At 40.2% G+C, this 59,712-nt stretch overlaps 6 protein-coding genes and 1 long non-coding RNA gene across 14 annotated transcripts; 5 read left to right on the forward strand and 2 right to left on the reverse strand.

Annotated features, from left to right (window-relative positions):
- Positions 1-986: 986 nt before the first annotated feature.
- LOC148875358 (Ankyrin repeat family protein) lies at positions 987-3,883 on the forward strand. Its single transcript, XM_088964498.1, has 2 exons — positions 987-2,577; positions 3,317-3,883. The coding sequence occupies exons 1-2, from the start codon at positions 1,210-1,212 to the stop codon at positions 3,659-3,661; spliced, it is 1,713 nt and encodes a 570-aa protein (XP_088820624.1). The 5' UTR covers positions 987-1,209; the 3' UTR covers positions 3,662-3,883.
- Positions 3,884-8,655: 4,772 nt separating this feature from the next.
- On the forward strand, positions 8,656-11,619 carry LOC148875359 (transcription factor MYB97-like). Its single transcript, XM_088964499.1, has 3 exons — positions 8,656-9,510; positions 9,901-10,732; positions 11,115-11,619. Exons 1-3 carry the CDS (start codon positions 9,190-9,192, stop codon positions 11,387-11,389), a joined length of 1,428 nt encoding a protein of 475 aa, XP_088820625.1. The 5' UTR covers positions 8,656-9,189; the 3' UTR covers positions 11,390-11,619.
- Positions 11,620-17,195: 5,576 nt separating this feature from the next.
- LOC148875360 (DNA topoisomerase 2-like) lies at positions 17,196-25,711 on the forward strand. 2 transcript variants are annotated; one of them, XM_088964501.1, is made up of 8 exons: positions 17,196-17,395; positions 22,805-22,993; positions 23,276-23,679; positions 23,773-23,918; positions 24,010-24,143; positions 24,224-24,581; positions 24,667-24,853; positions 24,971-25,711. In XM_088964501.1, exons 6-8 carry the CDS (start codon positions 24,357-24,359, stop codon positions 25,069-25,071), a joined length of 513 nt encoding a protein of 170 aa, XP_088820627.1. In that variant the 5' UTR covers positions 17,196-17,395; positions 22,805-22,993; positions 23,276-23,679; positions 23,773-23,918; positions 24,010-24,143; positions 24,224-24,356; the 3' UTR covers positions 25,072-25,711. The 2 variants fall into 2 exon arrangements, with proteins under 2 accessions (XP_088820627.1, XP_088820628.1); XM_088964502.1 differs by lacking the exon at positions 17,196-17,395 and having other exon boundaries at positions 22,862-22,993; positions 23,276-23,438; positions 23,540-23,679.
- Positions 19,797-20,735, reverse strand: LOC148875361 (uncharacterized). The gene is made up of 2 exons (XR_016104981.1): positions 20,601-20,735; positions 19,797-20,115 (listed from the first exon to the last, which is right to left on the reverse strand). It is a non-coding gene; the product is annotated as an uncharacterized LOC148875361 (long non-coding RNA).
- Positions 22,654-24,266, forward strand: LOC148875362 (peroxidase 64-like). Its single transcript, XM_088964247.1, has 6 exons — positions 22,654-22,671; positions 22,805-22,993; positions 23,276-23,405; positions 23,540-23,679; positions 24,010-24,143; positions 24,224-24,266. The coding sequence occupies exons 1-6, from the start codon at positions 22,654-22,656 to the stop codon at positions 24,264-24,266; spliced, it is 654 nt and encodes a 217-aa protein (XP_088820373.1).
- Positions 25,712-26,676: 965 nt separating the features above from the next.
- Positions 26,677-31,156, reverse strand: LOC148875363 (2-alkenal reductase (NADP(+)-dependent)-like). Its single transcript, XM_088964500.1, has 6 exons — positions 30,896-31,156; positions 30,586-30,766; positions 29,170-29,336; positions 27,517-27,599; positions 27,281-27,407; positions 26,677-27,044 (listed from the first exon to the last, which is right to left on the reverse strand). Exons 1-6 carry the CDS (start codon positions 31,154-31,156, stop codon positions 26,787-26,789), a joined length of 1,077 nt encoding a protein of 358 aa, XP_088820626.1. The 3' UTR covers positions 26,677-26,786.
- Positions 31,157-31,226: 70 nt separating this feature from the next.
- Positions 31,227-48,861, forward strand: LOC148875364 (uncharacterized). 7 transcript variants are annotated; one of them, XM_088964509.1, is made up of 12 exons: positions 31,227-31,583; positions 31,934-32,497; positions 32,607-32,744; positions 46,540-46,656; positions 46,737-46,826; positions 46,924-47,111; positions 47,222-47,259; positions 47,349-47,647; positions 47,742-47,909; positions 48,000-48,078; positions 48,196-48,281; positions 48,398-48,803. In XM_088964509.1, exons 3-6 carry the CDS (start codon positions 32,685-32,687, stop codon positions 46,972-46,974), a joined length of 318 nt encoding a protein of 105 aa, XP_088820635.1. In that variant the 5' UTR covers positions 31,227-31,583; positions 31,934-32,497; positions 32,607-32,684; the 3' UTR covers positions 46,975-47,111; positions 47,222-47,259; positions 47,349-47,647; positions 47,742-47,909; positions 48,000-48,078; positions 48,196-48,281; positions 48,398-48,803. The 7 variants fall into 7 exon arrangements, with proteins under 7 accessions (XP_088820635.1, XP_088820637.1, XP_088820634.1 ...); XM_088964510.1 differs by lacking the exon at positions 47,222-47,259 and having other exon boundaries at positions 31,397-31,583; positions 31,934-32,100; positions 32,201-32,497; XM_088964511.1 differs by lacking the exon at positions 48,196-48,281 and having other exon boundaries at positions 48,398-48,861.
- Positions 48,862-59,712: the final 10,851 nt, after the last annotated feature.

The raw sequence follows: 59,712 nt of genomic DNA on the forward strand, positions 1-59,712 counted from the left end.
AAATTTCAAGAATTGTATCTTCTTTTTTACAATTAAAGTAAATGAAACTTTAACCAAAAGAAAAGATATTTAAATGTTATTAACTAGAAAAAAGAAAAAGAAATGCAGTAGATGGAGAATTTAAAAAGCGCAAGAGGACTAGGTATGAATAATCAATCATATGTAATGAATGGTTTGAATGAACCAAACAATCAAAGTGGAAAAAGAGAACCTAATAATAACAATAGGATGCTTTTGGCTTTGGCCGGAAGAAAATTACAAAACGATGAAAGGAAGGGAGTCTCACAAATCTATGAGAATTTAGAGTCTAGGTTACGAAACATTATAACATTAACTCTTGTCTACTAATATAAGGTTTTTTTTTTTCTTTAAGTATCTACCATATAGGTATTTGAGGCAGAGAGAGATATATAGAAGAGATTTAAGACTAATTTGAAACTGTTTTTATTAAATTTGAAGCCTACTTAAAAAATTTTTATGTTTTCAAGGTACGAGTTATTATTCATTCATTAGTGTAATGCACCGTTACCCATGAAGAGAGAAAAGAAAAGTTGATAAAAAACAGATGAAGGGTTATGAGTTGGAAAGTGCCCTGTTCAGTGGACCCACTTTTTGGAGCGTATGGAAACTAATGGCATTCTTGATGGGCCCCGTGACCGTGAGTGCCAAAACCATATGGACCGTTTATCATCAATGCAGGTTGCTTCCCACTGAACAGTGAACACCACACACGAGACGCACCCTAGCAAATACCAGCTCTATTTTATTGGCTCTTATATTCTATTAATTAGCGGCGGTACTAAGGTAGGAAGGTTCAGAGGTATACTTGTTAATAACTTAATTCTACTTTCTACTTTCTACTTTCTGGTTTCTGGTTTTCCACACCCCGGTCCCCGGACCCCGGTTCTCCTCGTCCCTCACCCCCATGAGTTTCGCCAATCACAAAAGTCGCGTCGATTACCTCTGTTCCGTATCGTCACTTCCTGTTAATCGACAAAATGAATAAATTAATTAAAAAATTAATACAAAAAAAAAAGATAAAAGGACAAAACCAACCCTCCCGTCTCAAAGGCCAAAGCTATCATTCTTCTTCTCGCATAAAAATTCCAACCACATTCAAGACAAAATCTACCGCTAACAACACTCACTCGACTCCACCCACCTAGGCCATACGCACACACACCCTTCTGCAATCCCTGCGTCTCCCAAATGGCGAAGTCGTCGACGTCGTCGCCTTCGTCGTCGGCAATTAGAATAGAAGACTACAAGCACAGTCCCGTCCACTACGCCGTTGCACTTGGAGACCATACCACCCTCTCCCGACTCCTCTCTTCCCTTCCGTCACTGGCCGATCCCTCCCAAATTCACACCGAGTCGGACTCGCTTGCCCAGGAAAGAGTAGCCGACCAGATCTCTTCCATCCTCGACCGCCGCGACGTTCCTCATCGTGAAACCCCTCTCCACCTCGCCGTCCGTCTCAACGACTCTTTCGCCGCTCGTACCCTTGCTGCTGCCGGTGCCGATGTTTCCCTTCAGAATGCCTCTGGATGGAACCCCTTACAGGAAGCCGTGTGTCGCCGCAGCTCCGAGATCGCTCTCACTCTGCTCCGTCTCCACCACCGTTCCGCTTGGTCTAAATGGCGCCGTAGACTCCCTCGCCTCGTTGCGGTTCTTCGAAGAATGCGAGACTTTTACATGGAGATCTCCTTTCACTTCGAGAGCTCCATTGTCCCCTTCGTCGGCAAGATCGCTCCTTCGGACACTTATAAGATTTGGAAGCGTGATGGCAATCTCCGTGCCGACACTTCTCTTGCCGGATTCGACGGTTTGAAGATACAACGGGCTGATCAGAGCTTTTTGTTCCTTGGAGATGGCGACCGAGATTTTGGTGTCCCCTCTGGCTCTTTACTAGTACTCAATCGCGACGAGCGGAAGATATTCGACGCCTTCGAAAATGCTGGTACTCCAATGTCGGAGGCCGATGTTGCCGGATTCTGTTCGCAGACGAGTGTTTACCGCCCTGGCATGGACGTTACCAAGGCTGAGCTGGTAGGGAGAACGAACTGGAGAAGGCAAGAGAGAACGGAGAACGTTGGAGAGTGGAAAGCCAAGGTCTACGAGGTTCACAACGTTATCTTCAGTTTTCGAACAAGGAAAGTCGTCGATGCAGTCGGAGATGTCGCTGGGGGAGAGCAGGTTTTGCCGCTAGAGCTCGATGAGGACACGGAAGAAGGATTTTTAGTTGCAGAAAATCCAAGCTTGGGTTTCCCGGACCGTCGACGTCACAGTAGTTTTGTTCGAGAGGACAGAGAATGGATTGCGTTCGGGAGGAAGAGCGTCGACATTCCTTCAGCAATTCCAGAGCGGCGAAGAATCCCCACGGCGGCGCCACCACCAAATAAGGAGAAAGAGTACGTGAAGAGTCTTCGTCCCTCGGTCTGGTTAACGGATCAGTTTCCGCTGAAGACGGAAGAGCTTCTGCCATTATTGGACATTCTGGCAAACAAGGTGAAAGCCGTTAGACGTCTGAGGGAGCTCTTAACTACGAAATTCCCGCCGGGGACATTTCCGGTGAAGGTAGGCACGTAACCGTAAAGAAATTATTTTTGTCGCTTTTATTTTATTAAAAAAGAAAGAAATTAAAAAATAAAAAAAAAAAGAAAGAAAAGAAAAGAGCAAGAAGAAGAAGAAGGCAGGTGGGGCCTGGTGGAGGAGACCATGGTCTCCTTGTTACTTTCTCTTCTTTTGATGCTTAGCTTGAGCAGTATGGGGCTAGGCTTTTAACGTGGCCCGCTTCGCACCGTACTGATAGATGATGGAACAAAGGATGAAAGGAGGGGGGTCAACCATGAATGGGGTGGTGGGGTCATGGTGACTAGGTAGGATCAAGAGAGTGATGGGTCCAACATTTGTCGTCTTGTGCCTGCATATTTTTGATTTGGGCCATATCCTATATCTTCCTAGAATCGCGGACCAAATGTGATGCGGCAGACAAAAGTATGGTACGTAAGGATTCTATCTTAGAGGGTCCTTCCCAGATTTTTTGTCGGGAGTGAGACCGCGGCATACATTGATATATGGTAATACTGTTTGTTATAGTAGCAAATCTTTAACCGTTGGATGAGAATCATATCAACCAGTACCGATATCTATCATGTGGATGCTGGATCCCAGTCTGATGGTTAAAGGAGAATTGAATTGTGGTCTTGGGTCATGGGCGGCCCATAGATGAATAAAATTGTTTAGATACATATTTTATGAGATATAAGAGATTATGAGAGAGAACAGAGAACTAAAAAAGAAAGGTTGGCTGCAGGTTGCAATTCCGGTGGTCCCCACGGTGAGGGTGGTGATAACGTTTACAAGGTTTGTTGATCTGCAACCGATGGAACAGTTCTTCACGCCGCTGTCGAGCCCAAGGCACCTTTTACAGGTGGGAGCTGCAGAAGAGCAGCAGCAGCAAGCAGATAGCAACACATCGTCGTCATCGTGGCTATGGCGGAACATCAACGGTCAGCCGGGGAGCAAGCAGCGGTGCAGTTCAGGTACCCAACAGACGGATCCATTTGCAATCCCAAGTGATTACTCGTGGACAAGCATCGATGACAAGAACCGCAAGTTGAAGAAATCAAAATCCACCAGGAAATCAGCCAAGCAGTGAGGAGGTGATAAATGATGTCTTCCGTGCTGACCCCCCCCCCCCCCCCCCCAACCCCATAATAACATGTACATATAGCCCTCCCAAGTCCCAACCAACCCCCCCCCCCCCCCCCCCCAAAAAAAAAAAAAAAAAGAAAGAGCAGAGAATGTAGGAAGAGTGAAACGGAAACCTCAACTGTCAGCTTGTGTTGCTTTGATTAATCAATATTAAGTTTTTGGTCTCTATTCATTAGCTTAGGAACGAAGAATGTTGACAGCATATACTAAAACATGGGAAAAGAATTTGGCCAAGCTATCATAATTCAGACATTGAGAGGGGAAAGTAGCATTATTTAATAATTAATTGGAAACATGATCTGGTCCCTCTGATATCCGACCTGATTCATATGAATAATAATAATATTTGGAGTTTAAACAGATCTGGCAATTGTTTTATTGTTTATTGCCCGGTGTAAATTGAGATATTGCCAGAGGAAGATTCTTTTCTGCAGCCCTCGTGGTTTTGTTGTCCCAATTTCACCCAGAATGGCAGTGGACAGAGGAAGAGGATTCCTTCACCACGAATCCATTCACCATATGGCCTTGTGACTGCGTTTCACTTTCACCCACCCAATAGGTAAACTGGGCCATATTTGGTTTTGTAAATTATGTATAATAGTAGAAAGAGAAGAAATTCTTCCAAGAGAAAAAAAAAAAAGACGAAAAACAAAATCATAAAATATCTTGAAAAGTTTGTCTAAGCTCTGTTTTGGATGTCATATTATATTTGTACTTTGGGCCTAGTTTCGCTTGTTACCTGTATGTTGAAACGGGTCAATCCGGTACCTGAATTCCCAAAATGTTATAGTTTAGTCTTGCGGTTATCAATATCACATGATGTTATATGTGATTTTAAAAATGTCATAATTATCTTCAAATAAGATATTATTCATCATATTCTTCTTCAAATCAAAATTGAATCAAAACAATAGTGAACAATCTAAAGGACATTTGGATTTGCCATTTGGATGATTGATTAAAAAAATATTAGATGATACTCGAAAGCTATTTACATCCTTTCATATGTCACTTAATAATGGTTAACAATTTTGAACTTAACTGAAAATAATTAGAAATTCAGATGCCGGATTGGCACATTTTAAAATTCGGATACCGAAATGATACTACACCCAAAATACAGATTTCAGAGTGCTAATCTGAAATTTAACCCAAATCCAAATCAGTTTGAGTATCCATGATATAAATATATAATTGGGGGAAAGATGATTCCGCCCAGAATCAGAATTTATAGGCACGGAATACTATTGGGATAGGTACCAGCTCGAAATTGATACCAATTCACAGACGAGCATTGATGCATAAAATGTGAGTTGTTACCATTTTAAATGTTTATAAATCTAGTACAAATCAAAAATCTACATTGGACCTGTGCTTCTCCATGTATAATTCACCTCAAATCAGCGGTTAAATGAAACGGAAAGTGCGAACCTAACCCAAATCGTCCCTCAAATAGTACATCTATATTCAATGTTATCTTTACAAATATTGTAATGCTACAATGCCAACAGGTCGGGCCTGGCATGGGCCAGAAGCATCCCTGTTCCAACAACCCAACCCAAAATCCTATTAAGGCTGCCCCCACCCTAAAGGGTTAACCCTGGTCAATTCGGGCTTACCACTAGCCTCACCCCCTGGTATCACTGAGACCCATTCTAACTGAAAGATGAGCTGCAAGTTTTATACAATAGATTGCAAGCTCCATAATGACTGAAACTCAATATGGGTTGATTACTATTTACTGTATCCTCAAATATTTATTTGAACATATTGTTTCTTAATTGACATTGTCTCTTTTGGCTCCATAGGGCGCATATAAAAATGCTGGTAATGAACTGTTCGATTGAAAATTCCTTTTAGTTTTTGATAGATACATGCCTAAATCCTAATGCATCGAATGTATATACATATATCTTTTAAACTTCAACCAACTTAGCATTAACATATTTTGTTTTTTTCTGTCATTATAGATAGGGGTAACCGAACTGTGGGCTTATGTTTTAAATCGAATTGGTATTATTGGTTTTTAGAAATTCGATAACTAAAATTGAACTGAAATTGATCAATTAACCATCCATTGATTCGGTTCATCTATTTTTTGTTTTTTTTTATATTTACAATATATATATATATATATATATATATATATATATATATATATATATATATATATAAACTATATAAAAATATATGTATATCGATTGATTTGGTTAATTATCGGTTTTTTTATATTGATTAACTGAAATCAAACCAGTACTTTCAGTTTTTTAAAAATACTGAATCAAAATCAAACCAACTGATTCGGTTAACTGCATTTTCTTGCTCACCCCTACTTATAAACAATTAATCCATAGTAAAAAAAAGTGATTAATTTTAGAATATCACCTAATCATCAATTTTAAAACCTTGGTTTTCAGTTGTCACTTGTCTCTATCCACGATACATCTGTGTCCTGATATTACGATTTGCTCCAAATGACACTGGGCTGGGCCGAGTGGTGGCTAGCCGGCTACTCACCGGAGCTTTGCAAATTGCAACCGCTTCACTTAGAGGATTAACTTTAATGTGGAGCCCAATTTATGTTCAATTCTTTGGCCCACACAACTTCTCTTTTGGGATGTTCTACTTTTCTCTTCCATTTTTCCTTGGATTCAATCCAGTCCTTTTTTATGTTAGATCTTTGGACCCATCTATAGTTGTTAGAAACCCATCTATAAATTTGTCTTTGAGCAAGCTTGTTTTATGCAAAGAATGTCAGTGGTTTGTGAAAAAGGAGCTAAAGGGCTAGGTGGACCAGCCCTCTTCTCTTCCCCACCTAAAGTTAAACTTTGCAAAAGTTTCTCTCATGTCCAATGAATTTAAGCCCAATAAAGGTTTAACCTAAAACTCTTGAACCAGTCTCTTTACCTGTCAAAATCCTAATCCCGAAGTCCAGTAATCCCATGAAAACTGGATGGTTATTCATGGGCCCGGATTTTTTTATTTTTTTTTTAATTTAGGCTCAAACATGTTTTACTAATTTACAATAGAAAATCATAGTAATTCATTGTAACGTCGAAGAATTTACCATTAACTTTTATGTTTTTAATACATTTAATTCGAATTATAATTATATTATAATTAATTGTTCGACCCAGTTGAATCAGTGGCCGCACCTTTCAACCCGTGACCATGTGCCTTTACAAGCTGATGAAAGGATGGGGTTTCAGTCTTTCAGAACATCGAAATCAATCAAAATCAAACGGGGAAAGAAAGGAGAAGGGAAAATATTACGTGATTCATTTCCAAGATAATTTATGTCCCTCGCATGGTTTTGAAAATCTGATCAGATCAGAATTTTCATCTAGGCAATCGATTCCGTTTCACCTTTAACCTAGTATTTGGCCAAAAATCTTTAATTTAGTTAACAACTTGTTGATCCGGGTGATTAAACTGTCGACCTATTCAAACCGCTAATTCTACTATTAACTGTGATTACACAGAAACCGATAGCCAGTTCTGGGTCAACATATAAAACTTTGATCCCTCGGCCACAAACAACCCACTTCATCAATTTTATCTACTCAATTGTTAACTGTGATTACACACTCTCTATTCATTAATCCTTAGCAAGCAAACCAAAATAAACTGTGCATACAACTAGAGAGGCATTCTAGTGGTTACAATGAGGAGGAGGATGAAGAGCAAATTCCAAACCCATATGTAGAGTATCAGGGGCAAACATTGAATGGTACATAACACCACATTATAGACAGCGAAGGCCAATAACCACACAAATCAAATTATTCCAACCACAAAATTGTTACTCTGTTTGGGTCTCTTAAATTAGGTGAGGCCTAATTGATAGTGAGCCGTGAGTGGTAAGAAAAATCCTTTGTCATCTGATCAGTTCATTAGAAGAGAGATCATGAAAGCCTAAAAGATGGAGCAAATCTAAGGGTTCAAGAGCTTATTTTCAATTTGAGCAGTATGTCACTAGGTAAATCACTCGTATATCTAGTTTAAACAACGTGGCTTTGGTTTGATGTATCTAATTGTAAGAGTGGAGGAATGAACTAATGAAATTGCATGTTTTAGTAACCCATAATTATAACTAGTTGAGAGAAGATTCATCAAATGACCCGACGCCAATACGGAAAGAAATGGTAAGATTGCGTCATATCTGGATCTGACCCGACCCATTTCCACCGCTTTAGGTTCTTGTGGTTTTTACTTTTTAGCATGTCAGGACGCAGAATATGTGTGCTATGTAGTACAAGTAGACAGGAGAAGGTGGGTCGGACTCAGGACTTCCGGTCTGTGGGCCGTGGCCATTATTGGCCAGACTATCTTGCATAAGATTTCTTGAAAATGGAACTGATTTATACTACATTTTCATGGGTCCTTTTACTGTATCAGAATCAGATGGTTAGGATCGTCCTCTACCTCTTGGGTAAGTGGTAACCTGTGAAACGCCATGTTCTGGCACGTAAAAACAAGGTCAGAAAATGCACCAGCGCAGCTGGATCCTAATTGCTTGGGTTGAAATTGGCCGGTCCAGAACCAGCTAAAAAGGGTGGGTGGGTTACTAGGCTGTAGGCTGTAGGTTGAAGCCACAAAGCAAGTGGCAACGTAATGAATCGGAGTCGGACAAACTTTATTAGGAATTGGGTTGACCCTGAACTGAGGGTTACAATGAAGAATTCGGTTTAGACTTTAGTCTTTATTAGTCCGGGTCCTGGGACTTTGCCACTTGGCAAGGGAAAAGAAACAGGTCTAACAAAATTGAATTTGGAAAAAAAGAAAAAAAGAAAAAGATATTTGAGTGGGGAAGGAAGAGAGAGAAGAAAACGCGTAAAAGGCAGCACCACGTACACGTAGCATGCAGAGGAGGAGCAGCCGGAGCGAAATGGAAGCTCCATCCTTAAAATTTGTTGGTGTTGGGAATGAGAGTTCCGTGGGTCCCACATCACCCACAGAAGAGAGTACTCCTCAACCCCACCCCGCCCTCCGCCTGGTCCCCCCACCCACAGGCCACACCCTCTCTCTCTCTCTCTCTCTCTCTGCGCTTTTATTCGAAGAATATAAAGTAAAAAAAAAAAGGAAAACGAAACAAAATTACATTTCTTAAACCTCAAATCTCTGAATAATCAATCTGTATCAATCAACCCGCTACATAGAAGAGAAACAGAGTTTAAAAATAAGAAACAGAATCTCATCAATTCCCACAACCATTTCTCCCTCCACATACAACTCTCTCTCTCTCTCTCTCTCTCTCTCTCCTCTCTATTTTCTGTCTGTCTCCCTGATAGAGAGAGAGGGGAGGGAAATCTCTCTATCTCATAAGCCTCCAAGTACAAATTGAGAAAATTCTCTGAAAACGGCAAAAAAACCCAGGAATTAAAAGGTACACTAGAGAGAAGAGAACAAGGAAAATAATAACAGCAGAGCATTAAAGAAAACAGAGGTGTTGGGCTTGGGAGGGGCAGACGGATGACGCCCAACAACGGCGCTGCGGCTACAAGCGACGATGCGTCGACGGGCGGTGGGGCCGGTGGGGGCCTGAAGAAAGGGCCTTGGACGGCTGCTGAGGATGCGATTCTGATTGAATACGTGAAGAAGCATGGAGAGGGCAACTGGAATGCCGTTCAGAAAAACTCTGGCCTCTCACGATGCGGTAAGAGCTGTCGTCTTCGTTGGGCCAATCATCTCCGACCTAATCTCAAGAAGGGCTCCTTCTCCCCCGAGGAAGAGCGTCTCATTCTCGAGCTTCATTCCAAGCTCGGCAACAAATGGGCTCGCATGGCTGCTCAGGTATTTCTCTTCTTGTTTTCCTATGTTTTCTCGTTGCTTCCTGTGTTTTTTAACCAATTTCTGTGTCTTGTTCGTTTCCTTGTTTCATCTTCATCATCATCATCATCATCATCTTCTTCTTCTTCTTCTTCTTCTTCTTCTTCTTATTCTCTGTTTCTTTCTCTGGCTTGACCGCTCATGGATCGGTCTTCCTTTCTTCTTTTCATTGTTTCAATATGTTTTCGTGATTCCCATTTTGTCCTTATTCATTCTGTTTCTTGTCAGCATTTTTTTATTTTTATTTCCATCCAATCCAGATATACATCTTCAATCTCTGCTTTTATGTCTGTTTTCTTAATTCATATGCAGTTCTCTGACCTTTCTCTGTGCTTGTATCTATATGTATTATAGCTTCCCGGGCGAACAGACAACGAAATCAAGAATTACTGGAACACCAGAGTCAAGCGTCGCCAACGCGCCGGGTTACCGCTCTACCCCCAAGACATACAGAAGCAAGCGACTCCATACCACCACCTCAACCACCAGCACCAGCCCCGTCCTCCATCTCCTTCACCGCAGGCGCAGCAGCCGAAGCCGAATTATGGGTCTCCTCTTTCCCTCTTTGACTCTCTGAGTTTTCCTATGACGACCCCTATCCTTGGTCAACACAGTGCCTCTTTTCTCCCTGATCCATTGCACCGATTCAAGCGGTTCCGCGACAACAACGGTGTCGGGGTCTCTATACCCTTCCCTTCTCCTCCTCCACAACCTCCATCTTCTCTGTTTAGTCATTCTCTCTCGACTCAGTTGCAGCCAATACCTTCTATTCAATTTAATTCCAGCAACTTCGAGCTCAATCCACCGCCAATTCTGCAAGCCCCTTTTGACCCCGATGGCATAGTTCCTCCTGGTTCTGCCTTCTCCATGAAGATGGAGCTCCCTTCAAGCCAACTGCCCCAGCCTGCAGCCTCAGCTGCCGCTTCGGGCGCCACAAATGGTTACAAGGTCGGCCCTCTCGTCGGGAGCAATAGCGGTTTATTGGATGCCCTGCTGCAGGAGGCCCAAGCTACGGCAGGCGTCGAAGATTCGAGTAGGGAGGGGTTGTCAGAAGACAAATGTGGATTAAATGGATTGGTTGGTGATGCTCTGCCTTTTGGTTCACTTTTCAGCGAGGGCGCAACCACTCCTCCGTTAGTATCTGTCAGCCCGTGGGAAGAATCGAGTACTGGCCATTCATCTATTGGTGAGCTTATTCTTTATATGTTTTTCTGTTGGCTCCTGTAAATAGTAGCTAGGTTTCCATTACCTGCAGATTTTAAAACTGTTCACTGTTTTAATTCAATTTCAATTCCTGGAACTAACGAAAAATCTGTTTTCCTTCATTTGCGTTTTCCTCGTATTTCTGTTCATATCTTGTCTTTGTTTTATGTTTCCAAGTTGTACCGCAATTAACTCTACTATCTTATTTGTTGATCCACCATTTTATTTATTGAAATAATCCCGCCTATGAGTCCTAAAATTAATACATTAGCATTCTGCACTCGAAACTCTAGTTGCTTATTACATGTTTGATTCATTGACTCTAATGCACCCCAAAATGGGTTGCTTGCACCTGATTCCGGCAGGGGTGAAGGCAAAGAGAGAACGAATAGATGAGATCAATTCAGTGGTGGACGACGACTTGTCCGGCCTGCTCGATATTATCCCATCCACCATGTCAGTCCCAGAGTGGTACAGCGATAGCGGTGAGATCTCAAACGGGCAATCATCGGGTGTGACAGACGACGAAATTGGACTGGAAATGCAGCACCTAGCTTCATCCGTCTCGGCTGCCACCACCACAGACCATGAATGGACCCACGGCTCCTGCTCTTGGAATAACATGGCTGGGATTTGCTAAGAGTTATCTCGAGATGTTTCAGGTATTATTTAAACTGGTTAGAGGTTGATGGGTATTTGATTCGTTTGTTTTTATCCATCCTACCCCTCACTCTTATATTGTTGGTCTGTAATGGGTTTATTTGTATTTTTCTCTGTCTTTGAGGTTTAATACTTTAATTGACAGTGATTTGTGATTTGTTAAACATATATACAGGATTAATATTATTAATCTTCTATTGTTGTTGTCAATTGAGCAAGACCTTATTGGTATGGTACTATAGTCCCTTGGTAATTAAGTACTGCTTAATGGGTTTTACTGAAGAAGACGGGTTTAACAACTAAGATCCCTAATTATATCCATCCACAGTTGTTGCCCGAACCCAAATCAGGGATGGGCATGAAGATGATGATAATCCAAATTGGCAATTGGCCCTGCTGCCACCGCCCACACATTGCCTTTTACTCCAGAGTCCCGCTAAATTTAGCGGTGGATCTTTAACTCTTCTAAGTTTGGCGGTATCTTTGGTGGGGTAATTGTCCTATCTTAAAGAAAGTGGGGGGTATTATGACTTACGAGGCATGTTCCCAATTTAGCCTTTTTTTTTATCTTTCTGATATAAGTTCTGGTTTTAGAGGGGAAACACTAACAGGGAAAGAGAAAGGATTCACGCGGACCATATTTTGCCCGGGCATCGCCGATTTATCATTAATCTTTAAATTAATGCGCAATGAGAAAAGAAAACATAAGGACGTAATGGAATTGGATTTTCCGGGACGGGTTTGTCGTTGTGTCATTCATTGGTGCTTACTCCCTTGCTGCCTTCGTCGTGGTCCGCCTCTATTCCCTAGTATGCATTTGGTTTTGTGAGCGTTTATTTACCGCTTATTTGAAAAATGTTTGTTATTTTTATTGTTTGGTTGAGTGTTTTATAGGCATTTTAAACAACATCCCATAAAATTACTTTCCAGTACACCATATAAACATTTTGTTTCTTCGATATCTCATACATATAAATCGAAATATTTTTAAGTATTTTAAGCGTTAAATATCAACACCTATGTAGCGTTAAACATCAAGTAACCAAACATAATCAAAATGTAGACAGGTTATCTTACTCTTACTCGTCCGTTTGATTTTTTTTTTTTTTTATTTGAACAGATAATTAGGCCGACTGGTGTAGTTTGGGTTCGGTAGCCCATTTACGTCAAAACACCCATATTGGTGATTTGGTTCATTCAAATGATGGCTTTTGAGTCTAATAAAGAGACTGTGGCCTGTGCAACTGGCCCACTGCCACCAAAGATGGATGGGGAGGGGCTATGGACCGTGGTCCGTGGCTCAAAACAAAAGCGAAATCCTAACATTCCAATATATAGAGTATAGAGCAGATGGAGCGGGTAACCTGTTAATTGTACGGTTTAACAGATTAATTGGGCCGTATCACGGCATCAGAATTCGATGCTGCGCTAAAGTGAAAAGGGTTATGCCATGGTACATGGATCTTGTGTAAATAGTAATTAGGAGCCTCGAGTAATAGAATAATAGTTCAGATATTTCACTTAAATAAATAAAGGTGTAAAGTTTTGAGCGGGGACATAAAGATAGCATGAGACATGAGGTAGGCAGACAGACACAGAGAAGAGAATTGGGGGGGGGGGGGGTATTTATGTGCATGCACAATACGTGCTTTGGTTAAGGCATTCTCCACACTACCTCGTTTTAAGCCAGTGATTCCTCCACCTCCATTTGTCATTAGTGAATTAGTGAAATAAATAAGCATCACATCAACTTTAGTTGTGTTTGGTTTCCTTCTTCTTTAGTCTTGACTCTTAATTAAGATCATGTGTGCTCTTAGATATATATACTAAATATTCTTCACGTCGGTGGGAACTTGGAAGATGCTAATTGCCTTTTATTCGAAGCGAAGCTCGAAGGTGTCATTCCTCGTTATTCCCCCAAATCACACATTATATTCCCATCCCATCCCAGCATTCCAAATGGTATTGGGATGTTACCCCTCCCCTCTCCCAATTCCAATATATCTTGCCACTTGTCCTTTGCTCTCATCATCATTCTTCATTCTTCATTCTCTTCTATTCCATCAATAACTTAATCTTCCTTTTTTATCTTAAATCCGGCCCATAATTAATCTCTTCTTCCTTTTTAGGCACGTGGCCGTTTTAGGCTCATGTACTCTTTTTGACCATCCAATGTGATAAAATACGTGAAAATGAAGACAGAGTGATCAAAGAGAAACATGCATGGAATTTACTTGTTAATTTCATATAACATGTTTGCTGTGATTGTGAAGATCAATTCATCAGTATAGTTGTATGAGAAATGCTGGAAACAGATACATGAAATTAATTAGGAAATACTTTTTTTTAAGCGTGGAAATTTCCATATATAATATTTTTTAAAAAGAATAGCGTCTTTCAGATCACGCTGTCCAGGCGCATTTTCACTTTCCTAAACCATATCTTCTGCTGCGCTACGACACATCATGCTCTTAGTTTTAAAATTAAAATACATATTGTTAAAGCATGTAATAGGAAAAAAAAAAAAAGTAAAAAGACAAAAATGCACTGGACTGTTTTTTAAATTTTCAAAATATGCACTAAAATGGATGAACAGCCATGCAAACATTTCCAATGCATGGACAGCCAAACTTTTCTATGTAACATTTTTTTTTCCCTCACTTCATTATTGCAGTAACTCAGGGGTTCGAGGAGGTTGCAATTATTTGGTTGTTGGAGGTACATATCTATCCCCTTTGAAGCAATGTTTTGAGATCCGAACCACAGTAAAAACCGGAATGGTCTGTGGGTCGTGTTTTTACCAGTGAACCAGGCGGTTTGCCTGTTCAACCTCCCAACATCGTCATTTAACGGGGACCTGGAAAGGTCAGGCGTATCAGTCGGTTTAAAAACCAGATACGTATACGTTATCACTCATTTAAAAATAGATGGCCTTGGTTTTTCTTTGCTCAACGTGTATTTTTGTTTCATTGTGGAAATCTTCTACAATGGATCTCAACTTTTTAATATTTCTGGCAGTTTTCTTTTTACTTGTCGACTGGCTTGAAACTCGCTTGATTTATTTATTTTTCTTTTTTAAGAGTAAAAGCTATATTAACAAGAGGAAATGGAATTACAGTCTTCAAACCTGGATATCCCTTGTAGATAATCACAACTAACAAAAAAGGTAGACGAGTGTATTTTAGCTATTTGAGATACTTCATGGGCTGATGTGTTAAACTTTTTATTTATATACAAAAAGTTGACTGAGTTTCATGGGCTGAAACTCGCTTGAATAGAGTGAGGGGAGTTATGGCATAAGCACGAGTTAGGCTTTAATTATAAATATAAACTCGTAGTGAATTTTCAATTTTGAGATGATGAATTTTCATTTGGTTATAGTGCACGTTAGGCTCTGTTTGTTTACGATACAAACACTGAATCGGGGCATTTATATACCCCGGCTTGGATTTGTGAGCGTGCCTGCCATACACAAATGCATCGGTTCACATCGTAAAAATGTTTTTCTTTTTTTCCTGATAAGTTTGTGCCGTGAACAGAGTGCATTTCTGTAAACTTGAAAACCAAAGTAAACAGGCTAATTCATTGTATCGATCAAGTAGGATGAGAGGTGCCGCTCTCAGGGTTCCACCAACAGTAACTTCTCTTCTCTGACCACTGCGTGGTCGTCGCTGTACATGGCTGACCTCTTCTTCTCCTCCGCTCAGCTGATGTGATCTTTTTGATTTTGCAAGTCTCCTCCGGTAGTGGCATAGTTGGTCTCTTTCTACGTCTCAACCACTGCTACTAGATTTGACTTTCGACCTTGATGAAGGCGGATTTGACCCTCCAATGACATTATGACACCTATTACCTCGTGACAAACCAGGCAGCTTGCCACTTACAGGCAATTCGGCACTTACAGGTACCTCGCCACCATGCAGCACTTATAGGTAGCTCGCCACCCAAACAGCTCGGCACTTACAGACAACTTGCCACCCAAACAACTCGGCACTTACAGGTAGCTCGTCACCATGCAACACTTACAAGTAGCTCGCCACTACGCAGCTCGCCACCATGCAGCACTTACAGGTAGACCTGTTCATGGGCCGGGTCAAGACGGGCCCGGGCTGGCTTTTACTCTTCAATAATGGAAATATGTTAGGCCCGAGCCCGAAGCCCGATCTAATAAAAAAATAGAAATTTTCCCTATTCAATAATCAATATAAATTAGAATTTATTTATATTAAAAAAAGAATATAAATTCAAAATTTATTTACATTAAAAAAAGAATATAAAGAAGGAAAAAATGATGTGGAGAAGAAGGGTTCGACTGGAAAAATAAGGGAAAGAGGTGAAAAAAAGAGGGGTATTCGACTAGGGATTTTAGGTTTAATTATAGGTCGGGCCAGGCTTTTTGGCCCGAGGTTAAGCCCGTGGGCTTTTTATTTTTATAAAATATTTTTTCTAAATATTTTTATAATAAAATATTTATAAAATATATAATAATATATTTTTATAAAATATAAAATGAGCCGAGCCGAGCTCGAGCTTGGTACTATTCGGCTCGACTCGAATCCACCCCTAGATATTTGCCTCAAATGAAACAAATGACAAGAGTACAAAATAGGCGAATCCCGTAGGAATGGCAACGGGGCGGGTTCAGGGTGGGGACTACATTCCCCATCTCGACCCCAACCCCCAAATCACCCCCCATTTCCGTTCCCAATCCCCGACTGAGAAAGGAGTCCCACCTCCATCCCCGACGAGATATGTATGCATACATCCTAGATCATATGTGAAAGACTGAGAGTCCGAGACAGAGAGATTGAGACTGTGTGTGTGTGTGTGAGAGAGAGAGAGAGAGAGAGAGAGAGAAGACCATTATGAGAGTTGAGGTCGGTGATGAGAGAGAGTTCGATGGGCGATGACGACGATGGTCGGCGAGTGGTGACAACGACTCTTCTTTGAGTAGCTCTTCTTTGTCACTCGAGTATCTTTGTCCGATGTCCGATGTCCAATGGACGAGTGGCGACAACAATGACGATCGATGAATTGACAACCAACGGCGAAGATGAAGGCATGAAGTTAGGGACCTAGAGTTCAGAGACAAAGTTCTCTCTTCTCTTTGTCGAAGTGTTTTGTCTTTTACTGTTGAGGGTTTTAGTATTTTACTATTTTTTAAGTTTTAATCTTTAAAAAAAAGAATAATAATTATTATATCGGGGATGGGTCGGGGCGGGGATTGCATTTTCCGTCCCCGTTCCTAAACTTGGCCAGGAATTCAGGGGTAGCCCCATCCCCGACCCTGACCCCGCCAAGGTACCCCCCATCCCCGACCCCGTCGGGTTGGGGAGCCCAGGTACCCATCGGGGATGGGGAAAATTGCCGCCCCTAATCCATATTGCATTCATGAAGTAGAATGAGTGTATTTATGCACTCTACAAATTTGTATTGCTATTGCTTCCAAATGGAGCCTTAGCAAAATTAGCAGAAGGCGTTGAGTGTAGGGAAACACTACATTCATGGCTGCCCAGATGAAGGAAGTCGTCTGGTGCAAGTCCTCGGCCTCGAGCCTGTTATTATCCTCTTTCGCGTGTTTGTCTTCGTAGTTCGTATGCTTGATGTACATACTTAGTCGCAATGTGTTTGATAAAATATACGCACTACAAAAAATTATGTTTCTAGCGGCAGTTTTCGAACCGGTTATGTTTAGAAATATTGATCTTTAGCGACAGTCGTTTAAAACTGTCGTTAAAGATCAATGGTTTGCCCCCATATGGCTCACACTCTCCACGCCTCTCCCTCTTCACGATTCGTCTTCTGCCCGCCCTCTCCTCTCATAGCCGATTCTCTCTCTCTGTCACTCTCTCTCTCTCTCTCTCGCGCGCGCGCTCTTGCTCTCTCTCAGTCATCTCTCTCGCTCGTGTCTCTCTCTCTCTCTCTCTCTCTCTCTTTGATTTAAGAAAGAGCAAAAAGCTGAAGATCTGTAAAGGAAGATCGACAGGTAAATCTCTCGATCTCGCACATTGGCATTTGATCCTAATATAGTTCCTAAATGTTTTTAAATGTTTAGATTTTGCTGAAACCTCATCAATAAATAGAAAACCTAGGTTATAAATTGGTAAAATTGCTTGGGACCATTTCTAAGAGTTTGACACTATTTCTACTTGGCCTTTCTCTTTATAATATCATTTTAATTTTTTTTTCACAATTATATTTGTGGTTTTGCATAGTCAATGCATGAATTTAATGAGCTTAGATTCGAACAATAGATTTAGTTTTCTAATAGAAAAGAACACTGAAATGGTTGTGGGTGAAGTAAAGTAGCTTTAGATTGGATACTTTTTATTTTTAAGAATTAAACTAGAAATATCCTCTATATCTCTCAAGGAAATAGCCTGAGTTATAAAAAACAATAAATCAGTGGAAATACTCTACCACACACATACAATTTCCGATATTCTTTAAACTCTTCTAGCCAATGAGTTATAATTGGCAGAGGGGCTCCCGCAGTCGTAGGGTCATATGTGGTTCGAATCAAATTCAGCACACCCAAATCAAACTCTTCTAGCCAATGAGTTATAATCAAAATGAACCATCAAAGAGGGTTTTCTGGTTCTCCACAGTCCACACCCAATCAAATTCAGCAGAATTAAAGGGTCATATGTTTGTTATTTGAATGCTGATTATTGGCCCAACTGATATTCTAAATATTACCCAACCGACGGTGGGCTCGGAGGGTTGAAATGTAGGAAATATTGTAGGTAATGGGGGCCCAGTCATTAATATGGCTTCTTTGTCCCAGCATATGGTAACACTGTTTCAGTTTCTCTGATGTCATTATATGTGAACATATTCACCATTAACATTAACAAATTTGAAATTACACACTTTTAGTTATTTAAGGAATGGATTACTTCTACAAGATTCTCACTGTTTCAGCCTTTGGATCATATTTTGATGGGAATGAAAGAAAATAAGACAAAAGAAAGGAAAATAAAAATCCTCTCTAGCATGCAGCAAATCAACAGTCCATTCAAGCTACACAGCCAGTTTGTGTTTTAGAATTTCAATTTTCAAATCACCAAATTCGGTTGCAGTTGTTAAGGAGCAAAATCCCATATCAGAAGTCGACCCCCTTCTAGCCTTCTCATCCTTGGAACCATTCATGTAGTCCAAAGGACCTTGTAAAGTTTGATTCTGTTGAGCTCCTTATTAGTGGTCCATTTTGCCAAATCCTTTCTTTTCTATCTTTTAATTTTAGTAGTAGAATAAATTATCAAAAACAAATTTTTAGTTGTAGAATATTATATAATTTTACTGTGTTATAAGTGTGTTCTTGGAACTTGGAAATTCAGAAGTTGTGATTAATGGATGATGGGGATGGCCCATGGTAATTGCGATATCACATTTCTAGTGGTTAGGTCTTTAGCAGCTACAGTGACATATCATTTGGCACATCCCAAATTGGCTAGTTCATTAGCCGATAGCCTTGCTCAAGTTGGAGCTGGTAGTCTGAGTTACATTGACATTGAGTAACTACCATGTTTTTTCTGTTATTGTATCTTATGGTTTTACTTCTTGTTCTGAGTGTGTTTTCAATATGTCATTATCTTGATTGTTGGAATGACCCAGCCACAATCCTGGTTTGAATCAACCTCTAGATCACCATATTACAGAAGCTGTTGGTTGAGTCAATGACCCATGGACCTGGACAGTGAACAGTTCACCAAGCTGACCTGTTCAATGGGTCACTAGTTTTAATTATTTTTAATTATAGCGGCAGTCATTATAAGAAAGAATAACTTGATGTACTTTATAACTCGAGATTGTCATCAGTTTCCAAAAACTTTTGTCATCAGTTTCTTTTGGTAGGTTTCACCTTGAGATCGGCTGAATTGGTCGTGAAGAAGTACTAAAGGTTGGACAGGGCTCCACCTTGAGTTTCTCATTATAAGAAAGCAGTTATTTTTGGTAGGTTTCCAAATAACTTAAAAATCAATTTTAATATTTAGGATTTTTTGGTGGTTGTTTTGTTGTTTTGATTATGTTCAAACTGTTCCTTGTTTTATTTTATTTTTAACGGTTCTACTTATACCATTTTATCCTTTAAGAAGATTTGGTTTTAAATATTATCTAGGACTTTGTTGCTTGATAATAACGTTTTTTTTAAATATTATCTAGGCTTGGCCTGGCCTTGAACTTCTTGTCTTTTACTATGAGATATTGAATTCCCCTGAGAGGTACATTGCCTTTCATCAAATTTTATTGTTCTTGTCTTATTGTTGTTTGGTTCTTATTCAGTTGGCTTTACATTTGATTTCTTTTACTTTTCAGCATTCTCGTTCTCTAATTTTCTTTGCAAACAAATATTTCATTAGTTCACAAGATTGTCCTTCAACGTTCAATCATGGAACTCATACTGTCAACATGTTGCCTTCCATGAATAAGATTGGTTTAATCAACATAAATGAAGCCGTAAGATGATTATCCACCCCACAAAAGAGTGTCCTTAGAAGGATGACAGTAAGTCTTGTGTGATCTAGAGACCACCACCTATTTACATAGTTGGATTAAACGGGGGAGTATCTCTTTACAAATAAGGGACTGTACATTGGGAATATACAATCAGAGCAATCAGTTAGTTGTGCTAAGCATTCCTTCCTCTTCATCACTGCTTATCTTCACAACTGTTCTCCTTTGTTTATACAGTTCATTTTTTACCTGCTTCATAAAACAAGTAGATTTCCTAAATACCTCAATTTAGCAAATTCTCTGGTTGGTTTCAAGTAATGATATAGAAATTTTGAGGGCATCAAAGTAAGAAATTGAAAAATCAAACTATAAGTCTATAACTAGTCTGTTTAAGATTTAGACTTCAATGAGGTTTAGGCTCAGCCCTGTACAGAGTGTCTAATCTTCAAGTTTTTTAAACTTCCATAACAGTCAGGTAAAGCAGAAGATTATCTACCAAAGGCATGCCAGTACACTTGGTATACATAGCCGGCTGGTCTGAGCAACCATTATATGGTCATTTACAAAACCTCCACCATTATTTGTATAAAATTCCTACCCTTATTTGTGATTGGTAATGTCCAGAAGAACTTGAAATAGAACTGTTAGAATCATACAATTGAATTAATGTTTGGTATAGAAGAAACACAATGTGCAATGGATAGTGCACATTGACTCATAACATTCACACTCACCTACAAGTTCTCACTTTGTCGCAAGCTCTTGATCACTGAGAAGTTATGGTGTGCTTCACTGGTTGTTCTCAGAAGTGGTCCAAGAAATGGAAGCAAGTTTTGTCAAAACAACAGAACTCATCAATGACACACATAATCAAATTATATGACTCATAAGCACAATTAAACAAAAGTAAATTGATGAATAGCATCCCATTCAAAAGTGCAAAGATCACTAGGACATACTGCTATGTCCATAAGTCCGCAATTTGATTGTTTCCAATTTGGCCATCTGTTTACATAAACAGATGGGGATTTGGATTTTAAAAATTGCATCTGTTTGAATGGATTGGATGCAGATCTAACCCTATTTCATCTCATTAAGAATCACAACTGTGTTTTCTTCTCTTTTGGGACCCAAAAGATCTTGTCGCACAGAAGATTTCTGTGTTGTTTAGACTTAATTAAACAACCAAATAAACAGACTAGTTCCTTGTATCTATATGTACATGTACATACACGTGTATAATAACTGCTTTGACAGTTGCAAAATTGGAAACCAAGGAGTATCAGGCATCAATTGACCATTCAGGAATCAGGACTCATATGCATCAGGAATTCCATTTAGGTTGAATTGCTATCTCCACTGCAGGGGCGGCCATTGGACCTTTATATAGGATGCAGCAGATTCAAGGAGACACTCAAGAGGTCATTAGGTGGATGTAGGAGGTTCAGGCCCTTGGCAGATCTATCATTATCTTCAGGAAGCTTGACCCTTGGATAATGGTGTTTAGTATTAATACCTTGTTCAGTTGGGTTCAAAGAGACAAAGACTAGTGATTTCTTTTTGCAAACTCTCTAGATAGAGGGAAAGCTAGTCAGGCTTTGTGGGGCCTAACCCTGAGTATTAGGACCCTTTTTATATATATATATATATATATAAGACATCTCATTAAATTAAAAGAAATAAGGAGAATACAAAAAACTACTTGGCATTATCAATAACAGTATCTAATACAATGAGGGAGGGCCTTGGCGCAACGGTTGAGTTGCTCCATTGCAATCTGAGTGACCAAGGTTTAAATCTTGGAAACAGCCTCTGTATGTGCAGGGTTAAGGCTACATACATCTGTCCCTCCCCAGACCTCACATTGGTGGGCCTCATGCACTGGGCTGCCCTTTTAATATCACTAAAAATAAGGGTCACCCCACAAATAAGGGACTCCCATATTTCTCTGTTGGATTGAAGAATCCAAGCTTTTTATTGATTTGATCTTATTCCTTTCTCTTCATCTATGCTGTTTGTGTTTATTTTTAATTAACTTCTGGAATTTGAAGCTTTCTCTTCTGTAGCTATGTGCCCTGATGTAGGTTCTAGGGATAAAAGAAATCTGAGGTGCAATCAACAAGCCAATCTACTTACTAGTGAATTTCTGCAAATTAAGCCAATCTATCAAACTTTGTTGACTGGAATGAAGAGTAAATCATAATATAAAGCAGCATGAAGCATTTAACTTTTGCATCCTGATTTCTCGAGTACAACTTTGGCCCCATTTCAGGGATGACCTTAGCCTTAAATATATCAGTCAAAAATACCAAGCCAATTTCGGTTCTTCAGATCCCAATTTCTTGCTCCAGCTCGGTCACCGTACATTAAACACTTCATTACAAACTTCAGAGTTTAGGGCTTGAGATATTGATTGTTGAGGTTTTTGGGTCAACCATTGCATTAATATAAGCCCAGCTGACCACTCAGTCTTTAATGGTGGCCTAGCACTAGACACAAAGGCCAAATCATGGGAATTGATATTTCTTGTCTCAATATCTTGTAACTACAAAAACTTGAGATGTCCCCATTTAAATATTACAAGAAAGGAAGATCTTTGTTAATAAATTTGATGAACCAAGTTCACATGCATGCCGGAATGCAGCAGCAAGGCCCAGCATAGAAAAAAATATGTATGACCTGTCAAGAGACATTATATTTTATGTCCACATGAGTTTTTAAACAATTCCAAAATCTCTACATAATTAGCTATTTTCCATAGAAACTTTGGTGACAAAATCCTGGAAAATGGAAGCAGATAAAAATGTATCATTGATTTTCATGCCTTTAAGATGCCAAAAACAAGAGAGAGTTAAAACAAGTTGTATTTTAATCAGCCAGCAGCCCAGCACTACTTCGTCTAGTTGAATTGAATGAATTCCTGTTTTGTTTTTTGAAGGGTTGCGATGGCTCAGTGCTGTTGAAATCTTTAGGAAACAACCAAGCTGAAAAGGATGGCCCTCCTAACATTTCCTTGCATGCATTTTATGTCATTGACAATGCAAAGAAAGCAATAGAGTCAGTGTGCTCCGGTGTCGTCTCCTGTGCAGATATCTTGGCTCTAGCTGCAAGAGATGCAGTTGCTCTAGTAAGTCCAAACACCACACTGCTCGCTCTTTAATTGATTTCTTCCTTCTTTCTTTCGTTTGAGGGTTGGTTAATTGAGGTTGGATTGAAGAATGAAACTTGAAACTGATTCTGTGTGGAAAGCAGACTACACATTGCTTATATATATATAAGCAATGTGTAGTCTGCTTTCCACACATATTCATTTCATAGAGTAGCAATATATATATATATATTCATTTCATAGAGTAGCAGCGATGGTTTAATCTTTAATGCATGGTATTTATTATTTAATATTTCTTAGTCTGGAGGTCCTAGTTGGGAAGTGCCCAAAGGAAGAAAAGATGGGAGAGTTTCAAAAACCAGCAAAACCAGACAATTGCCAGCTCCCACCTTCAACATATCTCAATTGCAGCAAAGCTTCTCGCAGAGAGGTTTATCCATGGAAGACCTGGTCGCTCTTTCATGTAATTTAGTTACATATATTGTCCCGATCAATCAGTGGTTAAATGGAGTTGGACCAACAGGTTCCCTGCAGGCTAGAGTAACTACTTGACAATAATTGCAGGACGTCACACCCTTGGATTCGCTCATTGTTCATCCTTCCAGAACAGAATCCACAACTTCAGCCCCAATAGTGATATAGATCCTTCGATGAACCAGGCCTTCGTGGCGAGTCTAAGGAGTGTCTGTCCCTTACACAACAAGGTAAACAATGCTGGTTCTACCATGGACTTTGGCTGATTAAAATACATATTATGTCCCGCACAAAACAGGAATTAATTCAATTCAACTGCTCAGTTCTCAGGTTATGTCCTTGAGCATTCAGCTTACCATCATGGTGAACAGAGTCTCATGAGTACCATTATTGGAATGATACAAGATTATGTAGGCAGTAACAACATGAACCTTTTCCAACCAAATGGTCAATTTGGCACATGGACCAGGTTTGGATGAATAAAAGTAAACCTTCCTTTAAGTTAATACTTCCATAAGTCCATTCTAGTTACCTGAAATGTTTTCTCTTTCCAATTACAGGGAGGCAAAGATCATGCAAGTGCAAGGTACATCTATACCCGCCTGTCTCCCATCACAAGATTCCTTTTTCCCAAGGATGATGATATCCTCCTTGACTACTTGAGTGAAGATGGGCAGTCCATTGAACCCACTTGGTAAGTTTTCTAAAAGATTAGGGAGGATAGGCAATTTAGATTAAAGGTCTTGCAAATGTTAATACCCTTTTACCTTTCAGGTGTATGCCAATTGTACCTATGGTTCTAGTTAATGGAAGTTAAGGAATTGGAACTGGGTGGAGCTCCTACATTCCTAACTATAACCCAAGGGACATTGTTGCAAATATAAGGCGTTTGTTGAATGGTGAACCTATGGAGGCCATGGGTCCATGGTACAAAGGCTTTAGGGGATTGATTGAGAAAACTGCAACAAGGGAAGCTGGGTCCAGCTACACTGTTAGTGGGATCATTGAGGAAATTAATGAGACAACACTCAGAATTATAGAGTTACCTATCCGTAGATGGACTCAGGATTACAAGGAGTTCTTGGAGTCAATAATGACGGGGAGTGAAAAAATCAAGGAGCCATTTATTAAGGTAAAATTAAAATATAATTCCTAGTCAAGCTAAGATGGTGGGGCTTCTGAGAGAGCTCTCAAGGCAAATCGTGTACTGCTTGCAGGATTACAGGGAGCACAACGATGACACAACAGTACACTTTGAAGTAATCCTGTCTGAGGAGAACTTGCTGGTAGCCAAGCAAGAGGGTCTGATGAAAAAGTTTAAGCCCACCACTACAATCAGCACAAGCAACATGCACCTATTTGATCCGAAAGGCGTGATTAAGAAATATGACAACCCAGAACAGAGTAAGAATCTTACAATTACATTTTACGTGGCCCAGATTTCTCTTTTCTTCCTTTTTTTTTTTATTTACAATTATGCGTTCTTATGTTGACATGCACGTTTTCTCTTTTTGTCTGCAGTTCTCGAGTTCTTTTATTTGAGGCTAGAATTTTATGAGAAGAGAAAGGTGAGTTGGTTGAAAAAAAAAATTCCTGCAGAAAGTGCTATTGGACAATCTTGAATTGGATTTATTGAAACTGGATAACAAGGTCAGGTTCATCCTCGGGGTTGTGAAAGGAAAGATTATTGTCAGCAACAGGAAGAGAGCCGATCTATTCCTCGAATTGCAGCAGAAAGGTTTCACTCCATTTCCAGAGAAAACCAAGACAGTTGAGGTGGCAATGGCTGGTGCTACTGAAGATGCAGAGGAAAATGAAGAAAACTCAGAAGTTGTCAGCAGCAAAGGTGTACGAGCCAGCGATTATGAGTATCTTCTGTCAATGGCAATTGGAACCCTGACACTGGAGAAAGTTCGGGAGCTCTGTGCGGATAGAGATAAGCTCAACCATGAAGTTGATGAGCTTTCCAAACTTGATATTCTGGTGTTGCTAGTGATCAGGCACCTCTAATTGGTGTTTCCAGTGATCAGGCTCCGAGTTTGACCTTGCAAAACTACAGAAATTTGATCCTTGGTGAAATTGTCCTTCATGAAAATTTATCAATTACCTTGCCAATCTATGAAATCATTTCAAGTCTGATTAGTTGTCATTATTTGTAATTGAAATTATCTTGTAAATTGTTTTACAAACCAAGAATTTATCAAATTGAAATTAATATGTATTTGTGATTCAAATATTTTGAATGGAGAATGTTTTTTAAAATTTTATTTGTAATTGATGTTTATTTAGTTCTGTATTTTATTTCTATTTAAATGAATACAGAGAAGAGAACAGGGAATTTGAAGAAATTAGAAAAAGAAAGGTTATAAAATATATATATACTTTTAGTGGCAGTGTTAAAGAAGTTCCCGACTGCCGCTAAAAAGACTTCTAGCGGCAGCTTACAATTTATACCGGCAGTCACAAAAACTGCCGCTAGAACGTTTAAGCGATAGTAGTTTTAGCAGCAGTTTTAGGGGCTTTTAGCGGCAGTTCCACTTTTCTTGTAGTGACGTGAGGTAGATCTTATATTACGGTTGGATCATGGTGGAAGATGGGGGTATCGGTTCCCTGAATCCTCCTGATTTCACCATTTGGGTCCAGTTCGGAAGCCCAGAGGAAGAGGATCCTGGTAAAATGAAAATCTATCTGAAATCTTTACCGTGGTTTAGCAGAATTACATATACCTAGGGAGATAGTAATTTGAGTTTCACATAGGAGTGGCATGCTGTGGGTTGCCTCCAAAGGTGATATTACCTAATCCAACCATCGTGCTTCAGCATCTACTTTACAGAGAACAAACATCAAGGAAAATTCATAACGTTTTTCAATTTTAATGGTATAAAAATAAAACTTATCCTTGTGAAGCTTGATAGGCCTAACTGTTAACAGACCATTCATAGTAAGCCAGATGAGTTTATTTAATATATAATGGGCCGCTTAATTTTAATTGGTTGAGTTTGGCTTCATTCATCTTTCAGCCCATGTAGTGAGCCTAGGCTAAATCCTAAGGCCCATTTATTAAACAGGGCTAGCCCAACCTCAGTATGGTCATTTCTTTGTTCCTTCCATTTGTCACCTAGATTAGAAACAGAAGGCCAGAATGACAACGAATTAGTTAGCCTCATCCATGACACCTTGCTTGAAGGAGTAGGATGGTCAATTGGTCATGACCCTACTAAGAGGCCTTAGTAAGCAGCTGTTCTTATTACAGAATTGCTTATTTATAAAGTGTTGTTGTCACATAAACAGCACACAGGATCACTAACAGCAAATCAACATATAAAGCCTAATTCATTTACTGTTTGCAGACTTGAATAAGAACTTTTCCTGCGTTAGATCCAGAGAAGATGGACTCTAGGCTCTCCAAAAAGGTCTCAATACCGTAATAGATTTTGTGTTTAGAGACGATCTTCCCTTGCTTTAGGTGGCTCTCCATCTCCATTACAAACTCTCCAAATCGGTTCAAGTATGAAGCCAGCAAAAATCCTTCCATCCTTACTTCCTTACCCACTATATTCAATAAGTTCCGGATTCCTTTGCTCTCATTCCAAACCTAGATAGGCACACATTACCTACTTTAACCTACAACCAGCAGAATGCTAAAAGAAACAAAAGCCACACAATACATGGTTGGATTTGATTTTAAGCATTGGAAAAATTAATTAGGCTGTGTTTTGGTTTGAAGGAAAAGCAAGGGAAAGAAAAGTAAGGAAACCTATACAACCTTGTACAGGTTTCTCTTCCTTTGCCTACCTTTTCATTCAAACCAAACATAGCCTAAAGGTGTACCTGATTGTATTGAGAGATCATCCCACAAACTGGGATGCGAGCTTTGTTGTTAACATGATTCAGGACAGCCTCAAGCATCTCGCCCCCAACATTATCAAGGTAGACATCGATCCCATTTGGAAAATACCTATTGCATTAATTAAGTATCATTCAGAAATATATATATATATATATATATATATATAAAAGAGGAGTGCTAATTTTAGAGAGCAGAAAAACAAAAAATGCTGTCATACTTGCTTAAAGCATCGTCAAAATCCTTCTCTTTCTTGTAATTGAAAGCATCGTCATAACCAAACTCCTCCTTTAGAAGCTTTACCTTCGCAGAATGAAAACCATTTACAAATAATTACATAAAAAGAACTTGAAAAAAGCTCCAAATATTCATATCTCTTGGACATATAATCATAAGAAAAGAGCAATCTTGGGATAGCTAATAAACAAGAAACAATCAACTTTAAACTAGTATGGTTATTATGTTACCAAAAAAAGAAAAAGACACCAAGAAAATTAAAAAAAAGAACAAAATAGCATGCATAGAGTACTGATTCAAATATCAGAAAATTATTTTCTGTTTGTTTAGAAAATAGAATTCTATGCATGTAGGGAATGCAGATTTGCGTGGATCAGGCTTGTTTGAGGGTCCAAGGGGACTTTCATAACTGTAGTTCAAAAAGAAGGGAGTGATTTGGGCAGTATGATATTGTTCCTAATGATTAAAACAGATAAAATTATAGATAAAAAGACTTAGGAGTTGTTTGGTAGTATGATTCATTTGAAAATATCATGTCTCAGTTCATTCCAATCCACTCCGCGGTATAAAACAGTGTTCTTTGTAGATTGAACTGGGCCACCTCTTAATTTACCGTCTACTTTTTAGTATATGGACCAATCCATTCCACAGTGGCAATTGAGGGGTGGCTTAGTTGGTACATTAACTGATTTGTTCCAGCATAGATGCAGGTTTGATTCCTGCAACCACCGACTTTGGGGAGGGGACATTATTATTGTGGTGCTGCATTACTCAGTGGCCCCTATGGCGGATTTGGGTGTATCACCAAATACCAAAAAAAAAAAAAAAATCCATGCCACAGTAAAAGTAGTGTTCTTTTAGCTCAATTAATACACACACTATAGTGTAGATTGAAAGCCATCTCTTTATATATTATCCATGTTTAAATCTCATGGATCAATCCATGCCGCGGTGAAAATCAGTATTCTTTTGAGATATATCTAAATTTGGTCCACATTATAGTGTAGATTTAACTATGCCATCTCTCAATTTGTCATTTATGTTTAAATTTATGAACCAATCCATGCTACACTACATGCAATTATTTATGTAAAGTTTTATAATAAATTCTCAAGGTATGTTATAGAAAATTTTATTTGATAAAAGCATCCACATTATCAATAAAATATTAACGTTTTTAAAAACCACTTCATATGGTGGGTCCCGATAGATTGAAATGCTTAATATTTTATTTATCCATATTACCAATCTACCCCTTAATGACTAAACCATGATCTGTTATTTGGGTTGAAAGGGTTGATGGTTTGATCAACTATTGGTTGACTCAAGCAATATTTATTCTTGGTAAGTCTTTCAAAAGCCGGGTCTTTAAAAAAAAAATAAAGTAAAAAAACCGGGTCTAACTAAATTCTAAAACGGGTTCAGGGCTGGCCCAAACTGGAATGAAAAATTACACCAAGTTGGCCTGGCTCATTTCTGGCCGTAAAGCATTTATGAAGGGGATAAAACTTGGAATTATTTATAGAACCACCGGTATATATGGTCCATGTAGATAATAATTATTATGTGGAGAGGGATAAACTCTATATAATATATGTGCCCAGATGTAGCACGGTGCACGGACATAATAATGTACCTTATCGTCGGAGCCTGTGCTACCGACCACCCGACATCCTTTGAGTTTAGCCAATTGTCCGGCATACATCCCTACACCTCCAGCCGCTGCTGAGATGAATACATTCTCCCTCGGCTTCGGGTTTCCCAGTACTTCTATCCCAATCCATGCAGAGAACCCAGGAAGTCCTGTAATGCAATATTAATCGCTAATGAACATTTCTTCATGATCAAGAGATTCTTGGAATTTTGATGATTAGGTCATCAGAGGGATGAATATCACCTACCATCGATCCATGTGACTCTTTAAAATACACAGTTATACAACACTTTCTGAGCTGTGCTGTAGAATTGTTGAAGCAAATTGTTCAATAATAAAAGTAAAGCACCTCATGCAAAGTTCAAACACACCACAGCGATGATAACATATATACGTCTAGTAGAATACCTGTCACAGACTGAGTGGAAGTATAAGTGTAGTGCAGAGTGAAGACAGAAGAATGGAAAACGGAAGGGATCCGATTTCGTTTTCAATTTTCGTACGTGTGTCTCCGGATAGAATTTTAGAGGCTCTAAGCTCCTCATTCCTCAATCTTCAATGTTTATAAATTTTAAGGCAAATTTATTAAATTACTTTTAAAGTTTAGTTAGTTGATTAACTCTATCTTGTTTACATATTGTCTTAATTTTTATGACAATTGACTAATTATTCTTTTACCATTAAAGTATCATCACAATCCCCTTACATGCCACACCCCATTACTGTTATATTTTGGGAAGATGACAATAATACCCTTTCTCCAAAATTAGAGAAAAAAACAGTGATTGTCAAGATGCAACACCAGAGGGAGAGAGAGAGAGACTGCTTGGCGTATGCTTCTGTATGCTTCTCTCCTCCCCACCCCCACCTCTCTCTCTCTCTCCCTGTGTGATCGAACCAGAGATTCCATGGAAAACTTAGGTAATTAATGTTATTTATTTATCGAAAAACCTCACTAGCTGCCGCGTGGAAACGTCTGTCTTCCACGCAATCAGTGTCAAATCTGATCCAAATTTGGATTGATCAAATTTGCAGAGTTGCAAACAGAGGTCATCATTTGAGGCATGTGCTTCGGTCGTTTTTTCAGCTTTTTCAAAATTTTCATTTAATAAGTGGCAAACAGAGGTCATCCTTTGTTGTTTTCTTGCCACGTTATCATTTATCATCAATTGTCAGGTACTTTAAAACAATGCGTAAGTAGTAAAAATAGAGTTAATCAATTATCTAAACCATAAAAATTTGCTTCAAATTATATATAAGAAAAGATTATCAATCCCTAGCTATAATTCAGTTGTCGACTGGTAGCATTCTTTCTTAACTCCTGCAAATTATCATGCCTTGGAAGGAAAAGGGAACTAGGGAAGATACGAAAGTAGAAAAAAGAAAAAGCATAAATACCGAATGCACTGATGTAGTCCGGGAGGGAAACCCCTGCGTCTGGATCTATCTTCCGAAAATAAGTAGTTGGTGTTACGCAATATTCTGCCAGAGGGAAAAAGGGGGATACAACGATATCTGCTGCTTGATAATTTGGATCCTTCGATTTAATCAGCCTTCCGACCGCCATTGCTGTTATAGCCTGCAAAATAACAGTTACTGATAACAAAAGGAGGAGCAAGACTGGAGAATAATTGGCAATATTAGATCTATGTTTTTAGTCTGTGTATTAGCCGATATTAAAAAGAGGTGTTGGACGAAGACGACGAACCTGGTTCAACTCATACTGGGGGAAGTAGAGACCGCCTTGGAGGCCATTCATTCTAGTACGCATGTAGGGATCGACGGAGACATAGAGAAGCTGCACCATGGCATGGCCTTCAGGGATGGAATCCTCCGTTATAATAACCCTTGTTGTACGCATTTGGAGATGATCGGAGGTTGGGAAGCCGTTTGCCGCATACTTCGACAAAACCCATTCTCGGCTTTCCACCATCTCTTCCTCAAAATCCACCCCTTTCTCTTTCTCCATTGCCTGTATTCTTTTTTTCTAATTTACCGCCCAGCCAGGGGCATAAAAATTTACCTCGAACATCACTGTACTGTACCACTTTAGCCCAACGTCCTGTAATATTATTAAAATACCCGAAATACCCCTGATATCCAAGGCCTCCATAGAAAAACCCAGAAATACCCCTCATTTAAGCCAGAAATGCCCCACTTTAAGTTTTCTCTCTCTGACGTATTTACCACTCAACCAACCCAAATAGTTAGTTAATCGGTAAATAGTCCCTACTCACTTTCGTTCCTCCCATTGAGGAACCCAAAGTTCTTCATTTATTCCGATTACCGGCGCTCGTTATTTTTGGTTTTTCGATAATTTGTCAACATTTGCACGTTGCACAGACGAAGAGGTGAAGGCGAACTTTCTGTTCTTCCTCGGACTACAGTGAAAGAAGGTATTTAAATCAAACTTGCTACTTAAAGTTTGTCTTTGAATGTTAAATAAATGGGTAATATCTTGTTCTTGGATGAAATAATTGATGCTTTAACATATCTTGTTGCTGGACGAAATAGCTCTTACTCGCTTGTAGCTTTACATCGGAAGAATTAGTTGTCTGTAACCATTGTTTTTTGTCTGAAATATAGTATCTGATACAATCTACCCAACATTCCATTAAGTATCCTGTAACCACACTCGCATTCAAACCCCATCCACTCCGACTCCATATTTCTTACATTTATGCATGTTTTTTTTTTTTGGCTTTCTGATGACGAATTTTTTGTTTATATTTACAATTTGTTGAAGGTAGAGCACTACGAAACTCTTAATGGCACCCCATTTGGACAGCTACTTTGCATTCCACCAAGCACCTTTGACAAGGCAGTTATCATGGAGATGGTACAACGGTTGGACCTAGGTGGTGTGTATGTACCATTCACTGACTGGGACATTGCGCTAATATTGGGACTGAGGTTAGAAGGGCGTGCCGTGATCACAGATACCTCCTCGCCGGTTCCAGAGTTTATTATTCGTTTGTTTGGACTAACCGGTGATTCATCCTCCCAATTGCAGAGAACGTCCTTAGTATAGTGCATGAGAAGTCAAATGAGTTGATTGAAGATGTGGCGAAGTTGATTCTCTTGCACCTATTTGGCTCAGTGTTATTTCCACAGGGGAGCCCGTGTGAGCCTTGTGTGAGCCAGTTACATCAATGATCTGACACACATATCCGACTATTCATGGGCACGGTGTGTGCATCAATTCATTGTACATGGCCTTAATCGTGTTGTTGGTTGCACGAGCATTCCTATGAACGATGGCCAAAGGTCCTTTTCAGGCACAATATTTGGCTGTTCTGCTACTACGATGGTGTGTACATGTGACTCAACAATTTCTTGATTGTTATTTATTGGTTCCGGTTTAGTGGAAGAAAATAATTTACTGTTGGTATCTCTAATTGAATGTAATTATTTTGCAGGCATGGTTGTTTGAGCGTAATACAGTGTTTTGACCATCAAATCCCATTTCTAGACCATAGCTGATGAAGTAGGGCAAAATGGGGCATAGCGGCAGCTTCAATAGGATAGGGTTAATTCGGAAAATAACTGCTAGAACGGTTAGTATATGATTTATACTCTCACTTCGCATCGTTTCACTATTAATAATCTAGCTATTTACATTATTTATGTTGGAGCAATAGAAGTGTGGTGGTAAAAATCAAAGGAAGAAGCAAAAAAATCTTTAGAAGAGGAAAGGAATATAGTATGAATAGAAGAAGACAAGAATATGAAAAGCCCACTTTGAGTTCTTGATTTAGTTCATACTTAGCTTATTGAGCTCTGTTACCAAATGTATTGGAGTTCAAGTCACATAAAGGAGACTTTTTGATAGGAAAAGGCAACTTTCATTAGAGATAAGGAGGCTACAAATATCACCACCCATAGAATGGGTGAATTTTATAAACAATCCTAAAACATGCTCCATAGAAATAAAGAATGAAGGGAGTTATCACTAAATAAGGCATCCTCGTGAACACCAGCTTCAATGTTAAACTCCCTATGTATCCACCCCACCCATTAACACCAGCTTCAGTGTTAAACTACTCAAGTATCAACCCCAGCTTCAGTGTTAAACTTCCTAAGAAGGAGGCTACAGATATCACTACCCAAAGAATGGGTGAATCTTACAAACAATCCTAAAATAGTCTCCCTAGAAATAAAGTAGGAAGGCAATTATCACTAAATAAGGCATCCCTGTGGATAGCAACTTCACTGTTAAACTCCCTAAGTATCCACCCCACTTGTGAACTCCATCTTCAGTGTTAAACTACCCAAATATCCACCCCAGTTTCAGTGTTGAACTCTATAAGAATGAGGCTACAGATATCACCACCCAAAGAATTGGTGGATCCTAAAATAGTTTCTCTAGGAATAAAGTAGGAAGGGATCTATCACTAAATAAAGCATCCCTATGATAATAGCTTCGATGTTAAACTCCCTAAGTATCCACCCCACTTGTGAACACCAACTTCAATGTTGAACTCTTTGAGAAAGTGGGTACAGATATCACCACCAAAGAATGGGTGGATTCTAAAACAATCTCCCTAGAAATAAAGTAGGAAGGGAATTATTCCTGTGAACAGCAGGTTCAGTGTTAAACTCTCTAAGTATCCCCCCCACCTGTGAACACCAGCTTCTGTGTTAAACTCCCTAAGAAGGAGGGTATGGATATCACCACCAAAGAATGGGTGGATCCTAAAATAGTCTCCCGATAAATAAATTAAGAAGGAAGTTATCCCCGTGAACAACAGCTTCAGGGTTAAACTTCCGAAGAAGGAGGCTACAGATATCACCACCCAAACAATGGGTGAATCATACAAACAATCCTAAAACAGTATCCCTAGAAACAAAGTAGGAATGTAGTTATCATTAAATGAGGCATCCTTGTGGACAACAACTTCAGTGTTAAACTCCTTAAATATCCACCCCACCTGTGAACTCCAGCTTCAGTGTTAAACTACCCAAGTATCCACCCTAGTTTCAATGTTGAACTTTGTAAGAAGGAGGCTACAGATATCACCACCCAAATAATTGGTGGATCCTAAAATAGTTTCTCTAGGAATAAAGTAGGAAGGGAGCTATCACTAAATAAGGCATCCCTATGATAGTAGCTTCAGTGTTAAACTCCCTAAGTATCCACCCTACCTGTGACACCAACTTCAATGTTGAACTCCCTGAGAAGGTGGGTACAGATATCACCACCAAAGAATGAGTGGATCCTAAAACAATCTCCCTAGAAATAAAGTAGGAAGGGAATTATCCCTGTGAACAACATGTTCAGTGTTAAACTCTCTAAGTATCCATCCCACCTGTGAACACCAATTTCTGTGTTAAACTCCATAAGAAGGAGGGTATAGAAATCACCACCAAAGAATGGGTGGATCCTAAAACAGTCTCCCTATAAATAATTTAAGAAGGAAGTACCCCGTGAATAGCATGTTCAGTTTTAAACTCCCTAAGTATCCACCCCACCTGTGAACACTAGTTGCAGTGTTAACCTCCCCAAGTATCCACACCAGCTTTAGTGTTGAACACCCTATGAAGGAGGCTACAAATATCACCACCAAAGAATGGGTGGATCCTAAAACAGTCTCTCTAGAAATAAAGTAGGAAGAGAGTTATCATTGTGAACAACAACCAGCAGGTTCAGTGTAAAAGTCCCTAAGTATCCACCCCACTTGTGAACACCAGCTTCAATGTTAAACTCCCCAAGCATCCACCCCAGTTTCAGTGCTGAACTCCCTAAGAAGGAGGCTACATATATCACCACCCAAATAATGGGTGGATCGTAAAACATTATTTCTAGAAATAAAGTAGGAAGGGAGCTATCACTAAATAAGGCATCCTTGTGAATAGCACCTTCGGTGTTAAACTCCCTAAGTATCCACCCCACTTGTGAATACCAGTTTCACTGTTGAACTCCCTGAGAAGGAGGGCACAAATATCACCACCAAAGAATGGGTGGATCCTAAATCAGTCTCCCTAAAAATAAAGTAGGAAGGGAGTTATCACTGTGAACAGCAGCTAGCAGGTTCAATGTTAAACTCCCTAAGTATCCACCCCACCTGTGAACACCAGCTTCAGTGTTAAACTCCCCAAGCATCCACCCCAACTTTAGTGTTGAATTCCCTAAGAAGGAGGCTACATATATCACCACCCAAATAATGGGTGGATCCTAAAATAGTTTCTCTAGGATTAAAGTAGGAAGGGAGCTATCACTAAATAAGGCATTCCTGTGACAGTAGCTTCAGTGTTAAACTCCCTAAGTATCCACCCTACCTGTGAACACCAACTTCAATTTTGAACTCCTTGAGAAGGTGGGTACAGATATCACCACCAAAGAATGGGTGGATCCTAAAACAGTTTCTCTAGAAATAAAGTAGGAAGGGAGTTATCCCTATGAACAACAGGTTCAGTGTTAAACTCCCTAAGTATCCACCCCACTTGTGAACACCAGTTTCTATGTTGAATTCCCTAAGAAGGAGGGTACAGATATCACCACCAAAGAATGGGTGGATCCTAAAATAGTCTCCCTATAAATATTTTAGGAGGGGAGTTATCCCTGTGAACAACAACTTTAGTTTTAAACTTCCTAAGTATCCACCCCACTTGTGAACACCAGCTGCAGTGTTAACCTCCCCAATTATCCACACCAGATTCAGTGATGAACTCCCTCTAAAGGGGGCCATAGATATCACCACCAAAGAATGGGAGGATCCTAAAACAGTCTCCCTAGAAATAAAGTGGGAAGGAAGTTATCACTGTGAACAACATCTAGTAGATTCAGTGTTAAACTTCCTAAGTATCCACCGCACCTGTGAACACCAGCTTCAATGTTGAACTCCTTGAGAAGGAGGGTATAGATATCACCACCAAAGAATGGGTGACCCTAAAACAATCTCCCTAGAAATAAAGTAGGAAGGGAGTTATCCCTATGAATACCAGGTTTAGTGATAAACTTCCTAAGTATCCACCCCACCTGTGAACACCAACTTTTGTGTTGAACTCCCTAAGAAGAAGGGTACAGATATCACCACCAAAGAATGAGTGGATCCTAAAACAATCTCTCTGTAAATAAATTAGGAAGGGAGTTATTGAAGGGATATAGGATATCTATCAGATGGACGCCCAAGGATTGCGGAATAAGGGGCGAATTTCAAAAAAAAATTCTCTCCCTTCAATTGAGAATCGCATTCCCTATTTTAGAAAATCATATTTTCAAGGATCATTCTTGAACCATGAACTAAACCAGATCTGAACCAAAAGGAGTAGGGAGGGATTATATCTGATACGGAGAAATAGTATTTCCCAGTGGAAGTGTTCACGCCCAAGGAAGGATCCAAAATCTGCTCTCACTGAAGATGACGCAGTGCAAGGTGGAGCAGAATCAGTAGTGTTCTTTCAAAAGAACTTGACCATTTGCAAGAATCAGCTGGATGGCTTGTGAATACAGCTCCAAATCAGGATCAAATCATGATTACTCTTGTAGAGAGGAGGAGATCGAAATACTGGAGGTGGTGGCTGCAGGAAGGAGTTGGTGATCCAAATCATATTTGGATTAGTAGTCCCTTTAAGTGATAATGGATAACCCTTATCTTATCTACAGATCAGATCAGCCATCTCCTAATCTAATTAAGAGGCTTCCAGATCTAAATCTTATTTAGATCTTGGACTCTCTAAATGGATAGGGTCTGGGCCCAATCCTATCAGCTGATCCATCTCAGAATTCGCTCCTTTAAGTGACTAATCAAATTAGCCCAGTTCAAAATGGGCTTAAGGCCCATTTAAGGTTATGTATTCACTTTGCCTTCCAAACTGCTGCCTAGTTGGTTTTCTTGTATGGCGTGGGACCCAAACATTGATCTACACATCAGTCACATGGGTTCAGCCCAACCTTTGTTACAAGGCCTAACCGAATACACTGTTATGGACAGTGCACCCCCTGAAACCCATCTCATGGGCTCTATGGGCCCAACACTTACCCTAAGTGGTCCCTAGGCCAAGCCACCTTGTAACACCCAAGGACTGTGGGCAGATGCAAGATTATCCCATCATGTATTATCCTCAATGGTCTTAAACTTAACCTCTCAGCCCATAATGATCATACACTGCCCGACAAGAGAGGACCTCTCCCTCGGCTGCAAGGAACAGTGTTGCACTCTCTGCTTATATGGGTCCCGGGAATTAAAACCTTTTGCAAATCATTTCGAAACCATAACATATATACTTTCATAAAATATATTTTGCAAAACAAATCTGAACGATTGAAATCGGCTGCCGACAGTCTTGGTTTCCATCAGTGAGAGTGCATCCCCGATCATTACTTTTGTCCAACAAAGGGGCCGGTCACGTCACTATGATCACCCACTCAGATGAATTCTCAGACTGTCCCAACATACCCAGGTTTTGACCCCCACTAAGGATCTCACTGATTGGTATATCAAAGATAACCCAATTCGACACCTAGTGTAGTATCATAATTGAGTCTAGGGGTCAGGTGTAACTTTTTAGTTTTGCCCATCAATCTCCACGGTCCAGGACAATACTGGAAATCTGGTCCAGTTCATAGATTCAATTAATCCTACACTATATGTGCCTAGGGTCTCACCCCGGTAGCTGAGACAAGACACCCCAACTGACTTGGTGGCACCACAGTGTCAGCCTTGTCAGGATAGGTCTCCCTAGACTGACCCACTGGCTGTGAACATTCTAAACTAACACGAGTCTCATTAAGTGTCTAGTTTAAGGGTATTACACAGAAACAAACCAATGGAACATGAATCAAATATGTAATTTTATTCATTTACAATAAACTCATAAAGTACATCATTCTAATTGTAGCTAAGGGCATACAAAACTGTCTAACAGTTCCCACTTGCACTTAGGTCCAATCAGGTACAAGCCGAAGTCCCATGTTTTCTACGTGTTTCTCAAACACTTTTTGTGATAGTGGTTTTGTCAATGGGTCTACTACATTTTCCGCTGACGCTACCTTCTGAATCAGGACACCCCCTAAACCAACAATCTCCCGGAGCACGTGGTACTTCCTCTCAATGTGCTTCAACTTTGAGTGGGCTCGTGGCTCCTTAGCCTGAGCAATGGCTCCATTGTTGTCACACAACAATGGGATGGGTGATGTGCTAGACGGAACTACTCCCAACTCGTGAACGAACTTCTTCATCCATACGACTTCTTTGGTAGCCTCACTTGCGGCAATGTACTCGGCTCGGTCGTGAAGTTTGCAGTGGACCCCTGTTTGCTGCTTTTCCAGCAAACAGCACATGATCCTATCATGAAAACATATCCAGATGTAGACTTTCTATCATCTGGATCCGACTGGAAATTGGCATCTATATACCGTTGGATCTATAGTGAGCTACCATCGAATACTAGACAAAACTCTTTTGTCCTTCGAAGGTACTTAAGTATGTTTTTCACAGCAGTCCAGTGCTCCTGCCCTGGGTTGGCCTGAAATCTGCTTACTACACTCACTGCCTGAGCAATGTCAGGACGAGTGCACAGCATGACATACATGATGCTCCCTATGGTAGAGGCATAGGGAGCGTCTTTCATGCCATCAATATCCTCAGAAGCCTTGGGAGACATCTTCTTGGAGAGAGTGGCTCCGTGCCTGAAAGGAACATTTTCTTTTTTGGAGTTTTCCATGCTGTATCTTTTGACTATTTTGTCAATGTAAGCAGATTGAGATAATCCTATTATCCACTTCGATCTATCTCTATAGAGTCGAAGACCCAGTATATAGGAGGTTTCTCCAAGATCTTTCATGGAGAATTGTTGTGAAAGCCATACTTTCGCCGTAGTCAACATTCCTACATCATTCCCAATGAGTAGAATGTCATCTACATACAGAACCAAGAAGGTAACCTTATCTCCACTGTACTTCCTGTAGACACAGGGTTCATCCAGATTTTGCTCGAAGTCAAACGATTTGACAACAGAGTCAAAACGGATGTTCCAACTTCTAGAAGCTTGCTTAAGTCCATAAATGGATCTATTAAGTTTACATACCATGTTTTCCTGACCTGCAGCAATGAAGCCTTGTGGCTGCTGCATATAGATATCTTCAGTAAGATCTCTATTCAGGAATGCAGTTTTGACATCCATCTGCCAAATCTCATAATCATGGTATGCTGCTATAGCTAGTAGGATCCTAATGGATTTAAGCATGGCCACAGGCGAAAATGTTTCCTCATAATCGATGCCCTCTTTCTGAGTGTACCCTTTCGCCACCAGACGAGCTTTGAAGGTCTCAACCCTACCATCGGGGCCCTTCTTCCTCTTGTAAATCCATTTGCAACCGATTGCTTTTACCCCAGAGGGTGGATCTACTAGAGTCCAAAGTCCATTGGTCTCCATTGAGTCCATCTCTACTGTCATGGCCTCCACCCACTTCTGGGAATCTATGTCCAACATAGCTTCCGCATAAGTCACGGGATCCTCCTCTCTAGTCAAGGTTTCCACCAGGTAACTATCCTGGTTATAACCATAACGGACTGGTGGCCTGGATACCCGAGTGGATCTTCTAGGTTGGTCACTACCTGGAACTTGTGGGACATCTTCCACTGCTCCTGAGCTCTCCTTATCAAGAACAACTTCCTAACGATGGGTGTCCAGGATGTAATCGGTTTCCAAGAATTGTGCATTTCGACTACATAACACTTTCTGCTTACTTGGGTCATAGAATATGTAACCTATAGAGCCTTTTGGGTATCCTACAAGCAGGTAATGGCTGGTCTTGGATTCCAACTTGTCTGCACTTGTTCTTTTAACGTGTGCTGGACAACCCCAAATCTTCAAGTGTCTGACACTTGGTTTCTTTCCGGTCCAAAGTTCATATGGAGTGTTAGAAACGGATTTGGTTGGAACCCGATTCAGCACGTAAATCGCAGTCTCTAATGTGTAACCCCAAAAGGATGTGGGTAACTCTGAGTGTATGAGAAGCGACCGGACCATATCCAATAAGGTCCTATTCCTCCTCTCTGAAACACCATTAAGTTGTGGTGTAGCAGGAGGAGCTAATTGTGATACTATCCCATTGTCCTTTAAGTAGCCCCTGAATTCGTCAGAGAGATACTTGCCACCTCGATCTGATCGAAGGGCTTTAATTTCTCTCCCTGACTGTTTCTCGACATTTTGTCTAAACTCTTTGAACTTTTCAAAGGATTCAGACTTATGTCTCATTAGGTACACGTAACCATATCGTGAAAAATCATATGTGAAGGTGATGAAATACACGTGTTGATTTCGTGTCCTAACACTCAGGGGACCATATACATCAGTATGTATTAGGTCAAGTGTGCCTGTACGTCTTTCAGGCTTACCGTTAAATGGCTGTTTCGTCATCTTGCCTTGTAGGCAAGGCTTACAAGTGGGAAGATCTTCTACAATTAGAAAATCCAAAGGACCATCCTTTACCAACCTTGTGATTCGGTCAATGCCGATGTGGCCAAGTTGGTAATGCCACAAACACGTGGGATTAACTGTATCACGGGCTCTCTTCTTGGAGATTTCAACCGATGTAGTTTCGATTATGTTAGTTTCTAGAGAAGGATGTAGAACATAGAGACCGTTCTCCAGTTCCCCGTATGCGATGAATCTGTTATTTCTTTTAATAGTAATCGTATTACTAAAGAAGACAGAATAACCATCTGCACACAGTTTTGAGACAAAAATCAAATTTCTCCTTAAATTTTGTACATAAAGACAATCTTTTAGTACAATTGTTCATTCTCTAAAAAATAACTCCACGGTTCCTATGGCCACGGCTGCAACAGTTGTAGTAGTCCCCAAGTAGAGTGTGACTTCTCCTTCACTCAGCCTTCTGCTTACCTTGAACCCCTGCAGTGACTTACACGCATGAGTTGAAGCCCCGAAGTCAATACACTAGGATGTAGAAGCTTCCAATAAATTTGTTTCTATAACACAAGATTCAAAATTACCTTTCTTGGATTCCAGGTAGGCAGGACAGTTCCTTTTCCAGTGGCCGGTCTTCTTGCAAAAGTGACAGGCATCCGATGCTATGTCTTTCTTCTGCTTCTTGGGTTTGGCAGCCTTCTTCTGGGGCTTTCTCTTTGCCTTCCTTTTCTTGCCCGATTTGCCAGTTTCAACAAGTATGGCAATGGGCTCATCCTTTTTAATCAATTCTTTGGCCCTCTGCAACATATTGCTGAGTTCCTACAAGCTGACGTTCAACTTGTTCATGTTGTAGTTCATGATGAATGGATTAAAGGATGGAGGCAGAGAGTTGAGAATAATATCAATCTGTGTTACCAGATCTAGCCCGAATCCAAGAGCCTCCAGTTCGTTGATATAACCCATCATCTGGAGACAATGGTCGTGAACTTGTTGGCTCTTGGACATCTGTGCGGTCATGAACTGTTTCAAGACCTTCTGTCGAGTAGGACGATTCTGCTCTTCGTACATTGTCTTGAGACTATCCAATACGTCCTTGGCAAGTTCAATATGATCGAACTGCCTTTGAATTGGATTGTCCAAGGAGGTAATGATATAGCAGTAGGCAAGGAAGTTTTTCTCCTCCCATTCTTGGTATTCTCTTCTACGGGCCTCAGAAGCCCTATCTCCTGGATGATCCGGGGCAGAATTCTTGGCTACCTTATCCAACTTTTCAGAGGTTAAGACCAACATAAGGTTCCTGTACCAGTTGGCATAGTTTGGACCCTTAAGCTTGTTGTCGTCAAGAAGCTTTGCAAAAGATCCGTTTGCCATTTTCTGATAAAAGAGCAAACATCAGTCCACAACCTAATTTGATTCATGTTCATTACATAGATATGGATTTTAATCTACGTTCCATTTCCATTTATTCATCTCTGAGTTTTCCCTCCTTTCTCAGTGACAGAGACTACGGGTTGTCTTTGGAAATGTGGGAAATCACATTAGGTGCATGGAACCAACTGCTTCAGCTGCATAACTCCACCACCTTTATGTGAAGGATCATATCCACTCATCATATGAGTTTTCCCTTTGGCCTCTGTCAGACAAGGTTCAGAGCCATTTTCAAGTAAACCTTTCTGTCCAGTGAGTGCTTACCCATCATATTCGTGAACACCAAGGTACTGCGAGAGAGTTCCCATTTTCTGGTGAAGCCCCTCCCACATCGGTCTATGACGCCCCTATCATCTTATGAAACACTTAGACAAGCCCAACAGCAAATGGATAGCCCATTTTCTGATGCGTTTCCTCATTACTGAAGGACCCATCATCATGCTAATGATGGAAGGCCTTTAGAGAGTTCATCATATGAATCTCCGTATCGCATGCACTCATATTAGCTAGAGGGAACAGTTAATTACGCCCTAGTTTGATTTAGGTCAAACCAAAGTGGCTCCCACTGACTTTCATAAAGTCAGATTTCGGTAAGCCTAAATCGGCTAGGGTTCTGCACGTAACCTCTTGATGAGGTGTGGGTCCCACCACTGAGGGAGGTCATCCAATGACCAAAAGGGACACCATGGCAAACCTCTTGATGAGGTGTGGGTCCCACCACTGAGGGAGGTCATCCAATGACCAAAAGGGACACCATGGCAATGATGTGCATTCAGCCATGGTGTGTGCAAGAGCTACTGTTGATTGAGCATGGGCCAAGCACTTATGTCCCATGTACGTAGCACATCACACATCCATACATCTCATGCAAGGATAAATTGATCCAATCAATTAATCATCTATAAGGCCCATTGGAAGCTTGTTTTAAATCCATAATATTAACCATTAATATTATGTAGGTATATAGGCTGAATTAGGGTTAACCAATTTGGCTCATATAGCTTTATCCTTTGAAGTGGGCTTTTAGCAGTTTTAACTATTTAAAACTGGGCCTTTATAGGTTGGGCCGAATTAACCATTTAATTAAATATCAATCCTCAGGTCCATTAGTGGGAAAATTAGGGCTGACTTTCAGCTTTGATTAAACCCTAGATTTGGTCCAAACAGTTTGAACCAATCTTGGTTCGAATGGGTCTAGGTTTTGATCTTTAATTAAATCTTTAATTCAAGAAAATAATCTGAAATTAAATACTGATAAAAGAAAATCAAGAATCAGTCTAACAAGGCTGTTCGCACAATCCATCCTACAAAACAGAGGTTAGATCACAGGTTGCAGTTTCACAAACTGCAAATTGCATGTAGCGAATGTCCCATCTGCGAAATCTTCTTCTCTGCGAAATCTCCCTTTCTGTGCCGCCATCTTCAATCCAAAAATAAATAGAAATCCTATTTCTATTAATAATTACATCAGATCGAATACCTATACATTCAGTCTATAAAATAAAAAAAAAATTATTTACAGACCAAATAAATAAATAAATCAAGAAATTGCAAATCTTGCAATTTTCCCTACGCAAACCAAGAATTCGATCTCCTCTTGTATGAACAACCCATAAATCAAGAAAATCATAAAGAATTATTCTATACAATAATCAGATTTATATAAAATTAATTTCAGATTATTTTCCCATCAATTTTGGGAACAATTTTCCCAAAACCCATATCTGGGCAAATCGGGTAGAACGCCTTCTGCCCATTTGCGCAAGTTCAGATCTGAAGCAGATTGGTTCAAGATTTGAACCATGGCTCTGATACCACTAAAGGGATATAGGATATCCATCAGATGGACGCCCAAGGATTGCGGAATAAGGGGCGAATTTCAAAAAAAATTTCTCTCCCTTCAATTGGGAATCACATTCCCTATTTTAGAAAACCATATTTTCAAGGATCATTCTTGAACCATAAATTGAACCAGATCTGAACCAAAAGGAGTAGGGAGGGATTAAATCTGATACGGAGAAACAGTATCTCCCAATGGAGGTGTTCACGCCCAAGGAAGGATCCAAAATCTGCTCCCACTGAAGATGGCACAGTGCAGGGTGGAGCAGAATCAACAGTGTTCTTCCAAAAGAACTTGACCCTTTGCAAGAATCAGCTGGATGGCTTGTGAATACAGCTCCAACCAATCTTTTCTCCAAAAGATTGGTATCAAGATCGAATCTTGATTACTCTTATAGAGAGGAGGAGATCGAACTGCTGGAGGTGGCGGCTGCAGGAAGGAGGCGGCAAGAGAGTATTCGTAGGGTGCAGAATTCTCTCTTCTTGTGATCTCAGCTCTGAAGACAAGAATGTGTTGGTTGCATGCCTAAAAGATGCCAACCCCTCCTCCTTTTATAATCTTAAAGGGATCAGCTCCTAATCCCATTAGGAGTTGGTGATCCAAATCATATTTGGATTAGTAGTCCCTTTAAGTGATAAGGGTAACCCTTATCTTATCTGCAGATCAGATCGGCCATCTCCTAATCTAAGTAGGAGGCTTCCAGATCTAAATCTTATTTAGATCTTGGACTCTCTAAGTGGATAGGATCTGGTCCCAATCCTATCAACTGATCCATCTCAGAATTCGCCTCTTTAAGTGACTAATCAAATTAGCCTAGTTCAAAATGGGCTTAAGGCCCATTTAAGGTTATGTATTCACTTAGCCTTCCAAACTGCTACCTAGTTGGGTTTCCTTGTATGGCGTGGGACTCAAACATTAATCTACACATCAGCCATATGGGTTCAGCCCAGCCTTTGTTACAAGGCCTGGCCGAATACACTGTTATGGACAATGCACCCCCTGAAACCCATTTCATAGGCTCTATGGGCCCAACACTTACCCTAAGAGGTCCCTGGGCCAAGCCACCTTGTAACACTCAGGGACTGTGGGCAGATGCAAGATTAGCCCATCAGGTATTATCCTCAATGATCTTACACTTAACCTCTCAGCCCATAATGATCATACACTGCCCGACAAGAGAGGACCTCTCCCTCGGCTGCAAGGAACAGTGTTGCACTCTCTACTTATATGGATCCCGGGAATTAAAACCTTTTGCAATTCATTTCGAAACCATAACATATATACTTTCATAAAATATATTTTGCAAAACAAATCTCAATGATTGAAATCGGCTGCCAGCAGTCTTGGTTTCCATCAGTGAGAGTGCATCCCCGATCATTACCTTTGTCCGACAAAGGGGCCGATCATGTCACTATGATCACCCACTCAGATGAATTCTCAGACTGCCCCAACATACCCAGGTTTTGACCCCCGCTAAGGATCTCACTGGTTGGTATATCAAATACAACCCAATCCGACACCTAGTGCAGGATCATAATCGAATCTAGGGGTTGGGTGTAACTTTCCAGTTTTGCCCATTAATCTCCAAGGTCCAGGGCAATACTGGAAATCTGGTCCAGTTCATAAATTCAATTAATCATACACTATATGTGTTTAGGGTCTCACCACAACAGCTGAGACAAGCCACCCCAACTGACTTGGTGGCACCACAGTGTTAGCCTTGTCAGGATAAGTCTCCCTAGACCGACCCACTGGCTGTGAACATTCTAAACTAACACGAGTCTCATTAAGTGTCCAGTTTAAGGGTATTATACAGAAACAAACCAAGGGAACATGAATCAAATATGCACTTTTATTCATTTACAATAAACTCATAAAGTACATCATTCTGATTGAAGCTAAGGGCATACAAAACTGTCTAACTGTTATCCCCGTGAATAGCAAATTTAGTGCTAAACTCCCTAAGTATCCACCCCACCTGTGAACTCCAACTGTAGTGTTAATCTCCTCATGTATCCACACCAATTTCAGTGTTGAACTCCCTATGAAGGAGGCTACAAATATCACAACCAAAGAATGGGTGGATCCTAAAACAATCTCCCTAAAAATAAAGTAGGAAGGAAGTTATCACTGTGAACAACATCTAGTAGGTTCAGTGTTAAACTCCTTAGATATCCACCCCACCTATGAACCCCAGCTTCAGTGTTAAACACCCCAAGCATCCTCCCCAACTTCAGTGTTGAACTCCCTTAGAAGGAGGTTATAGATATCACCACCAAAATAATGTGTGGATCCTAAAACAATTTTTTAGAAATAAAGTAGGAAGGGAGCTATCACTACATAAGGCATCCCTATTAACAGCAGCTGTGCATTTAGGTTGAGAAAGATATCTTTTGCTCCAATCAAAAAGTGTGATACAGCCCATGGCCCACTACCATGATCAACAATAGCCACATAATTGAATTAGCCGAATCTCCTTCTATAAGCCTAGATCTCTTGCTATAGCCATTTAATCAGAATAAATTTGTTTTTTTTTTCTCCGTTGACATATTCCCAAACCACCTTCCTCCTCCAAGGGGCATTCCAAGATAATAGAAAGGGACCCCTCAGATTCCAACTCCCAAAGACAACCCACTTCATATAGAAGACAAAACATAAAGGAAAGTTACAAAACTACCACTTAACTTTTCAACAACTTATATTTGTAGGTGTTTGATACCCTATCCCCAGCCGATTATGAGTTGGATCTACTTGTTAGTGCCCCGACATTTCCCGACGGCGATGGTGGAGAGACACAAACTTCTTTTTGTGATCCATACAACCATGTAAGTATGCATCATTCATTTTGATTATATAATCCACATTTTCATTGATATTAAAAATTACTAAATATGTTGGAATGTAGGCCCCACTCCCCATTGCTGTTGTGCCCGTCGAAGTTGGGCGAAACTCAGGGCATAGTGTTGACACTATTTCATATCGTTCCAGGACAGTCGTACGTGGAATTTAATAGGATTTTGTTTGAAATTAGTATTTTTGCTTTAAATGTCTAAGTTGGTGCTGTGATGTTGTTGTGATCTTGATGATGCAAGGTGTGTGTGCACGTTGCGTCGAATCGATTGAGTTTGAGCAGCTTAGTTTGAAAGCATCCCTAGCAGCTTAGTTTGAGCAGGTGGTAGAAGGTGGACCCATTGGCATGGGTAGCATTTGCACAAAAAGACAGAATGGCGACAGATGATTTGCAATTGGTCCATAATTTCTTGCACAAGGAGATTTGGAAGTAAGAATTTTTTATTGGTTCACAAAACATAACAATAATCATGCACTGAATCTACCGACTATGCTTTGTAAGAATGCTGAACATCCTTTTGTATATTTGTTTTTTTTTAGGGATGCGTATGTGCTTAAGAACGAAAATTGTTTACTAAGTGATGCAAACCTCCTCTCCCTTTTTCTTAAATATGCATTGTAATTGGTTATTGATTGTTTGTTGATACATTATCTTTATTGTGTGTAGGTTATAGACGTGTACGACAACCTATTGTAGACATGCCTGCAGTGTCTCAAGTGAAATACACTTTTTGCAAATGCAACGCTTTTTTGGTTTCCTTTACTTGGGGATTTGCAACGAATGGGATGCTCAAGAAGTTGAAACCATGGTTAGAACCAATTGCGAAGAAGCGGGTGCAGAAAATCTTCATACCCATTAATGATCACTATCACTGGTAACTACTTGTCATTGATCTAGTACAGAAGAGGTTTCTCTCGTATAGCTCTATCCATGGGGCAGTCTACAAGGCGTTTGAAGATAAAATGGTATGCATCTTCAACGTTAGATAAGTCTTGTGACGTTGCATCTCTAAATTGGTATCCTAACACTGTTTTTATTTTATTTTTTATCGCAACATAGCATCAAATTTACAAGACGGTTCTCAGCGATGTTATTAGTGGCATTGGTGGGTGGCCTCCTGAACCTTCCATTTGGGCTCCCTGCCAGGAAGGTGGAGACGATTGTGGTGTTTTTGTTATCAAGTATATGGATTGTCTGTCTAGGTCGGCGACGCTTGATTTCTCATCGGTGCGTATACTCATTATTATGTATATGATCTAATGTTTATGTTGTCCATTAATCCAAACTCATGCACATTTCGGGTGCTTTCAAATCCAGGACACGATTGGAGTAATTCGATGGGAGATCTGTGTTCAACTACTTTGGGATAAACTAAGGTAGAATGTCCATACATCAGGTGCGGGTATGCTACTCATTATATATCTTGTTTATCTTCAGTTCACCTATTCTTATTATTAGTTCATGTGATCAATTTCCTTCATTTGACCACCCATTGGTGTATTTGTTTGGCTAGAACAACGAGTAACTGATCAGAGACATTAATAACCAAAAGTCTTTTGATCCCATGAAAGCTTGATGCACACGACATAGAAGCATCTAGTATGCTTTTTTTTTTTTTTTTTTGTTTGTATTTCTCTCTTCCCAAATCCCGTTAGTTTATCATATCCCCACTTCGCAAAGCATAACCATAAATTGATCTTCTTCTTTTTGACCAGCATCATCATCAAAAACCTAATCAGTATGGAATAAATCCAATCATCAATTACTGATTTGCCAAGGAGGGAAGATGATGAAGGAGAATAGGCAGATGTTGGAATACTTTCGACCTGCAACAAATTCCAGGGACCAGTCCAAGTTTGAGGGTGAATCATTTATCCTTCAATAAGTATGGGTTGAAAGAGGAGCAGTGTTGACAATCAGAAAAACAACGAAACCAATGTGATGTTGCCAAAAGAGCTTGCAAGCCGCTCTACACATGTCCACCCATTAAACTGAATATAGTTGCAACTGAAGTACATAGCGTTAGGTAGACAGAAATTTGAGCAGCTTTACAAGGAATAAGGATGTCAAATGTGTAAACTTCATAAACATTCTCGTTTAAATGTATTTTTGTTTTTTAAAGGTGCTTTATATTAGAACTCAAGCCAACAAAACATATTCTTCCACTTTTGGTTTCCCATAGGGATACCTTGTGCACCGAACTGTTAAACTTTCTATTCACATAAACAAAAGAGATATCACCGTATTTTGAAACCAACAATACCGCTCTTACACAAAAAATAAATCCATTTGCATGAGTAGGGAAAAATGACATATTCTTATTGCATTTTATGCTGGAGTGCTTGAACAACTTTCTCACTGGGAGATTTCTGATGAGGCCTGAAATAATGGCATATAACTCAGCTTGGATGACAGATGAAATAAGATCCACATTTTGGAAAGAAATACAACACCATAAGAATATAGGGAGTTTGAGATTTTTCCAGCATCATATAATGGCAATAAGATCCACATTTTGGAGTATGTTAAGGGTAACTTTGTACAATACATCTATTAGTTTGATAATAGTTCCCAACTTGGCTGACGTCCTTTTACATCAACATTCCAAGACATTAGCCTTCCAAACGTATAGGCACTAAGTTGATCCACTTCACTATTTTTGTTTTGTAAAATTATGTTATTCCTTTTGTCACAAATTGTACTTAACACTGCATATGGATGGAAGACCATACACTCTCGTTGTGACCATGGGCTGTCCCTTAAGTTCCCAACACCACAAAAGATCACAAACAATCCCTGGCATTACCCGGTGGATCTCCCTTTCAACTTGATTACAAAGGACACAATAATTCAATTGTTTTTAAGAATTTACAAGCCTAGTGTAATCCACCTTTGTGGATTGCTCTATGCATGCATCGAGACGGACCGAATCAATGTTCATTATAGTGCACGTGCCATATCTCTTGGGGATTGGATCAGCCTACCTCTGGCCTCGTTGACCTTCGAACGTGGGTAGATGCGTCCGATAGGTTTGGAAGTTTGGTTTGCATCACAACATTATTTTTGTGTGTTTCAGCCTAGTGTGGTTCACATCAGATGGATTATTTTGTGCACATACCGAGATGCTCTGGCCCAACGGTTCTTATAGTGCATGTGCCGGAGGCCTTGGGGTCCTGATCGTGCGAGCCCTGAGCCCATTTTCCATCGGACGCGAGTGGACGCGGCTAATAGGTGTGGAAGCATGGTTTAATTTGCATGACATCAGTATTGTCGTGTGTTAGTTTCAGCCTATCGTAGAGGCACATACCGAGATGCTCTAGCCCAACTGTCCTTATAGTGCATGTACTGGAGGCCTCAAGGTCCTGACCATGCGATCCCCATGCCCATTTTCTATCAGATGCGGGCAGACATGACTGATAGGTGTGGAAGTGTGGTTTAATTTGCATGGGATCAGTATTTTTGTGTGTTACTTTCAGCCTATCATGGAGGCACATACCAAGATGCTCCAGCCCAATGGTCCTTATAGTGCATGTGCCGGAGGCCTCAAGGTCATGACCATGCAAACATCGAGGCCATTTTCCATCGGACGCAGCCGATAGGTGTGGATGCGTGGTTTAATTTGCATGAGATCAGTATTGTCGTGTGTTTGTTTCAGCCTATCGTGGAGGCACATACCGAGATGATCTGGCCCAATGGTCCTTATAGTGCATGTGTCAGAGGCCTTAGGGTCCTGACCATGTGAACCCTAGGCCCATTTTTTGTCGGGTGTAGGCGGACGGAGCAGATAGGTGTGGAAGCATGGTTTAATTTGCATGAGATCAGTATTGTCGTGTGTTACTTTCAGCCTATCGTGGAGGCACATACCGAGATGCTCTGGCCCAATGGTCCTTATAGTGCATGTGCCGAAGGCGTCAAGGTCCTAACTAGGTGAACCCCATGCCCATTTTCCATCGAACATGGCCGATAAGTGTGGAAGTGTGGTTTAATTTGCATGAAATCAATATTGTCGTGTGTTAGTTTCAGCCTATCGTGGAGACACATACCGAGATGCTCTGGTCCAAGGGTCCTTATACTGTAGGTGTTGGAGTCCTTGGAGTCCTGACCATGCGAACCCTAGGCCCATTTTCTGTCAGATGCGGGCGGACGTGACCGATACATGTGAAAGCGTAGTTTAATTTGCACGAGATCAGTATTGTCGTGTGTTAGTTTCAACCTATTGTGGAGACACATACTGAGATGCTTTGGCCCAACGGTCCTTATAGTGCATGTGTCAGAGGCCTCGGGGTGCTGACCTTGCGAACCTCGGGCTCATTTTCTGTCGGATGCGGGCGGATGCAAGCGGACGCAGCCGATAGGTGTAGAAGCATGGTTTAATTTGCATGGGATCAGTATTGTTGTGTTTTACTTTCAGCCTATCGTGGAGGCACATACCGAGATGCTCTGGCCCAATGGTCCTTATAGTGCATGTGCGGGTGTCCTCAGGGTCTTGACAATGCGAACCCTAGGCCCATTTTCCAACGGATGCGGCCGATAGGTGTGGAAGCGTGGTTTAATTTTCATTAGATCAGTATTATTGCATTAGATCAGTTTAATTTCCACTTCAACAAAAGCTTCTCGCAGCAGAATCCAAATCATAACTTCAGTTACGGGCTACGTGCATAAGTCTCTCCCCTTCACCTACCTTGGGATCCCCATTGGTAAGGGCCGAGTGAAAGCAGAAGAATTTGATGGGATTGTGTAGAAAGTGGCAACAAAAATTTTAGGTTGGAAGGGAAAAATGATTTAAGCGGGAGGTAAGTTTGTCTTAATTAGACATGTGTTGAGCAGTATTCCGATATACTTGATGTCGGCAGCTGCAACTCCCAAGAAGGTTATCAAACACCTAGATCAATTGATGAAAGGATTCCTTTGGTTTAATTCGGAGATAGGTAGTCATCACCATTTGATAGCTTGGAGGAAAATTGTGAGACCTTTTTCTTAATGTGGGCTGCACATTAAAAGCTTATCTGATGTCCAAAAAGCACTAAGGTTGAAAGTTTTGTGGCAAGTGCTGTTCCAAAATTTGTTGTGGGTAGAATTTTTTAGAGCCAAGGTGCTGGGTGGTCATTTCTATAGAGCCATTCCTCCGTGCTATACTTCTCGTACCTGGAAGGTGACCATGGAACTAAGAGGTGATTTAGTCATTCTCTCGATGTGGTTAGTGGGAAGGGGCAAAATCAGCTTCGGGTTGAATAATTGGACCATGAGTGGTACTTTAATTAAGAAACCCATTCAGTTAGATGATCTTAATTTGCAGTTGAGGGTTTGTGATGTTGTTGATGAGGCAGGAATTTGGAGTCTGGATCAAGTTATGGGGCTTCATGAGGAGGAGGCTCTCCGACAGATTCAGAGGTCAGGTGTGAAGCTCTCTAACAACCAAGACAAGATAGTTTGGCTTCCTGAAACGAAAGGAGAGTTCTCTGTTAAAACATCTTGGTCCTTCTATAGAGATGCTCATCCTATGGTGGATTGGTACAAGTCAATTTGGAATGCTCTGTTGCCCACCAAGACAAGCTTCTTTGTTTGGAAATTTATGGTGGGGATGGTAGGGGTGGACTCTAATATAAAGGAGTTGGGGATCCCTTTTGTATCTAGATGTGTCTGCTGCCATGATCACTCAAAGGAGAATGTTAATCATTTGCTAGTGCATGGCTGTCTAGCTCGAAAAGTTTGGCTTTTCTTTAGTAGATTGTTTGGGCTTACCTTCAGGGGTAATGAGAGTATTAAGGAGCTCCTCTCTTTTTGTTTTTCAGTAGCCAGAGGAAAAAACCAATGGGTTGTTATAGTAGGGCTGATTGCTTGTTTTGTAGTCTGGAAAATCTGGAAGGAGAAACAAACGCAGAATGGAAAATAAATTCAGATGCTCTAATATGGTGATTTGGGTAATTGTGCGATGGATTCATGAAGTATCCTCTCCTCTACACCTCACCCATAGAGTGAGTTTTACTCAACAACTCTTTTTATAGGGTTTAGGGTTGTGAATTCACCTAACTAATAATAGGTATATCAAGATGGTGCATTTATTACCAGTTCTAGAGGGTTACTTTAAGTTGAATGTTGATGGTGCTTCTAGAGAAAATCCTGGCCCATGTGGTGGAGGGGGGTATCATTAGAGATGGAAGAAATGGTTTCATTAGTGCTTTCTCTAACACCTATGGTTGAGACTCCAATTTAGTCATTGAGGCTATGGCTTTGTTGGATGGCTTACACCTAGCGGTTGCTCTTAATCTAGAGAAAATAATGGTGGAATCAGATTCCCAACTTCTGATTGATATTCTCAATGGTACTTGTACAACCCCTTGGAAACTTTGGTTTTGGTTGTCTCAGGTTCAGGAGCTTAGGAATAGATTGGAGTTCTATTGTGTCCATATTTACAGAGAGGCTAACCAACCGGCGGATGCTCTTGCGAAGCTGGGTTGCTTAGAGTCTCAGAAAACAGTTTATGATTGCATAGGTACACTTCCTTCCCATGTACAACACTTGATTATAGCAGATGGTTTAGGCTTTCCTTTTTTGAGAATTCGTTGATTTTAGGTTGCCTAGAAGCTTAATGTTTATATGAGCTAGGCTCCCTTTGTATAGAGCGAGGGGTAAGGTTTCACGTCCCCCCTCCACAGTTTTCTTCATATTAATAAAATTTCGGTGGCCACCCCTCCACCGGGAGTAAATTTTGGGGCTCAAAAAAAAGTACATCAATCTGATTGGAGCTAAGGTCATACACTGTCTAATAGTTCCCACTTACACATAGGTCCAATCGGGTATAAGCCGGAGACCCATACTTTCCACCTATTTCTCAAACACTTTCAGTGTCAGTGGCTTAGTCAATGGGTCTTCTACATTTTCCACTGATGCTACCTTCTGAATTAGGACGTCATCTCTACCAAATATCTCCCGTAGTACATGGTACTTCCTCTCGATGTGCTCTAACTTCGAGTGGGCTCGTGGCTCCTTAGCTTGAGCAATGGTTCCAGTGTTGTCACACAATAGTGGAATGGGTGATGTGCTGGATGGAACTACCCCCAATTCTTGAATGAACTTCTTGATCCAAACGGCTTCCTTGGCAACTTCACTTGCGGCAATGTACTCGGCCTTGGTTGTTGAATCTGCTGTTGACCCCTATTTGCTTCTCTTCCAACTAACTACATAGGACCCCATCGTAAAGATGTAACCATATGTAGACTTTCTATCATTTGGGTCTAACTGGAAATCAACATCAATATACCCTTGGATTGAAGGGATGGAAGATCCATCATATGGATGGCCAATCCCTACAGGAAGGTTGGGCAAAATTTCAAAAATTTCTTGATCTCCCATCCGGAATCGTATTCCCTAATTTAGAAAATTGCATTTTCAATATTCGTTCTTAAATCAAAACCAAACCAGATTTGAAACCAAAAGGGAAGAGAGGGATATACCTGATACGAAGTAACAGTAACTCTCAATATAGGTGTTCACGCCCAAAGAGAAGACCAAAACCCGCCTCCACTGAAGATGACAACGTCTGGGGAGGCATGATCAACAAGATGGTTCTTCAACAATAACCTAAATTCTTCAGTAAGAATCGAACAAGGGCTGACAAGCATGACTTCTGATTGTTTCTTCTAGCAAGAAACAATATGAAGAACCTTTCTTGATCATCTCCACAAGTGGAAATCGAACTTGGCAGGGGCGGCTAGAACTAGGGAGAATTCTGAAAGTTACTGGATGTGTTTAAATTGTGGAATTTGCCCCCTATTTATAGCCTTCTTTGGATCAGCCTCCTAATCCAATTAGGAGAGAGTTTCTTGATCCAAATCTGATATTTCGATATGGACTCTTAAGTGAATAAGACTTATCTTATCATTCAGCTAATCCTTATCAGGTTATAAATTAGATTTTGCCCCCTCTTAATTAACTGACTTAAGCCCAGTTCGAAATGGTCTTTAGGCCCATTAAGTCACATTGCTCACTTACCCTTTAATATGCTGGCTAACTTGGCTCTCTTTGTATGGCGTGAGACCCTAGCATTGATCTACACATCAGCCACATGGGTTCAGCCCAACCTCTATTACAAGGCCTGGCCGATTTCACTGAAGGACACAGTAAACCCCTAGGTTCATCACCATGGGCTCTTAATGGGCCCAACATTTACACTAAATGGTCATTGGGTCCAGCCACCTTATGAAGGCCCAAGGACTGTGGGTAGATGTAAGGTTAGCCCATCAGGTATTACCTTTAATGGTCTTACACTTAACATTTCAACCCTAAATGATCATACACTGCTCAACAAGAGAGGACCTCTCCCTCGGTTGCAAGGTACAATGCTTCACTCTCTACTCACATGGATCTTGGGAATTAAAACCTTTTGCAAACAATTTGAAACCATATATATATATATATATATATATGTATGTATGCATATCTCTATATAAATATATTTTGCAAAACAAATTTCAAACACATTTGAAATCCACTACCGGTAGTTTAGGTTTCCATCAGAGAGAGTGCATTCCCCGATCATTCACTTTGTCCGAAATGGGGATGATTTTATCACTATGATCACCCACTCAGGTGAATTCTCAGACCGTCCTGACATACCCAGGTTTTGACCCCCTTTAAGGATCTCACTGATTGGCAGTACCAAAGACAGTACAATCTGACACCTAATGCAGTATCATAATCAAGTTTAGGGGTCAGGTGTAATATTCCAGTTTTACCCATCTATCTTCAATGTCCAAGGCAATACTGGAATCTAGTCTGGTTTGGGGTTTCAAGAAAACTCACATTGCATGTACCTCAGGTTTCACCCTGGCAGCTGAGACAAGCCACCCTAAATCACATGAATCAATTATGCACTTTTATTCATTTACAATAAATGTTATCAAGTACATCAATCTGATTGGAGCTAAGGGTATACACTGTCTAACATGGATCTGTAGTGAACTACCATCGAATACCAAACAAAACTCTTTCATCCTTCGAAAGTATTTTAGTATGTGTTTCAAAGTTGTCTAGTGCTCTTGACATGGGTTAGACTGAAACCTACTTACCATACTCATTACCTGAGTAGTGTCAGGCCGAATGCATAGCATGGCATACATGATGCTCCCTAATGCTAAAGCATAGGGAGTCTCTCTCAAGCCTTCAATCTCCTCTGGTGTCTTGGGAAACATGCTCTTGGAGAGAGTGACTCCGTGCCTAAAAGGATCATTTCCTTTCTTGGAGTTCTTCATACTATATATTTTGACAATTTTGTCAATGTAAGTAGACTTGGATAATCCTATTATCCTCTTCGATCATTCTCTATAGAGTCGAAGACCCAAGATGTAGGAGACTTCTCCAAGATCTTTCATAGAGAATTGCTGTAAAAGCCACACTTTCACTGTAGTTAACATCCCTACATCATTTCCAATGACTAGGATGTCATCTATATACAGAACCAAGAACGTAACCTATAGAGTCGAAGACCCAAGATGTAGGAGGATTCTCCAAGATCTTTCATGAAGAATTGCTGTGAAAGTTACACTTTCACCATAGTTAACATCCCTACATCATTCCTAGAAGCTTGCTTAAGACCATATATGGATTGATTAAGTTTACATACCATGTGTTCTTGACTTGCAGATATGAAACCTTGTGGTTGTTGCATATAAATATCTTCAATAAGATCTCCATTCAGGAACGTGGTTTTAACATCCATTTGCCAAATCTCATAATCATGATATGCTACTATATCTTGTAGGATCCTAATAGACTTAAGCATGGCCACTAGAAAAAAGGTGTCCTCATAGTCGATTCCCTCTTTCTAAGTGTACCCTTTCGCCACAAGACGAGCCTTGTAGGTTTCAACCTTACCATCGGGTCCCTTCTTCCTCTTATAAATCCATTTGCAACCAATTGCTTTTATCCTAGGGGGTGGATCTACTAGATTCTAGACTCCATTAGTATCCATTGAGTCCACCTCAGCTCTCATGGCATCTACCAACTTCAAGGAATCTATGTCCAACATAGCTTCCGTATAAGTCACGGGATCCTCCTCACTGGTCGTGGCTTTCACCAAGTAACTTTCTTGTCATAGCCATAATGAACTGGAGGCCTGGATACCTGAGTAGACCTTCTAGGTTGGTTATTTTTTGAAGCTTGTGGAACATCTCCCACTACCCCTGGGCTCTCCTCATAAAAAACAACTTCTTGATGAAGATCATCTAGGATGTAATCTTCCTCTAGGAAGTAAGCATTTCGACTACAAAACAATTTTTGCTCTTTTGGATCATAAAATAAGTAACGTACAGAGCCTTTGGGGTAACCTACAAATAAGCAACAACTGGTCTTCGATTTCAATTTGTTAGCACTAGTTCTTTTAGCATGTGCTAGACAACCCCAAATCTTCAAGTGTCTCACACTTGGTTTCTTATCGATTCATAGCTCATATGGAGTCTTAGGAACGGATTTGGTTGGAGCCCAGTTTAGCACATAAATCATAGTCTCTAATATGTAACCCTAGAAGGATATAGGTATCTTTGAGTGGACGAGAAGTGAACAGACCATATCTAATAGAGTTCGATTTCTCCTCTCCAATACACTGTTTAATTGTGGTGTAGCAGGAGGAGCCAATTGTGATAGAATCCCATTTTCCTTTAAGTAGTTCTTGAATTCATCAGAGAGATATTCACCTCCTCGATTTGATCGAAAGGCCTTAATGTGTCTCCCCAACTTTTTCTCGACCTCTTGTTTGTACTCTTTGAACTTTTCAAAGGATTCAGACTTATGTCTCATTAGGTACACGTAACCTTACCGTGAAAAATCATCTGTGAATGTTATAAAATAAACGTGTTAGTTACGTGTCCTAACATTCATTGAACCACATACATTAGTATGTATAAGGTTAAACGTGCTTGTAGATCTTTCAGGCTTTCCTATAAATGACAGCTTCGTCATCTTACCCTAGAGGCAAGGTTCATAGGTTGAAAGATCTTCTATAATTAGAAAATCCAAAGGACCATCATTTACCAACCTTGTGATACGATCTATATTAATTTGGCCAAGTCGGTAATGCCACAGGCACGTGAGATTAACTGTATCACGAGTTCTCTTCTTTGGTATCATTACCGACGTAGTTTCGGTTATGTCCATTTCTAGAGAAGGATGGAGAACATAGAGACTGTTCTCAAGTTCTCCATATGGGAGGAATTTGTTATTCTGTTTAGTAATAATCACATTACTAAACAAAATACAATAACCATCCATGCATAATTTTGAAACAGAAATCAAATTTCTTCTAAGTGTTGGTACATAAAGAGAATCTTTTAGTACAATGATTCATTCTTTGAAAACTAGTTCTACAATTCCTATAGTTGTAGTTGCAACTGTTGTAGAAATCCCCAAGTAGAGCGTTACTTATCCGTCACTCAGTCATCTATTTGTCTTGAACCCCTGCAATGTGTTACATGCATGAGTTGAAGCCCCAGAGTCAATACACCAGGAAGCAGAAATCACCAAAAAATTGGTATCTATGATAAAATATTTAAAATTAACTTGCTTTTTAGTCTCCAGATATTGAGGACAGTTCCTCTTCTAGTGGTTGGTCTACTTGCAAAAGTGACAGACCTTGGATGTCTTGTCTTTCTTTTTCCTTTTAGGCTTGCTAACCTTTTTCTGAGGCTTTTTCTTTGCCCTCCTCTTCTTCTTACCCGAATTTCCACCTTTGACAAGAATGGCTATCAGTTTTTCCTTCATAATCAGTTCTTTAGCCCTCTGCAACATATTGTTGAGTTCCTAAAGGCTAACATTTAGCTTATTCATGTTGTAATTCATGATAAATTGATTGAAGGGGGGAGGCAAAGAGTTTAGGATGGCATCAACTTTGGTGACATGATATAGTTCTGACTCGAGTGCCTCAAGTTCATTAATGTAACCCATCATCTTAAAACAATGGTCATGAACCATCTGGCTCTCAGTCACTTTAGCAGTCATAAACAACTTTAAGACCTTTTGTCGAGTAGAATGATTCTGCTCTTCATACATGATCCTTAGACTATCTAGGATATCCTTGGACACTTTAATCTAATCGAATTATCTCTACATCAGATTGTTGAGAGAGGCTATGATGTAGTACCGGGCAAGAGAGTTCTTCTCTTCCCATTCTTGATACTCTTTCTTACATGCCTCAGAAGCCCTATCACCGAGACGATCTAGAGTAGGGTTTTAGCAGCCTTGCCCCATTTCTCAGACATTAAAACTAGCATAAGGTTATGGAACCAGACAACATATTTTGGGCCCTTCAGCTTATTATCGTCCAACAACTTGGCAAATTGTTCGTTTTCCATTTCTGATAAAGGCAAGGCAGATTATTAGTCCACAACTTAAATTGATTCATGTTTACTACATAGATATGACTTTTAATCCATGTTCCATTTTCATTTGTTCATCTCTGAGATTTTCCTCCTATCTCATTAACAGAGACTGCGAAGTATGTCTCTAGAAATATAGGAAATCACATATAGTGCATGGAGTCAACTGTTTCCTGCATAACCCCACCACCTTTTGTGAAGGATCATATCCACTCATCTTATGAGCTTTGCCTTTGGCCTCTGTCAGACAAGGTTCATTGTCATTTTAGGTTAAACCTTTATGTCCAGTAAGTGCTTACCCATCATATTCGTGAACACCAAGGTACCATAAAAGAATCTTCCATTTTAGGATAGACCCCTCCCAAATCGGTTTATGACGCCCCTATCATCTTATGAAACAATCCAACAGATCCAATAGCAAATGGATAGCCCAATTTTATGGTGCATCTCCTCGTTATTGAATGGCCCATCTTCATGCTAATGATGGAAGGCCTTTAGAGAGTTCATCATATGAATCTCCCTATCACATGCACTTGTATTTTGCTAGAGGGAACGAATAATTATGCCTTAGTTCTTGTTTAGGTCAAACCAAAGTGACTCCCACTGACTTTCTTAAAGTTAGATTTAGATGGGCCCTAAACGGGCTAGGATTTCGCACAGTT

This window comes from Nelumbo lutea, chromosome 1 (assembly GCF_056320005.1).
Source record: "Nelumbo lutea isolate HS-2025 chromosome 1, American lotus-T2T, whole genome shotgun sequence".
NCBI classification, from domain to species: domain Eukaryota; kingdom Viridiplantae; phylum Streptophyta; class Magnoliopsida; order Proteales; family Nelumbonaceae; genus Nelumbo; species Nelumbo lutea.

Bases quoted from the DNA above. Each gene is read 5' to 3' on its own strand.
- LOC148875358 (XM_088964498.1), top strand. From the start codon at position 1,210: ATGGCGAAGTCGTCGACGTCGTCGCCTTCGTCGTCGGCAATTAGAATA. The intron at 2,578-3,316 runs GTAGGCACGTAA...GGTTGGCTGCAG, and splicing joins CGGGGACATTTCCGGTGAAG to GTTGCAATTCCGGTGGTCCC.
- LOC148875359 (XM_088964499.1), top strand. From the start codon at position 9,190: ATGACGCCCAACAACGGCGCTGCGGCTACAAGCGACGATGCGTCGACG. The intron at 9,511-9,900 runs GTATTTCTCTTC...TATGTATTATAG, and splicing joins GGGCTCGCATGGCTGCTCAG to CTTCCCGGGCGAACAGACAA. The intron at 10,733-11,114 runs GTGAGCTTATTC...TGATTCCGGCAG, and splicing joins TACTGGCCATTCATCTATTG to GGGTGAAGGCAAAGAGAGAA.
- LOC148875362 (XM_088964247.1), top strand. The intron at 22,994-23,275 runs GTAAGTCCAAAC...AATATTTCTTAG, and splicing joins CAAGAGATGCAGTTGCTCTA to TCTGGAGGTCCTAGTTGGGA. The intron at 23,680-24,009 runs GTAAACAATGCT...TTCCAATTACAG, and splicing joins TCTGTCCCTTACACAACAAG to GGAGGCAAAGATCATGCAAG.
- LOC148875360 (XM_088964501.1), top strand. From the start codon at position 24,357: ATGGAGGCCATGGGTCCATGGTACAAAGGCTTTAGGGGATTGATTGAG. The intron at 24,582-24,666 runs GTAAAATTAAAA...TACTGCTTGCAG, and splicing joins TCAAGGAGCCATTTATTAAG to GATTACAGGGAGCACAACGA. The intron at 24,854-24,970 runs GTAAGAATCTTA...TTTTGTCTGCAG, and splicing joins ATATGACAACCCAGAACAGA to TTCTCGAGTTCTTTTATTTG.
- LOC148875363 (XM_088964500.1), bottom strand. From the start codon at position 31,156: ATGGAGAAAGAGAAAGGGGTGGATTTTGAGGAAGAGATGGTGGAAAGC. The intron at 30,767-30,895 runs GTTCGTCGTCTT...GTTATTTTGCAG, and splicing joins CCCAGTATGAGTTGAACCAG to GCTATAACAGCAATGGCGGT. The intron at 27,045-27,280 runs GTACACCTTTAG...GTGCCTATCTAG, and splicing joins TGATCTCTCAATACAATCAG to GTTTGGAATGAGAGCAAAGG.
- LOC148875364 (XM_088964511.1), top strand. From the start codon at position 32,685: ATGGGGCATAGCGGCAGCTTCAATAGGATAGGGTTAATTCGGAAAATA. The intron at 46,657-46,736 runs GTAAGTATGCAT...GTTGGAATGTAG, and splicing joins TTTGTGATCCATACAACCAT to GCCCCACTCCCCATTGCTGT. The intron at 46,827-46,923 runs GTACGTGGAATT...TGATGATGCAAG, and splicing joins CATATCGTTCCAGGACAGTC to GTGTGTGTGCACGTTGCGTC.